The 52,500-nt window shown below is 46.7% G+C and overlaps 7 protein-coding genes across 13 annotated transcripts; 5 read left to right on the top strand and 2 right to left on the bottom strand.

The window, feature by feature from the left end:
* Window positions 1–3,182: 3,182 nt before the first annotated feature.
* LOC114864478 (charged multivesicular body protein 1b-like) lies at window positions 3,183–8,651 on the bottom strand. 2 transcript variants are annotated; one of them, XM_029165342.3, is made up of 8 exons: window positions 8,511–8,651; window positions 8,112–8,209; window positions 7,877–8,023; window positions 6,459–6,527; window positions 6,226–6,333; window positions 6,089–6,132; window positions 5,762–5,834; window positions 3,183–5,473 (listed from the first exon to the last, which is right to left on the bottom strand). In XM_029165342.3, the coding sequence occupies exons 1-8, from the start codon at window positions 8,524–8,526 to the stop codon at window positions 5,426–5,428; spliced, it is 603 nt and encodes a 200-aa protein (XP_029021175.1). In that variant the 5' UTR covers window positions 8,527–8,651; the 3' UTR covers window positions 3,183–5,425. The 2 variants fall into 2 exon arrangements, with proteins under 2 accessions (XP_029021175.1, XP_029021174.1); XM_029165341.3 differs by having other exon boundaries at window positions 5,744–5,834.
* LOC114864477 (cell surface glycoprotein 1-like) lies at window positions 8,637–16,918 on the top strand. Of its 3 annotated transcripts, none has more exons than XM_055512501.1 (4): window positions 8,637–9,159; window positions 9,228–10,287; window positions 12,501–12,815; window positions 13,139–16,918. In XM_055512501.1, the coding sequence occupies exons 2-4, from the start codon at window positions 10,273–10,275 to the stop codon at window positions 16,469–16,471; spliced, it is 3,663 nt and encodes a 1,220-aa protein (XP_055368476.1). In that variant the 5' UTR covers window positions 8,637–9,159; window positions 9,228–10,272; the 3' UTR covers window positions 16,472–16,918. The 3 variants fall into 3 exon arrangements, with proteins under 3 accessions (XP_055368476.1, XP_055368475.1, XP_029021173.1); XM_055512500.1 differs by having other exon boundaries at window positions 9,297–10,287; XM_029165340.3 differs by having other exon boundaries at window positions 9,306–10,287.
* Window positions 16,919–23,715: 6,797 nt separating this feature from the next.
* On the bottom strand, window positions 23,716–26,997 carry hmgn7 (high mobility group nucleosomal binding domain 7). Its single transcript, XM_029164970.3, has 6 exons — window positions 26,840–26,997; window positions 25,851–25,883; window positions 25,630–25,659; window positions 24,943–24,990; window positions 24,714–24,833; window positions 23,716–24,604 (listed from the first exon to the last, which is right to left on the bottom strand). The coding sequence occupies exons 1-6, from the start codon at window positions 26,852–26,854 to the stop codon at window positions 24,557–24,559; spliced, it is 294 nt and encodes a 97-aa protein (XP_029020803.1). The 5' UTR covers window positions 26,855–26,997; the 3' UTR covers window positions 23,716–24,556.
* A 625-nt stretch (window positions 26,998–27,622) lies between these two features.
* sh3bgrl (SH3 domain binding glutamate-rich protein like) lies at window positions 27,623–34,704 on the top strand. Its single transcript, XM_029164969.3, has 4 exons — window positions 27,623–28,083; window positions 31,961–32,146; window positions 33,406–33,486; window positions 33,839–34,704. Exons 1-4 carry the CDS (start codon window positions 28,036–28,038, stop codon window positions 33,872–33,874), a joined length of 351 nt encoding a protein of 116 aa, XP_029020802.1. The 5' UTR covers window positions 27,623–28,035; the 3' UTR covers window positions 33,875–34,704.
* A 524-nt stretch (window positions 34,705–35,228) lies between these two features.
* Window positions 35,229–36,888, top strand: si:dkey-237j10.2 (uncharacterized protein LOC568721 homolog). Its single transcript, XM_055512397.1, has 2 exons — window positions 35,229–35,505; window positions 35,674–36,888. Exons 1-2 carry the CDS (start codon window positions 35,367–35,369, stop codon window positions 36,345–36,347), a joined length of 813 nt encoding a protein of 270 aa, XP_055368372.1. The 5' UTR covers window positions 35,229–35,366; the 3' UTR covers window positions 36,348–36,888.
* Window positions 36,889–38,258: 1,370 nt separating this feature from the next.
* Window positions 38,259–42,696, top strand: LOC114864242 (sodium/hydrogen exchanger 2-like). Of its 4 annotated transcripts, XM_029164967.2 has the most exons (13): window positions 38,259–38,524; window positions 38,727–38,949; window positions 39,027–39,267; window positions 39,353–39,603; window positions 39,862–40,079; window positions 40,157–40,353; window positions 40,425–40,514; window positions 40,810–40,880; window positions 41,044–41,175; window positions 41,273–41,369; window positions 41,452–41,580; window positions 41,978–42,044; window positions 42,212–42,696. In XM_029164967.2, exons 1-13 carry the CDS (start codon window positions 38,275–38,277, stop codon window positions 42,382–42,384), a joined length of 2,139 nt encoding a protein of 712 aa, XP_029020800.1. In that variant the 5' UTR covers window positions 38,259–38,274; the 3' UTR covers window positions 42,385–42,696. The 4 variants fall into 4 exon arrangements, with proteins under 4 accessions (XP_029020800.1, XP_055368369.1, XP_055368370.1 ...); XM_055512394.1 differs by having other exon boundaries at window positions 41,273–41,580; XM_055512395.1 differs by having other exon boundaries at window positions 41,978–42,338.
* Window positions 42,697–42,987: 291 nt separating this feature from the next.
* LOC114865054 (transmembrane protein 182-like) lies at window positions 42,988–46,143 on the top strand. The gene is made up of 5 exons (XM_029166076.3): window positions 42,988–43,288; window positions 44,730–44,847; window positions 45,056–45,154; window positions 45,307–45,444; window positions 45,669–46,143. Exons 1-5 carry the CDS (start codon window positions 43,124–43,126, stop codon window positions 45,887–45,889), a joined length of 741 nt encoding a protein of 246 aa, XP_029021909.1. The 5' UTR covers window positions 42,988–43,123; the 3' UTR covers window positions 45,890–46,143.
* Window positions 46,144–52,500: the final 6,357 nt, after the last annotated feature.

Raw genomic sequence — 52,500 nt, forward strand, 5'->3', positions numbered from 1 at the left:
TTGGCTTGATAATGTGTCAGCATAATCCTCTTGAAGGTGGTGGCTGCAATAACATGGAATCTGTGCTGATTCAACTCTGTAAAAACACGAGGCGGGCGGTTCGGAGGCCCTTCCTCCGTGATTGACGGCTCGTAAAGCGAGCGTAAGCTGACCCCCAAGTCATTTGTTTCCAATCATGTGAAATGGCATCCCGAAACAGAGAAGAGCCGGGACGTGTCAATATACGGCCTTCATTAGATTAACATATATGACACACAACCGTGATAGCGGCACTGAGACGTTGCACGCACGCCGCATCGGGCCCCGCGGCGTCTCTGCGTTTTGGCTCGGCCCGGACCCTCGCCAAGGTTTACGCCGGGGCGCTATTTTCTCAGCAAACTCAATAAAAGCTGGTTATTTATCAGAGCAGATTATAGGACGTGACTGAGCTCAGCTGTAAAGCTGAAAGTGAAACCAGCTGTGGCTGAAATTGAATTACGCCGGGTGAGTAATGTGAAAAGCAAGGACAGTTTAACAGTTATTAACCGCTCTTCTGCTGCCCTATCAGGCAGGCGAGTCCTCCCCCTCCTCCCCCTCCTCCCCCTCCCGCCCCCGATCGCACCAGCGCTGACAGCACCAGCTTTGTGTACACTGTGTGTGTGTGTGTGTGTGTGTGTGTGTGTGTGTGTGTGTGTGTGTGTGTGCGTGCGTGTGTGTGTGTGTGTGTGTGTGTGCAGGTCTAATAGTCATCGAAGCGTCTGCTGTTTGCCTGTGCAGGCTCCCTGACGGGCCTCTGTCCTGCTGGAGCCGGGGTGAGACGGGAGCAGGGCAAACACTTTAAGCATGCGGCCTGGCACCCGGCCTGCGTGTCTGCGCGTGCGTGCCGGCGCTTCCTCCATCTGGGGCCTCGCGCCCGTGCCAGCTTTTCTACAGAACGTGTTAATGACCCAAACAGCCCTCGCACCGGCGCACGGAGCAGAAGCTCGTGTTTGCTTTCGCGTTGGTTTCAAAGCAAATAAAATGTGTATCGGTAAAATTAGATCCACTTGAAGGAGGTTCAGCATGGATGTATAGTTTACGCATTGAGGATTGAAGGAAAGCCCACAACAAAGCAGGATTCTACAGGTGCAGGTGTGTGAGTCAAAGAGAGACTGAGAGGCTTTGCTTTTATTTCATCCAAATCCATAAATCACGTCTTTTGGAACAGGAGATGTGAGATATTATTTTTCTCTTTCCCCGTATCTCTGACAGAGGGAAATATTGTTCCTACCTCCGTTTGCTTCCTGTGTGTGACAGGTTATCACTCCTGGGGCAGATATAGAGGGGTGAAAAAGGAAAGCGATGGCGCGTGATTGAGTGAGAGTGATGCTCCACGGCTGCTATCGGATGGCAGACGGGGGGACGGGTGAGAGTACGGGGTGGGGAAGAAGGAGTGATTTAATGCCGGCCTGCACTCTTCGCTCTTCTTATCCCTGCGCTGCTTCTTTCATGTCTCCGCTCGGGGTCGACCTGCCTGCTCTCCCAGATGGCGTTGTCTGTCTGGGCTGCCCTCTACAGGATGTGCCCCTCGCACCCCCTCCACTGCAGACCTATACTTGCTTAATTGATTTCAGGGGGAAGGCCCTCGTTCTCTTCAGTGACACACACACACACACACACACACACACACACACACACACACACTGACAACATGCCAACAGTTATTGGGCCCACTGCACACACACACACACGCGCGGCTGGTGCTGTGCGCTGTCAACGCTAATTCAATTTGAGACGCGGGAGTGTGACTAACAGCAGCCCTGCTGAGCACTTTACCATATGTACCACACACACACACACACACACACACACACACACACACACACACACACACACACACACACACACACACACACACACACACACACACACACATCACTGCGTACACAGTTCTGTTCCTTAGTTTAATAATAACAACAGAAACAATAGTGTTGTAATTCCTGAACTTAATTATCAGATTTCCTCTTTTCCTGTTTCCATCATTATCAGGAGGTCATTTTGTCATCAACTACAGACCAACTTATTAACCCCTTATTAACCTCTTCACCTTCACTGCCTAACCCAGAATTCATTTAAATAACCTGATGAAAGACACATAGCTGCAGTATCTCTCTAACAAGTTAAACATGTCATTCCAATTGTCATTCAATCGATTTTTTTCACACGCGTTGTAGAATGACAATAAAGGCTATTCTATTCTATTTTACTCTATTCTAATCCATTTTATTGAACAATGAACAGCCCTAAATCACTGCTCTTGGCTAGTGTCTATGAAAAGTACAACAATCATTAAATATGATGCAGCAACGTCAAAACCACAACATAGCCAGTGCAAAAAACAAAAGCTACATCTTGAAAAGGTGATGACACTTTGAAACCTGTGAAGATGAATTAGAAATTTATAAAAGCAATTTTCGTGGATGGATGAAACCCAGATGAACTGTAGTAGAGGATAATGGGAGTTGCTCAGCTGCTATTTATACATTAAATACTTGGTAAATAAAATAATATTGTCATTTTTACAAATTAACTGTGTCTATAATACATATTCTATAACATTCTGTACGTGGATTAGTGTAGCATGCTTTAATGCAGAGATATGTGCAAACACAGACCAGCAGTGAGTAAAGAGTGATGGACAGCGCTACATGTCCATGTTCACGGCTTGTTTCACAGTAAAAGGTGAGCCGAGGGTCATGTAGAGGGGGGTGAGGGATCAGGTGTGTGTCTGTGACAGAGGTTGCGTAGGTGTGAGCAAGACCTTGTGCTTGTGGAGAACAGGACTGGAGTGGGGAAGCTGTGTATATGTGTGTATGTGATGGAATAAAGGTGATTAAAAGCAGCATTAACGCATGAAAGAGGAAGCAGTGGTCAAGAGGTCAAGGGAAACTGGGGAAAGCCTTGGACTGGAACGATTAGACACACACACACACACACACACACACACACACACACACACACACACACACACACACACACACACACACACACACACACAGGGACCGGGGAAAGCCCTGGAAAGCAGCGATTGGTCACACATGCCCATCAGTTTCCAAGTAGAACCAATCAGCTCGGCTTCCTGTGTTTGGCCTGACCTTTCACGCACAGTAATTGAATATTTCAAACGTGGGCTTAACAGCGAGAAAGAGGACAAGGAGACAAAATCTGATCTTGTACTACTTTATTAAATGACAAGTTCTGATCTCATAAGCCACATTAAGTAGATGATTTCCTTTACTGTTCCCACATATGAGCGATGACAACGTTAACAAGAATGGTTAAAAAGAATCTTTAATCTAATGTTTTACAGCACAGAAAAATGTGGCAACCATGCAGCATTCAATAAATAAGTGCAGTTAGATTTGAAATAAGTGAAAAATTGGAGAATCAAACTTCATGGCAGTTCCACATGTCTGCAATATCTTAATAATTAGGAAATTAATCATTTTTTGGAAAGCGTCTCCTTGTAAAATAAGAATTTCCTGGAAAGAAGAGGTCCTTCAACAGGGCTGTTAGATCAGCCACCCAGCCTTTGGATTGAATATTCCAGATGTTCTGAACCCATTAAAATGTATCCTCATTTAAAAGACTGGGCTTTAGCAGCAGATATTCCCTCCTACTGAACACACACTCATGAGCATCTGTCTAAACAAGCTGTTTCTTGCGTGTGAATTATGTTGAGGTCCAACCAATCCCCTTGTTGCAACTAGAGTGTTTTTCCCGAGCCTGTGTGTGTGGCTTTGAGCTGCAAACAGGTCAGCCATGGGGACAGACCACCAGCTGACCGGACCCCTGTCTGTCAGCACGTAGCGCTCCTCTAGGAACCATGGCAGGGAGGTGTTGACGGCGCTGGAGGGGAGAGCCACTACGCATCCACACCGACACATAGCCTTATACAAATACAGCAACCCCTCCATCCAGAGCTGTGCTCGTGCCAGAGCTGTCTCAGCACATCTGGAGGAAGCATCTATGCATGCTGGGCATGCTGGGATGCACGCAGCAGACAGAAAAATAGGCAATGACAGACTCCTTGGGCTTTAATCAGACTTGAAAGAGAAAAGATGGGCAGGCAAAGCTATGCAGAAATTTAAAAAAAAACTTACCAAAGAGATTTTGTAGCTCTGACAGCAGACAAACGTGGAATTTTAATTTTTGATGATTTAACTCATGGCAGAAATGACTGACAGCTGTTGGATGACTGGGGTCAGTGTTTTTCAGATAACTCCAGTCACGTAGGACTCGCTCCATGTCCGTGCTCCAAAGTACTGCACACAATTTACTCATCAAAGTGCCTAGTATTAGGCAAAATAGAAGCGTGTGTCAGTCTGGAGCCACTGATGATGATTGTGAATGCAGTTAAGTGTGTGCTGATGATGATTGGGAAGGACATAAAAAGGGTCAAAGGTGGTTGAGTGTCACTTTGGAAGACTCACATCAGTTACAGGGCTGCTGGTGTGTTCATGTAGATATTTGTGTGTGCTGGGATAACACCTGTAATAGCTACCAGCTGAGTTTGCCTCTCCAGTGGGATGTGTGTGTGTGTGTGTGTGTGTGTGTGTGTGTGTGTGTGTGTGTGTGTGTGTGTGTGTGTGTGTGTGTGTGTGTGTGTGTGTGTGTGTGTAATAAAGTATTGGCATGCGAGTGGCAGAAGGCCGCTTCCTCCACAGGTGACACCTTTGACCTCTCATCTGTTCTCTGTTGGGGAGAAAAAGGGAGGGGTAGGATGGAAAAAAGTCGAGCAGGGCAGCATGAGGAGGTACATACTCCAACCACAACAGCTATGAAAAATGTCTCAAACCCTAAAAACACCTTTCAAAAAAGCGACTTGCTTGTGCTTGAGTGTGTGTTAGTAACTCAATATGAGTCAAACCGACACATTCTTGCCATTTACAAAGCATATTCCCAGTCACAAAATAAAAATATATATTTGGTTCACAATTAGAAACAAAGCAGATTCCTCAGTCATGCAGGAAAAGCAGAACTGTTGAAAAAACATGTGCCCTTAGCAATAAACTGTCAGCCAATAAAAAAAGAAGCACATAAATAAATAAGTGAGGTGTGTAACATTGTAGTTGTAAGCTGTGTGTGTAGTACCAGTTTAAAATAAAGTATTAGCTACTGTACATACTTTTAAATCCTCAACATAACACAACAGCATCATGCTGATGATGAAATAAATGATCATAAATAAACATTAAATATAAATGTGCAAATTAGCAGCATTCTGAGTTACTGCAACGGTAAACCACCTCTTCCTCCTGGGAAGTGACTCAGTGGAGCACTGAAGGAGCACAGAGCTCGTAGGCACATGGCACCTTACTTTTATTATTTTAATTCTCTTCTTTTCCCTTGTTTCCACTCCAAATCTCCTCCTTCCTTTATCCTCATCGTGTATTTTTCTGCATCATTATGACACCTGATCTCGCAGTCTAGACAACCTCTGGGAGAGCTCATCCTGACAATGATGATGACACAAAAGAACAAAATGTTAGATCATTGAAGAAGAGACCTTATTTAATAACTTAACCATGATAGTATTTTACACACGGTACACAATTAAAGACATGATGACTGCTGACTACAAGGTACAAAGGTGTAAGAAACAATTTAGTATCACAAGACAGTATGTTACAGTATAGTGATAAAGGTGATACCAGTTCATTTGAACCAGTTAGACTGGTAAAGATGACAATGCTTTAATTATGTTCTGAGATGCAAAACTTACACAGACATAATGTTTTACCTGCTCTGCTGACGCTGCAGTTGATGCCAATGAGGAAGTCTGTCCAGGAGGAAGCTCCAGGTGAAGATCCAAACTAGAAAAACAGAAGACAGACATTTGCTGACAACAAAAACAACAAAAATGTAACACTCTGACCTTGCAACACTACTGCTTCAAAGTTGTACCATTATTATAAATTACATTTTCCATTAAAACCTTGTTGAAGGAGTTTGGACCCAGAGTTCTATGAAAAATTATTCAAATAAAGCTTTTAGTGCAACTTATTTCATCTCTTTTGTTCCCCTTTTTTACTCCGTGAGCACAGCAGGATGTTGTCGCTGTACTCACCCAGCTTCATCAGCCATCTCATGCAACAACATATCCACGTCATTCTAAACAGACAGCAAACAGACACACGTGTCATTGTGATTTGTTATAAAATTATTTGTCTTAATTATTTATTATAACAGAAGGCTACTTGTTACCTGAGGTGTTGTCAGGGTGGTGGTGTTCCCCATCGTGTCTTCCATCTGAGCCGTCTGCACATCCAGAGTTTCAAACTGGTTTTCAAACTTGTCCATTAATGCGGAAATCTGCACAGAAATATTTAAAAAAAGAAGGTTATAATATTCATATTTATAAAAAAAAAAAAAACATGATTTGCTTTATATTATCTGTGTCCGCATGCTCATACACCCCAAGTGGGTTAACTTTCTACCTTCTCCAGGTTCATGCTTTTTAGTGTAGCATCCATACTCTTCACCACACCAGACATGGACTTGGATACCTGGAAAAACATATAACAAGAACAATATTATTCTTATTGTTCTATATTGTGATGATCCAGAACAGGATCAGGGTTTTTAAAGTCAGTTTTCGGCAAACCAAATCCTAAAGTGCTCTATCCTTTTTTTCCACTAGATGTCACTTTTACCCTTGAAACCCTTTCTCCATCTTGTCCTGAAAGAATCAAGTATGACGCTGATTTCAAACATAACCTGCTAGAGGTTGACCAAGCTGTGAGCTACATTACTAACACTACTGCATTAATACTTCATGACACAAGCAGCACAATATAGGCAGGGTGTTATTCAACTACACTACTTTACACTGTGGTCCTATTTCTGTAGATGCTATTAGGATGATTTCTATGAAATGATGCATGTGCTTTAGCCAATCTAAATTAATGCATTTGAAAAGGGACTGTCCCTGTCGTAGGAGTGGAAAATGAATAGAATAAAGTCTGAAGCACATCTAATGACATTATGTAATTGGTGGTGGTTTGTTTTCATGACTGGTAGCCATTTTACTCACTCACTCACACTCCCCTGTCTGCTTTGTGTAGAACTTTTGATGCACAAGAAAAGACACTTTTATCCTAGAAAGGTAACACTTTGCAGCTCTTCATTGTTTGACTTTAGATGCACTAAACAGTGGTTTTATTCTCCCTACTCTCCCTGTCCCAGCTAATACTGATCACCTTGACCAGGTATGTGCAGTCAATCCGCAGCTAACCGAGACGCCTGATCAAGGTGATCAGCAGGGAGAGTTAGGCAACCAGCAGGACTGTGGCTCTCGAGGACCAGGGTAGGACACCCTTGGTCTTTAGATTAGAATTAGATTGCAAAACAATAGATGCACAGGTAGATTACAGCATATACTGTACCTTATTATTATGTAGGATAAGTAATGTCTACATCTATTTCAGAGAATGTATGTGGCAATTATTTAGCTATTTATCACAACTGTTGGGGGCATGTGGATAACTTAATGGTGTGCACTTTATAAATGTATCTACTGTAATATAAGAACCATGAAATTCAACATGAATAAATGGGAAATTTCCAAGGGTCACTAAAGAGTGTTTCGAAAACAAATCACAAGCACATACAGTGCTTGTGGTTTGTTTTTGAAACACTGTGTGTTTGTGATTTGTGATTTGTTTGTACAGAGTACATACAAATGGTCTCTTTGGACTCAAGGATTACAGTGTGAATGGGGAAGACACACAACACAATAATGCACCTTTAACATGCAGGGAACTATCATCATCTTCCGGAAACGCGTGTTGTGTTCCCCAAAGCTTGTGACCTACCTGTTAACATCAGAATGCAAGTCGAGTGTGCAACCGCTGACCTGGTTCATCGTGACTGCAGTCTGGACCCTGGAAGCCACAGCATCCACACGCGCGCTCATCCTCAGGTAGTTCACAGCCTGATGCTTCTGACGAATGGCGTTCTCCGCGTGGATCCTGGCTGCCTCCATGTTACCTTTCTGAATAGCCTGAGGAAAAGGGAAGAAATACACACATTCATATAATAATGCTATTTATACTGTATTTTCTAGAAATTGCACAGTCGAACAAGCCAACCTGCTTCACTTTCGATTTTTCCGCCCTTTCGTCTTTGTCACATTTCTTAGAATTTCGCTGCAGCTCCTTGGCAGCAAACCTGAGGTTAAACAGGTGTTCTGTTTGATTGGTTAAGGACTGCTCTGTGTCAGTCGCAGGGATACATTGCCGGTACATGTAAAGGCCTGCAGCCAATTTTAAACGCCATCATTTTCTTTAGAAATTTAAGCTAACCTGTCGCTTTTATTCACAACTGGATAACAGGTCAAAAGTTAAATGCTAGCTTGAACGCTACCTAGCAATATTGGCTACCGAACCCGCCTTAAACCTAGCTTGTTATAGCTGAAGTAAGTATAAGTGTTAGCTAAGTAAAGCAAAGAGTCGACAGTTATGCATTTTGAACTGTATAGAAAAGGATACTCTCCATATTCGACATGATGAAGGACACTTTTTATAACAAACTGTGAATCTAGTTAAGTACACATGGAAAATAGCAGCCAGCTCCTCGTTTGTTTTCATTTTTTAGGATTTATCCGCTATCTCAGCGGACCGAGATGCTTCACGTCTGTCTACTTCCGCTTTTGCTTAAATTCGCCAAGATAAAGTCGCTGTCTCGCAATTTCATCAGTCAACCGAACAATTATTTCTTATATCGTATATTGATTGTATGTAATGTTTGCGATAGGACTCCAGATAAGAAAATCAAGTTGTAAATCTACGATGAATCGACAGGTTGTCGATAAACCAACACGCGATAATTTCTATGTTTTAGGTAATTTTGTAATAACACACACACTGGTATATTATTAGTAAACAATTACATAAGATTACATAAGAAATATATATGTAATGTGCAAATTAATTGTGTGAATTATCTTGATAAATCTGAATCTTTGAATACAATTGCTGACACTTCATGGTTACGTTGCACCGTCGTCACACGGTCACGATTTTTTCGTGTCGTGCTCGCGCCTCATACGTCACGGCCGTTGGAGAAGTGGATAAGCGCGTGTCCGAGGCAGACAAGTTCCATCCACGCTAAAAATAGCCCGGTTTGTACCGAGTATCGGTAGGTTGTACACATCTGACGTCATTTGTGCTTTTATGGTGAAAGGCTAAATTTGACCTTTTCCACAGAAACATTCGCTGTGCTTATTTTTACACTTTGCTTTTGTTGCGACTACGAACGTATCACATCTGTAACAGTTTCCCCAGAGTCCTGCATGGAAACAGATGAAGACTACACCGATGTGTGAGCTAACGGGACGCAGACCGGAAGCCCTTTTTGGTGCCGAAGACATGAAGCAAAGACAGAGAAACTGCCTCCAGCGTTTTTTTTTCTACTAAGAAAATGTTGGTGTGTTTGCGTGCGCCGGCCAGCCGAGGGGGGCTGGGGTTGGGGTTGAGGGGGGATTAACGGCTGGGTTAGGGGGAGGGAGTACCGATGACTCATACTGTATCTGCTGATACTCTATTAACACAATGATGTGTGGCTGTGTCGTGTGGTGATTCAAAATGTTACTTAAAAGTACTCTACGTATTTAGTCCACTTATTTGTAGTAAAATTCCCAGAGATTTACTTGTTTTAACTTTTAAAACCAAACGTAAAAAGGTCCTGGTTTCGAGTCTAAAACCAGCAGGTGCACAGTCCGTTTGCACTGAATACACCGGAGTGGGAAATAGATAAACGCTAGATAAAGTTCTTACAGGACGGACAAACAGGCACGTTTTCCCAAACACCTGTTAACGTCCCCGCGGGCACCAGCACCAGAACACACAACTCCGCCACGGTTGTTGTGACTATCTACTGCCACACACACACACTCAGACACACATGCACACACCAGAGTCATAACTGAATGACGGCAGGTCGCTATGGAAACTGCGTTACACTCCGGGCGGCCGGAGGAGAAAACAAGAGTGCGAGGACTCATTTCGGTCTTCATTTCAGCACCACGCGCCTCCTGGACAGCGCCCGAATGAACTCGCGCACAGTTTCTAGCCTCTTATGCCTTATAAGGGACGGAGTCGCATCATCGCCGAGCCTGACTGGAGTGGGTAGGGACTTCAGAAGAAAAACAAACCCACGTAGAACTCAACCTGCAGAGACTCTGGACCTGAAGCTCGGCGGATATTCAAGGTTTTGTCTCGCTGTCACGCCAGGAGCCGATCGCTCCTACAAATGCCACAGCAACAGGTAAAATGACCCTCTGTTCTGTAAAGTTGGATCATTTAGTTTGGCTGCAATCGAATGTGATTTTAATCTCGGCGCTCAGCCAGGTACTTAATTACGATTAATTGCGTTCATCTGGCATCTCAGGTGTAGGTAAATGCATGATTAGGTGATTAGGGTGACGACCAGCAGGGCAGGGCAAAACTCTGCAGAGCTTTGAGTCATTTCCAGTAAATTTTAGATTGTGATGAATGGTAAAACTGAACTAAAAGATGATTCATGGGCATTAAAAACATATTAGGATTTGGGTTTAACATAATTTTAAAGGTTCAAAATCATGTTGCTAAACATTGCAGTTTTATTACACCACTTACACTCAGTTACCGGCTTTTAATTTATTATTAGTTATTATTCATAATTGCTTTTGTCCTAGTTGTTAAAGTGTGAGGAAAAGAAAAAAACATGTGATAATAACAATAACCCAAATAAATATGCACATTATAAGGTTATTCCTACACTGGACAGATAGACTTCTACCCATCCTGTCCTGTATACTTTATACACAGGACAGTGTTTTTTGTGTGACTTCATAGAAAAATATCATCCTAATGTTGCAGAGACTGGAGATTTAGCCCAGTGTGTACGAGACCCTCGGATCTGTTGAGGTTCCAGTGGCCACAGATTATGTGCGAGCTGAGCCGATACGCCTGGATGAGTCACTCAAGCTGCAAGTTTGCAGAAGAGTGCGAAAGGGGAGGGGGAGACACAGGGGCCAGCTTGAAAACAGTCCCGCAGTGCCTCTCTGCCTACTCAACACATTGTTTCACGATATATACAGTATACGGTCAGCATCAGCATCTGGAAATGGATTTATCACCTCTGGGGGCATGGGCAGTTCTCTTTGTTTAGGTTTAGTTACAGACACATTTACTTTTTCTTGATTCAGATGCTTTGTGTCTTCTAGTGGCAGCAACCTTTTTTGACTAATTAGGAGGTTTTGTATTTTATTACGCTATATAGTTTCCTTTATGCTTGTGTTTGCTTGTTGTGTGAATTTGAAGCCTGTAATCACTTCCTACAATAGTGTTTGCGGTTGTTACAGATGTCTAACAATCTGCTAGCAGAAAGTGTCCCATTACTGCTCATTAGTATCTAAATGTTTACCCTGCTACTATTGGCGAATCATAGCAATTAGCCGCATTCAGATGTAACACTGAGTGACAACTGTTGATTAAAGTAAACAATAGATCATAATGGGCTTCCATGAACCACAGTTGCGCACTCCAACGCGAGCACTCAGTCCCTGAAACATGCGCCCTCGGTCACATAACAGAGATTCTTTTGGCTGACTTGGTTAGGAGAGTGTTTGGCTTATTGGAAACATGTGCCCAGTTTGTTCGGATTGATCGATGGAGTATGGCCACAGAGTCTGTGTGTGTATCTGCCACGAGGATTAGGAAAACCAAATGGAATTAACATCTGGAAATATTAAATCTCATTTTTTCCCAATTTGGGACTGCATTTTACAAAAGGTGTTATGTAAACGCCTGTTTGCACTCATGTGAACGTGCACGGAGCTGCCTGGTTTTTTGGAGTGTGTACACATCATGTGCTGCACACACTCACACTCACACTCCACACGGCACAGATGTGTGTCTTTAATTAGTGACGTTTGTGTGATTAATGCAGTCTGCTTGGCGATGACTCATTCGGCTTAACCCTTGCTCCTCCGGAGGAAATAATCAATAAACAAAGATTTTGCAAGGCATTAAAAATATTATTATTATTATTATCATGCAACATAATTAGGCATAAGGGATTTTAAGGGGGTGATAAACAGAACTGGACTATAAAATATTTCACGTAACTTAGATGACTTTAATTATGTAAATACAGACACTATATAAAGAAGATGCATTCTGTTCTGTTCTTTTCACCTTGCACTTCCTACTAGTTTGTTGCCAAACAGTTGAGCAGTAGAAATATACAGTATTTATGCAAAAAGCATCTATGTGGTTTGCGCCATGTGTCACTTTGTCAACACAGCAGTTATATTAGCATTGTGGAGAAGCTGTCAGCCAAGCTGTGACTTGCAGACAGCAGACTGGCTGGGAGTGTGCATGTGAGTGTGAGCGATGCGCTAAGTGTGCGTATTTGTGAGAGAGGCGGCGAGTTAAACGCGCAGCACATTTTGGCCTATTGTAACTTCTCTGATCTCTCCTTTCTCGCGTCTCCAGGGTAGCAGCATGTCACAAACCAAATCTGGTCAGCGGTTCCACAGCCTGAATGCCGAGCAGGTCGAGGTTCTCCACCAAGTTCTGTCGGAGGTGGTCCCGATCCACGGACGCGGTAACTTCCCCACGCTGGAGCTGCGTCCTCGCGACATCATCATAGCAGTGAGGGCCAGCCTGCAGAGCCAGGGCATCACAGTGAGAGATGTCCGTCTGAACGGCTCCACCGCCAGCCACGTCCTGGTCCGAGACAACGGAACGAGCTACAAGGACCTGGATATCATCTTTGGAGTGGAGCTGCCCAGTCAGGAGGAGTTCCAGGTGCGATCGAAGTACAGATTAGGAAGAACAGGACAGAAAGCAGGACATTGTGATGTGATTTGACCACTGGAGTTAAATTCCCTGTAGCAATTATCCTGCTTTATTAGAGTTATTATAGAGATCCTCCAACATGTCACTTAATCTCTACTGTCTTTATGGCAATATTGGTAATGATGTTATTGGAATTCTCACTATAATGTAATTCGAAAAGACATCATAAGGTTACATTAACCAAACATGTTTTTAAACCACCTCAGCTAAATAATAAAAGTAAAATTACACAAAGGCTGCTGTCATTAATTCTTCTTGATATCTCCTCTCAGGTGATCAAAGAGTCTGTGCTTGGCTGCCTGCTGGACTGCCTTCCTCCGGGGGTCAACAGGGAGCGGATCAGCAGCGCGACGATGAAGGAGGCCTACGTCCAGAAAATGGTCAAGGTCTTCAATGAACACGACAAGTGGAGCCTCATCTCGCTCTCAAACAACAGCGGCAAAAACCTCGAGCTCAAGTTCGTCTGCTCCCTGAGGAGGCAGTTCGAGTTCAGCGTCGACTCCTTCCAGATCATCCTGGACCGTCTCCTGGAGTCCTACATGCAGGAGGAGTCCCAGCACCGGCACCACACCGCCGAGCAGGCGGCGGAGAGTCCGAGCGAGACCGCCGCTCCGGCAGCAGAGAGCTCCACAGGTGAAGATGTACGCGGCAAAGAGGGTTCTCAGATCAGCCAGACACAACAGACAGACGAGACAGACGAGGCGCATGAAAAGGAGTCACAAACAAACTCTCACTCCCAGCAAACCGAATACTCCAACCAGATGAAACAGTCCACAGCAGAAGCCAACAAACAGGAAACACCCACAGGGCTGAAAGAAGTGTCAGAACACAGAGGAAACTCAGATGTTTCTGACCAGACGTCAGGAAACCTTTTGTCAGAAAGGGAACAAACCTCTGAGAAAGATGAACCACTGACTCAGATAGAACTCAGACATGAGCCAGAGCTCCCAGACGAGACGAAGGTAGAACAGCCAGAGCCGACCAGGCCCTGCGACGACCAACAAGTAGCACATTCAGATGGCAAGGAGCTCTCTCTACAAAACAACCCCTCTAACCCCACTAATACTTGCAATGAAGAGAATGAAGTCACGGAGCAGATGGACGAATCAGAGCCGCCTGAGAACTCAAACAAAACCCAGACTGAGCCTCTAAACCTGACAGCGCAACCGCGGCGTCCGGAGGCTGCGGATGAAACGGGCTCCGCTAAACGTAACGCCGAGGATCAGAGAAGCGATGAGGAGGATGAAGCGCCCGGTTCGTCTGCCCCCGACCCCTGCACATCTTCACAAGCTGAGATAGAAGTGCAGCTCGCGGGTGAGGAAAGCGATGAAACGCTGACGGAGGAGCAGAAACCAGCGGAGAGAAACAACGAGGCAGAAAGGACGGAAGAGACCGCAGCAACTGACGCAAAAGATAAAGAAAACACACAAGAAGTTGATGGTTCCTGCTCCACCTCCACTGCATGTGTTACGACCCATCACACACAGAACGCGCAGGGGGGTCCCAGCACACTACACACAGACAACTCAGAAAAAAACCCTGACCCGCTGGATGCCGTCTGCCCTCCACAAACTCAGGACACTCTACCTGCACCACTCAGCCTTGTCTCTGACAGAAAGACCTCCTCCTCTCCGTCCTGTAAGGCCTCAGAGAGACTCTCTCACATGGTGGTGCTCAAACACTCCTCTCCAAAGCCCCCTCGGAGGATGTGCAGGAAAGTTACCCCCAGCCCGGTTCCTGAAGGCGAACCTTCCCCTGTGCCGTGTCTAGATCCAGACCCCTGCCCCAGCCCTGAACCTGAAACAGCCTTTAACACAAAACCAGCAGATCCCAGTTCAGAGCCACCCACCAGCCCAACAATCGATATTTCAACTAAAAAGATCCCCGGGCCTGAACCCGAGCCGTCCAGTAACCTAGACCATACCTCAGCCCCTGATCACCTGTCCACCTCTGCTGCAGATCCAACCTCTCCTTTACCTCAACAGCCGTCCTCTCAGCTAAACTCGCAGGGTTCATGTGAGACAGGCATCCAGCCTCTGGAAGAGACTCGTCCAACGCCTGTGGCTTCTGGCGACCAAAGCCAGTCCCCCTCTCCGCAACTGGTCTCTGCACCCAAACAATCAGAACCTCTTGACTCAGTGGACGCATTCATTTCACAGGGTGATACTACCGCCGACGTCCAGGAACCTGTACATACCTCACAAGCCGAGCTCAGCGAGGAAGATGCCAATCAAGAGCCACAGACCAAAAAGATGAACTTGATTCATCCAAGCGACCGCCCACAAGAGACCACACTAACTCCCCCCTCCCCATCACACTGTGTTACCCCTCCTGTTGCCTGCCTAACCCCTCCACTACTCAGCCTTTCCCCTCCCTGCCTCACCCCCTCACCCCCCAGTCTTAGCCCCCCTAATTGTCCGACCCCTCCCTCTCAGGGCCTCATGTCTCCGATGCTGAGCTCCGTCAGCCCGGCTACCAGCTTCAGCTCACCCCCCCTGAGCTTCAGCCCTACCTCATCTTGTCTCAGCTCGCCTCCCTACCTCACCCCACCCATGCTCAGCCTCAGTCCTCCACCGCTCTGCCTCACTCCCCCGTCTCCCAGCCTCAGCCCTCCCCTCCTCTGTCTCACCACACCGGCAGAGTCAGAGGGCCTCGTACCTCAGGTATCTTCAGACGTGGAGCCTTTGATACTGAACACAGCCAGCGAGGAAGACATTAAAGACCCCTTGGCTCAGCCAGGAGATTCTCTCCTCCAGATAGAGGGAAAAAACGAACAAGAATACGACTCCCCCCTGCCCCTGGTTGCTAAGCCTGTGTCTTTTCCAATCACGATCCCCACCTCCAGCTCACATGTGCTGCCTCAGTCTCAGTCTGGAGGCCCAGGGGAATCTACCCCTCCAAGAGCTGATGAGGCATCCAGCTCTGTGCCCAGGAACAAAGAGGCTCCGAAGGTAACTGCAGTCATGCCTAAACAGTGTACTGCTCCTCGAGTATCTGGCTCAGCCCCCGATGTTGAGGTCCTGGCAGAGAGCATGTATGGCGACTTTGAGGCCGCCATGGACCACCTGCGCTATCGCTTAATTGCTACCAGGAACCCAGAAGAGATCCGAGGCGGTGGCTTGTTGAAATACAGTAACCTGTTGGTCAGGGACTACAGACCGGCCAGCGAGACTCAGATAAAGACACTGGAGCGATACATGTGCTCGAGGTTTTTCATCGATTTCCCTGATGTGCAGGAGCAGCAGAGGAAGATCCTGTCCTACTTGAAGAACCACTTCATTGGCGAGGAAAGAAGCAAGTACCAGTACCTGATGACCCTGCGCCGCGTGGTCGATGACAGCACTGTGTGTCTAATGGGACACGAAAGGCGTCAGACGCTGAACATGATCACGGTGCTGGCGCTGAAGGTTCTCGGAGAGCAGAATATTATTCCCAACACGGACCATGTGACGTGCTTCTACCAGCCTGCCCCCTACCTTGCAGAGCACAGCGCTCCCTACCTGCCAGAACCCAGCTACTGCAGCTACTACATACCCCAAGGGGGTTCGGCTCTGCTTTACCAACCTTACCCCTTGCACCTGCACACGCAGACTGGACTCGTCTAAAATGAAACACACACTCGATTACCCCCAACACAGCCTGATGCAAGGGACAGGTTCTTGATATCAAAAGAGAGCTGGAGGACGGACACTGAAAATGGAAAAATAACCCAGGGATAAACTGTTTGGTCTATAATAGACATACAGGAGTTTAGTGGCTTTTTACAGTAACCCCCCTTCCCCCACAGTATTACTCTGTACGGTCCTAATATGATTATATGTAATTATCTGGGCTTTATGGGAAAATAATAATTCTTCCGATGTTGTTAAATTTCCAGAAAATGCTGTATGCACTGCATGAGTCATAGCCCTTTGGTCTCCCTGGGAAACCAGCGGTGCTGTTGACATTCTCACACACACACACACACACACACACACACACACACACACACACACACACACACACACACACACACACACACACACACACACACACACACACACACGCACACACACACACTTCCAGGTTCTAAAATTCTTGTAGACTCTTTTCATGTTCTTACTGTGTTGTTCTTAATGGGTTCGTTCAGATTGTGGACCTTGCCTGTGGTTGATTATTGTGCATGGTTAAATTAGGACTGTTCTCTCACTGCCAAATACTGTGTGACTTACTATGCTTCTTAAACTGTTTAATGTAACTTTGCTATTCATTTACCGATGAGGTGTACTAAAAACCATTAGGAACGAGTCTATGTTCATCCAAACACACACACCTTCATGCACAACACAGGAAAATGCACCATATACTCACAGTACACGCAACCAAACTCTCACTATATGCAGACGACATTCAAAACAATGCATGAGTAGCTAAATACAGTACAAAGGATAACGACCTAAAGTCAAAGCAAAGGCTTTTAATTTAATAAAAATCCATCTATTTTTGCAAACCTTTCCAAGATAATATTCAGAAAGATTGGTTCCTACAGAAAAATGCCAACAACAATGCCTTTGCAATAGACTGTATAGGATATGGATTACAGTATATTGTGTGCTAATACACTGCATTGTATTCAGGTAAATTGTGTTAAGATGTAGTCCTTGATTCCTTTCCCTTTGTGGAGTCTTTTCTGTAATCACGTGAGGTACTGTACCATCCAGTGTTGATTTATTAATGCTAAAGTTTACTCTGAGGAGGCGGTGGGTTCCTGACCATCTCTGGGTCACCTCCAAACTTTACCTTTACACTTTCCTGGCTCCTCTTGACGTGAATCAGCGTCCTCTCATTTCGTGCCGAGTCGGTGAGTTCGATTCCACTTCAAAGCCGTTTCCAGTTGAGTTCAGAGCCGCGCAAGCAGCAACTATGAGCAAAGATGGTTCAGTAGGGAAATCAAGTGCCTAAATGTGAGACATCATCATGTCTTTATCTCACTGCACTGGGGGTGTTAGTGGAGTGGGCCTGGGGCTGGGTTGGGTACGCATTCAGCTGTTGACCCCTGTTATTGCTGCCTGTTTTGATGTCTTCTTTAATGTAGTCCTTTGTTGTAGTTTCTTCATGTACATTTTGATAAAATAAAGACAAAACTCTCGACCGAGAAAAAAAAGAAAGTATCGTTTTTCTTGTGTCTTGCCCCCCCATCCCCCAAACCCCACCACGCAGATGATACGCTGTACGGTTCATGTACCCTCCCTGTGATAGCGCTCGGCCATGATCCACTTAAGCGTGACCGTCAAATCGCGACGGTGCCCGGCGGAGCGACCCAAAGCTGTGAAATTCTGTCTGTGCGAGGCACCTTATCACAAATCACCTGTCCTTTAGATGTGTCTGGGCCTGAATGACGCACGGCCTACGCAACACAGCCCGCTCAACAATGTGTAAATGTGAGCAGAATATGGTTTGTGAGGCTGAGAGGAGAGCGGGTGCATACGTATTTCTGTGTGTGTGCTTTGAATAGTATTACATGTGCAGAGGCGGCATCAGGTGGTCGCCTCCACCTAGTAATTGAGAGGCCCAGCGTATAATGGAACAATAGAGCGCCCGCCTCACTGCTTCTATCCAGTGCTCCCTTTTTTACACTACTGATAGGTCCCAGATATGTAGAGGACTATAGGCACTCATATGTGTTGGCATGATCATCTCCACCATCTCCACAAGCTTAAATGTGGAGCTGAGTGCGTAAACACGTGGCTCACGGGGAGACAAAGAGAGCATGTGATCTAATAGGGGTCTGTATCAGCGTCTCGCAGACCTCGGAGCCACTCTTGTCCACTCGGGGGTTTCCATAGAGACAGAGACAGGCAGCAGCACAGTCGATGCACAGAGCGTGACGGAAGACAGGGAAGACCCACACACAAAACGAGGGGGAGAGGAATTAAAAGAGAAAAGCAAAGGAGAAGGTGGGTGAAATGAAAAGAGAAGGATGGCGGTAGGAGACGGATGGGAAAGCGAGGGACAGAAAGTGATTGAGTGAGTGTGCGGTGGGAGGCGGGGACAGGAGGTTGGGGGGGGGGGATTATAGATAAAGCGAGGCGAGGAGCAGGGGAGTTGATGGGGAGAGCGTGGGAGGTTGTCAGGCCTTCAGTCACAAGGGAGTCACTGTGAGGTGGCTGCTGCGGTGACGCCAGCAGTGATGTCAGAAGAGACACACACACACACACACACACACACACACACACACACACACACACACAGAGCTGCATGGACATCAATACATCGATTTTCTTAATGGCTGCCCACACTCAACAAACATTCCTCCAGACAGATTTCACTCGATGTTCCCAATCATCAATATTAATATATTGATTATGAAGATTTGAACAGACCCTTGTTTTGTGGGTTCACATTTGGAGCTTTTCATGCCTTAGAATTAATATAGATAGAGCTTGTGGGCTCTAACTATAGAGAGTAGCTTCTGCAGTCTGAATCAAGACGTAGCATCAACGTAGAGGTGAACTCCCTGAAGTATCAACTGAGATAATGATGGCTATCAGACTTATTGTTAACTGTTTATTTACTCTCCAGTCTTCTTCTTAATGATTGATTTAATTCCTCCTGTCATTCATAAGCTCATCTTAATCATTAAAACCTATTCGTAGCAAGCATAGGGTAACAGAACAGACATACAGTAGTTGCCATTCATATAATTCCATTCACTACAACTCCCCAAAGTCGTACCACCCACGTCTGTGGCACCCACCCACCTGCTTCTCCTGCTTCTCCAACCGCCGTGACTCAGTCATCTTTCCAGATGAGAGTACAGGAGATTAAAAACCTCAATGAGAAACAGCCAAGAAAACCATTTAACTCAAAGAAATAGAGCAATTGGCAAAGCTGCATCATACACACACACACACACACACACACGCACACGCACGCACACACACACACACACACACACACACACACACACACACACACACACACACACACGCACCACACACACACACACACAAACACACACACACACACACGCGCGCGCACACACATGCGCGCACGCACACACACACACACGCGCGCACACATATGCACTCACACACATACGCACGCACACACTAAATTGTGGTCAAAAGCAAAATTTGTATAGCAGGGAGGGATGTTTTAAAAATAGGTTTTCATTTCTCTAGATAGAAGTCTGTGTCGTCACGACTCTGTGACATGGATGAATGATTTCTTAAAGGCGAACTTGCCAAATAAATGTCATTCAAAGAGCGTAAATGAGAAAACCTTGGGGAATAGAACCTGTTGACCATATGAATCCATTATCTCCCTTGTTGACTCAGGCTCAGGATCCACCATCATAAACGCTAGCTGATGCCTACCTGCCTGTATCGGTCGTATCTGCCTCCAAGCGATCGGCTCCTTCCCAGGTCAGCGGGACCTCGCTTTGTTAATTATGCAAACTAAATGCAGCATAATGGATCATAACGTTTGCCATGTGACAGAGACACGCGCTTACATAACAGCCGATCAATCAGGCGGACGGAACGACGGCTACGATTTAGAGAGCGAGGCAGAACAAGCACATTCAGCTGCCTGGTGTCACTTCCCAGCAGCTAACATGACAACGTATTACAGCGGGTGATACGTTGTATAGATAGAAGGGGATGCAACATTAATGCTGCTCATCAAGGCCAGTTTAATTAATGTTTAATGTGAGTTGTTCTGTTTCTACCAAAGCTAGAAATTAACACAAAATTTGGGGCATTAAATATTGTCTTTTTTACTAAAAGCTGAACTGGCACCAGGTTTGTGTCGTAGGTTTGTAGCCCAACACCCAAACCAGTGTGGATGATGCTGCAGTGACTGGGTTAAATACTTTGCATTATAATTTTTAAATCTCAGTCCATTTGATGTTCAGACCAACTTTTATGCGTAATCTTGGCCAAAAACAAGCCTTAAGACCTTTCACCCAGAATCTGAGTGCTGCACTATTTATTGTTTTTTATCTCATTTCTTAGATTATAAAGTGCTGCGGGTGAAGGTAAAGCGTTAGTGTTTGGCACAAACGTGCTTTCTGAGCTGAACTTGTCCATTTGTGGAAAACCGACTAACTTATGTGGTTGTTTTGTGACAATGTGTGTGTGTTGGGAAAGGGGGTGCTGATGTTTACGACTGTGACTCGTAGCACCACCGCTGTTTGCAGTGAAGCGTGTATTAGCATGGGAGTGGAAGAGGAGGGGAGTGTCTCGCTCCGTGTGTGTGTGTGTGTGTGTGTGTGTGTGTGTGTGTGTGTGTGTGTGTGTGTGTGTGTCTACACTGATTGACGTCACAGACGCCCCCTCATTTCCATCTCGTCTGCGTGCGCGGAGAGAATAGATCCGCATCCGCATCCAGCTCGTCCTCACCCCCTGCTACCCCCCCCCCCCCCCCCCCCCACCCTCCTCACCCCGCGTCGTCCCGTTCGCTCGCCGCCGCTCGTGCGCAGCCAGCCTGGCAGATGTGTTCACGTCGAACCTCAGCGCGGTCCGAGGAGAGGACGTTTGACTCAAACATGGACCTGTTGGCACATTGTTTGTGCATGTTGTCCTCTGGTGACCGTGTGCGTGTCTAAGCATGTGCGCGACTGTGACGAACAAATGCTCATCCGCATTCACACGCCGGTATCCCTGGTGACGACAGGATCATTTAAATCACTTGGTCGTAAAAGGTCATCCTCGTCCTTTACGTATCGCCCCCCCCCCCCCCTCGGCCATGTATTGCACACACCAGCGCACATGGGAAGGTGTGTGCAAACATGCACGGCTCCTCACACACACTCGCTGACCCCCTCCTGCGTATGAGGACCTTGATCAGAGTGATGCGGACAGTGGATGTGAATGGATGAGCGTGGGGAGGAGACAGGGGCTGGAAGCGCGTGGGACGGCCGAATAGGATATGCACATGTTTTATAAGGGGATGTGGGTTATTTTAGTCAACATAATCATAACACACCAGAGAGATGAGAGTGCACATGGGAGGGAGGGAGGGGGGGGGGTGCTCAGCGAGGGTAAGAGTCTCCTGCTATTACTGAGACTAGACGGTGGAAGGAGACAGAAGTGGATGAACAGCAGACTGGCAGATGGTCAGAGAGACAGTTAAACAGGCAGACAAACATGATTTCAGGCAGAATGCTCAGGGAAGAGATAAAACAATATTGGAGTAATTAACTCTTTGATGTCAGGGTACCTTTGGAAAAAGCTGCATATGTGCTCGCGTGCGTGAGCGTGTGTTTACAGCAACGCCGCATCAAAGACGTTAACAAGCCCGGAGGGCTGATCACAGGAGACAGGATGAATGGACGGATCGATGGAGGCGCTGGAGCCGAGACAAATCACGAGGACTGCACAGATGAAAGAAGGTGGTGCAGAAGAGGAAAAGACGGGCCCACCGCGGACGAGATTAGAAACTTTCTGTCTGATCAATAATGTATTTCCTTTAGTTTCGCTCACATCATTGCACTTCAGCAGTAGTTCTCACACAGAGGACGTAGGTGGCCGGCTCTGGAAACTGCTAAAATAAAACGCAAAAGCATCAACAGCATGATGCTAAAAAAAATTAAATAAAATTTAAAGGGAAATCAATCGTAAGGACACTTTTGCTTGTCACGTGCTTGAAGTGCCTTTTCATAATAAAATGCATGATCTGCCACATCGTGCTAAATGGTTACGTCTAATACCCCTCGGGAAAATATTAATATCTTAAATAAATCATAAAGCGTGAGGCAATAGCTCCACAGTGAGGCGTGTGCAAAGCGCCTCGGCGCTGGCAGGAATGAAGGTGAAACGCTGCCGCCATCTAGCGGCGCAGCGGCGCAACAACGCCCTGCACGCCACAAACATATCGACAAAATGGAGCCCAGCGCTCGGCCATGACAATGCAGGTCAGAGGGGCTGCAACTGCCGCAATAAATAGCGGAAGTCAAGTGCAAAACGAGCACAGCGTCACGCTGTGTGGAAAATTCGGGCTGGGATTCAGAGTCTGATTAAAATACGCAGCTGCTGCTGGGTGTCAAACACTGGGGCCCTGCTGCAGACCATGCTTTATGATGATCCTTTTTACTGATGGGATTGCAAATCGTTTTGACTGTGAGTGCATGGACGTGTCTCCGTGCTTTGGGCTTCGTAGAATACAAAAAAGCGTCATGCACCGCGAACGCCGGAGGCTATTGCACACATTGAGCTCCAAGGAAGTGGCGTGTAGGTTTTGTGTGTGTTTAACAGACCACGTACATCCTCCACTGCCCGTTCTATGACCCAGTGTGAGTTGCTTTGAGCACTTCAATGAAGGGGCCCGACCCTAAGCGATGCCGATGAATAAACCAGTGCTGTTTTGTCTGAGGGGATGGGGTGAATGTAGGTCACGGTGCTCATGCTTCAGTTCATGAAGAGTTAAATGTGTGAGGCCTGAAGAGGAAGGAAGCTGTTAGGTGACACTGGCTGCTCCTTCAGTGCAGTGAGGCCTCTTCTGTGGACCTACTACAGTCCCCTACTACTAATGCCTTGAAGACAGGAGTTAAAAAAAACGAAGGCCTTTATTCAGCTGGTGCTGGGAATATCTTTTACTTGAAGCATTTCAGTGATTCATAGAGAACACACGTCATTTAATGAAACCCACACTTTATCAACTGTATCTGACCTGTCCTCCCAGAGGAGCTGCAGCATCAGTCCGGTGGAATAAGTGACTGATTTAAACCTGTGGCTAACAATCATGCGTTGTCTCTTGCATCGTCACTCTCTAGTCAGCTTTAGTAATAGATAGATGCTAGTTTTGACTATGATGCGCTACCACAAAGTTCATGTCTACTTTTCAAGAAACAAACTCCAGACACTGATTCGAGGAAAATTCCCAGGACTTCTTTTTATTAAGAGAATTTCAGAACATAAGAGAGGGACCAGACACCTGCATTTGTCAGAGAACGATTCCAAATTTGATTGTTTTAAAAAAAACCAGAGTGTTTAGAAAAGCTGACATGACAGCGTGGGTGGAGCAGGAGCTGTTTAACACGCAGGGTCGTCTAAGAGACAGGTCGGAGGCAATCGCTGTTCCCGGAATGTTTCACATGTTCATCTTCCTCTTTCTTATGGACAACACGCTTCAATACGTTTTGTTTTTTAAAAACACGACTTCAATGAAAAAAAAAAAAATCAAGACCATGAGACAGAAGCAAAGGGAACCCACTGCACATTTAGAGTTCTAAAAGAATCACCCACATTAACATGGCTGAACTGTTAATAAAACATGGATAAAGGCTGAACTGTAGGGGGAGGAAAGTCTAAACCTGTGGCGCCAGAAGGGGGAAGATCTGGAGACGGGAGGAGGAAAAACACAGGAATACACAACTCACAACATAGCCAATCCGGCAGGGACACACTTTCTACACCAAACAAGCCTTCAACAATCATGAAATGCCATTTAAAAAAGATTTTAGTGTGTTTATCTTGCTTGCAGACACTTGATATGACCACTGCAAATCTGCAAGGCGCTCCATAATCAGCTTTGCTTTTTGTGCTAAAAATCTGTACGGATACTTATAAAATCATTGATAAAAATATTCCTCTGTTAACAATACGCCTTGGAGGGAAACCATGTGAGAGACTTGGGGGCTGGCTGGTTGGCTGGGGTCTTCGAGGAGGGGAGGGACTGTAGAGGAGGAGGAACCTTGCACAGCGGTGCTACTCTGATTTGGCCTCCTCCTTGGCCTCCTCAGGGGCTGCCTCCACCTGTGGGACGAAACACAGGCCAAGGTCAAAACTGTAACATAATGCATATTAAAAATACTATACTGGAGCTACTTGTCCGGTGTTTGAGGACTCTTGGGGCTCCACTCACCTCATTGGTCTTGGCCTCTCCGTTCTCAGAGTGGTTCTCCTCGTTTGCGTCTGCCTCGGCGTTCTCCTTTGCCTTCTTGGTCTTCTTGTCCTCCTTCTTGTCGTTCACGGCCTTTTCTTTCTGCGGTGGCAGCGGGGCGAGCTGTTAGCAGTGTATTCACACGCTACCGGCATCCTCTCGTGAGTTGTAATGTGACTTTGTGCAGAACCAAGGGCAGCGTGTCTCTTACCTTTGCTGGCTTCTTGACCTTTGGTTCCGGCTTGGGTGGGGCCGGTTTCTGCAGGAAGAAAAGGAGGGGAATAAAAAAACAGCTTAACTTTTAGACCAAAATACACTTTCTTAATAGGTTGCAGCTCTTATGACACTTTTTAAGGGCTTATAAAAAGTCACAGTTTTAACTAAGATTAAAGCTGTGCTCCATCAATTTGACCCCTAATTTATTTACACAATATTAGAATATTATCAATGCTAATTCTTAGAGCCTCAATAATGCCAGCTATTGGTATTTAGCAAGTATTACATGTAGATGTGCACATGTTCTAACTTTTGTCACTGCAGTTTTTACTTTGTTGAAGAATATCTGAAACTTTCTAAATTGTCTGTTAACTCTGAGGTCTTTTGAACATCTGAAGTTGCTCTTAATTCACTACTTAAAGATCTTATTATATATTGTTATGAATGAAGCTCAGGAATGTGGAAAATAACATGTTATTTCAGGGTTAATATTGCAACGAGAGAGATGTTAGTGTCCAAAAGGTAAAAGTTAAAAAAAATAAATATTATGCATCTTACTGCTTCTGTTTGTGTAAGTTCATACTTTGGCTGTTTCCACATAACTTTTTCTGCTCAGTTTAATGTGTTAATTAAGTTTATGTTAATGTGAAAGTGTTTCATGACACTGTATGAGTCTTCTTACCGCTGATAACCGAGCTGATCTCCTCTGGGGCTAAAACAGAGCAAACCATGTTATTATTAGACTTTTATTTATGCTGGAACTATATCCAAACATCACACACTTCATTTTAATACTATAATACTTTCTATTGACTGATACCTTTATATTTAATTACTGCATAATTACTAGAATTGCATTTCAATAACACATATGAGGGGCTACTTCACATATTCCTTGCTTACCTCCTCCTTTTCTCCTCCTTCTGTTCCCTGTGCCTGAAAAATACAAATATAGTTGGTTAAAAGATACAAAAAATAAAAACAGCCCTAACCAGGAGTTTAACTGCTGTTTATAATAACAGGAAACTGCTGGTAATGCTTTGGCGGGATAATATGATTAATTACAAACGTGCTGAAAAAACTTTTCAGTTTCACGTGAAAACTAAATTTTATTTGAATTGCAGGTAGATTTAATAGTTTACAGTGTGGGAACGCAGGAGGAGGGCCTGATTTCAGGCGTAGGGAGTGAGGGCTCAGCCATGTGGGCCTCTGGAGCCATACTTTGAGGGCCCGGGCCCTGCCTTTCCCCTTCACTCCCCCAGCTCTTTCTCTCATTCACTGCATGCAGCTCAGATTTGAAAGCTGGCGCGGGAGTCTCTCAGAAGGGGGAGGGACCTGCTTAGGCTCACGCGCGCCACCGGGCGGCTGAGCCGCGCCATTGTAGCCATTTGGGACTATGAACAAAGAGAGAAAATATATTATTTTATCGAAACGCGACGGCGAATGTTTGTTTTCGCGGTCAAAATGCAAAGTAAAGGCACCGAGGCATTTTCTGGTGCCACTTTTGGCCGGTTTGGCGGCGAAATGGCGATAAGTGGAGCGTTTGTTCTCGGTAGGTCGGCGACGAAGGTGGACAAGAGCTGCAAAGCATGGCTGCTGCTTGTGCTTTAACTGCATGGAGACCGAAAGAGACTTCTGACTCCCCAAAGGACAGCGGCTCTCCCAAGAAAACGCGTTTTTAAGGCCGTACCCGGGCAGGAAAATATTCATTCTAACACATAAAAAATGTACATTATATCTAGAAAATGGGCAAAAATTACCAGAGATAAATAACGGTTATACATTGCGTTATAATTAAGTAATGTCTCAGAGGGATGTCTTCACAATCGTTTGCATCGCATTAATAGCCGATATCCGCCTCAAATAATTTTTGTTATTTTGAGGATACGTACCTTTCTCTTGGGCATGTTGATCTCTTGGAGGTTTTCTTACAAATACAACTAAAAACTGTTTTTGTTACTGGGTTCAGTGCATGTGAAGACGAGTGTCTCCCTTATGCTCGGCAGTGTAGTAAACACACTGGAACAGAGAGGCGAGTGGTTGAATGGGGGGAGGGGTGCGGCTAAAGGCATGATTGATAGGCTCTCGGCCAATCAGGTGACGCCATTCGGGGCTGCAGAACACTCGGAATTTTTGGAGCCGGTGATGTTCTGGGGTCTGCGCGAATGGCTTCTTGCAGGGGGAGATGGGAGGAAGCCTGCAAGAATGAAAGGATTGCAAATCCGAGGACATATTGCCGTCATACAAGTGTGTGCGGCCGCCGTGACAGAGGCCGCACGGCGAGCCTGCATGTGCACTGTAACACAGGCCCCGGCGGAGGGCACCGTGCCCCGGCGTAGAGCCGTGCATCCTCGCTGGCTCGTGCACAGCGCGGGGCTCGCGTCTGCAGCGACCAGCAGGGGAAACATACCACCGTAAATGCACTTCATGTTTGAGTCCAATATGGCGCCCACTCCTCTCCGACACAGTTTTTTTTGTTTGCCAGTCGGCTTTCCTTAATTCGTTTCAGGGAAGAGCTTCGCGTCGCCTGCCCCAGACGCCTGCAGGGGGCCCACGCGCACCGCGCCGCGGCCGCGGCTGCTCGAGAGCGGGCTTCCACAGGCTGCGCTGTTACACAAACGCGCGAGAGCTGCTCAAACATCGCAGCGGATTTATTATTTCAGACTGCCTCCATAATCCGGCCGCGCTCGCCGGCGCCGCCGGCGTCACGCGCCGCGGCGGCGAACGATGGCCGCGCACAAAGAGGGTCGACGCTGAAATATGCAGACATAAAGTCGCTGCGCTGCCATCACGACAGACCTATTGCCTCCGAGCGTGCGCGTACGTGCGCCTCCTCTCCCTCTCTCCCTCCAGACAGGCTGTCAGGGGCGGGGGGCGGAGTAGAGGCGGAGGAGGGACGCCGAGCTCCATCCAGTGCCGACGACGGGAGCGTTTGCGCACAGAGTCTGCGCCGCCTACGACAGCCTCGCAGAATCTCTCGCCGTGGGAACTTTGTTGTTCCCTTCTGGTCTCTCCGCCGAGCAGCCAGGAGCAGCGCGAGCGGGCCGCCGCGTACCCACCGGAGCCGTGCCAGCGTCAGGGATCTAACATGTCAAAAGTCAAAGTGTACATAGCGTCCTCCTCGGGGTCCACGTCGGTAAGGGATTCGTGATTTGCACGCCTTTTTGAACGCGCGATGTGTTTGCACATTGTGTGTGTGTGGAGCGGAACTTCTCGTGGAGTGACCGAAGTGATGCCCATCGGGCTGTCACGCTCCGAGCCCGGAGCCTGACTCATCACCGAGCGCGCGGCTCTGCCCTCCGCGAGACTTTGGCCACAGATGGAGCCTCCCAGTAGCAGCCCACCGCCACCGCCGCCCCCTCCCTCCCTCCCGTTCTTTGTCCTTCTCCGTGACAAGTGAAAGGGAAGTTTGCGGTGGGTAGTTGAGAATCGGTTTGTCACAGCGGTTCCTGAAGTGGCCGAGGACTGTGACCGACTTCAGGGCGAGAACGGCCGAAGCGGGACCGTCGCTCCGCGTCTGTGGGAATGAGTTGTAGTTTGACTAGTCAAGCATTAAGTGTTCCTGTTGCTTTTCCTGCAGCCCGGTGGACTTGAGCTTCGTTTCTGGCAGTTTGCTCCAGAGCGGAGAGAGGAATGATAGTGATGCAATTCTCCAGGGCCCCTTTTTAAACCGTGCAGCTGCAGCGCAGGAACACTTGAGCTCTGTTTAGGACCGGGTGGTTTTAGACACATGTTTTTAACCAACCTTTCCAGGCAGACAGACTGTTACTGGCGCAGGTACTGCAAGATTTGTAACATACAGTGATGATTGATGAGTGATCAGAACCAGCTCAGCCTCTGTTGTTGACACCGTGTAGCCTCTTAATGGTGGTAGTGGTGCACATGTGAAAGGCCTGCGGTGGAGGTGATGCTAAAACAACAGCAGGCATAAATAAACAGGTTTTTATGTGTTTTCACAGCTCACACATAGGTCGTGACAGAGCTCAGGCTTAAAGGCCTCGCGGTAAGCGACTTTTGCAAAGAACCCAACGGCTTCCTGCAGCCAGATGGGTTCACTGTCTGTCTGGGAGGATGTAGTGCAGTGTGAGAGCAGGCCGTGGTTGTGTTCTAAACGCCTCACAGATTCACACCAACGTCTCCGTTGGCGTCTTTTTATAGAGCTGGCAGCCTGATGGAGGAGAATCGCATTATGTCTGCTTCCTCTCGCTCTGCTCTACTGCTGCACTCGGTTTCCTTCGCCCTCCTCCATTACGCGCCGCGCCGCAGCTTCGATGGAGCACGTCGAGCGCGTTGGTTCGAGTGTGTTTGTGAAATGGTGTGCGTTTCCTGCTGAGTGACACAGCGTGGCGGAGCGCCTCCATCCAACGGCTGCCTCAACCCTCTCCAACCCAGTTCAACATGTGGTACCAGCCATAGGACGGAGGCGAGAAGAGTGGAATATTCTTCATAACATTGTAGATTAATTTCTATTTGATTGGCATCTTTATTATTCCTATTCATTGTGAATTCAGTCAACACTGAATATTATGACTGTGTATATTTAGCAACCTTGTGACAGCTTCAGCGTCAGTTATGAAAGCCACAGTTAGTGAGCTTTAATGTTCATGATGTTCTCATTGGGAACACTTGGTTCTCTCCCACGTGGAGCGTTGTATCTTTGCAAAGTCATAAAGTTTCCTATTATTATATTTCCATCCAGAAGCGAGCAGAGTGTGTGACGGAACTAAAGAACTGATGCTGTGACTTTATGAAGCTTAGGCTGAACAGCATGTCAGTATTTACATCCTTTTTCTCTTGTCTATTATTTAAACTGTCATGAGATTCTGTCTTTGAGATTATTGTATCAGACGTCCCTGTTTTTCCCGGTTGTGAGGCCTTATTGTGTGTGTATTTGACTGGCAAACGTGCTCATGTAAATACGCGCCCTCACTCACGCCTATACGGTATCTGAGCATCTAGACTGCAGACCCCTGAGCCGAGCCAACTGAAAGTGCACCTGTGAAAACACTGGCTTATTTCCATGGACTCCGTGCAGCCACAGTTCTCATTTCCTCATTGGCCACAGTAGAAGATTCAACTGTCTTGACCTTTTGACCCCTAGGATCTGTAGGACAGGCTCTGGAGTTTGGAGCACGGCTGCTACAGCGATCGTGTCCGTTTGGGTGCCAGCTCATTTCGTGGCCGTTTCGTATTGTTTCCCGTCTGGAAGCTGGATCTGTGGCACCGCTGACTAGATCGGGACTGGGTGTAGGCTGCTCACATTTGAATGCCCCCGCATTCAAATGTTGAACTTGTGGAATTAGTTGTGGGACGGTTTTAATCAGGTTAGCTGAACATGAGTGCGGCCCAATGTTGCGTCAGCATAGCAGACTGAATCCACTTATGGATTGTTGTTGATACGAGCACCCGATCAATACCTGCCTTTGTCTGGCAGCTGTTAATACCAGAGGCCTGACCTTTCTCTGTGACTGACCTCATCAGGCCAGGACCGCTGTCACATGGTGATGATGTGCACTGTAAAGCAGAGGTAAACTCAGGCGGCTCAAAAACATCACAAAGTGATTTCATTGATGGAGCCATAAAAACCTGGACTTACTTCCTGGCAGCAAGAGAAAAGCAGCAACACAGAGGCAGCGTTTTCCTTGTTTTTGCATAAGGGTAAACTCAGCGTTAACTTCACATGTGTGTATCTGCATACTAAGGCAAAATGTGTGGGTAAGCATGGATTATGCAAACCAGACGTCTGCCCATTGAGGCCTGATTCTGGATCAGTCCTCTCGTGTGGTTATGGCTGAGGAGTCATTTGGTAGAATTCCAGGGCGATGCTATGCAGAAGGAGTGACTACGAGACAGCGGAGCAGTTGTTTAGCGCCACGCCCAAAGTGTGTATGCTTTCCTAAAATAAAGGGCAAAAGGGGCAAAGCTGGGAACCCTACCAGTGCAATTAGAGCCGGGGCAGCTGGCTTTGGGCCAAGCTGCCGACCAGATTAATTTTGCTTGACAACAGTACAATGCTGGCGTGTGAAGGCTGACTGAAACAACGGGAGGGAGAGTCTGATCCTTCACCGTTTCACAAACCGGTTAAGTGCAGGTAATGTGAGGGAAACGTGGGGGGCCGATGCTTCCTCCACTGTGACGACCGTGTGAGTGCGTGTTCACACAGACACACTGAGTCAAAGTGAGGCTGGGATCCCGGCGTTGCGCTTGGCTGCTTCGCCCCGCGCTGCTTTTTAAAGCCGGCTGCTTTGTAGGACTTTGGCCCAGCTGCTAATAAATCATTGAAACTGTAACGGCTTTGCCAGCTTCCTCATTTCCTCCACTCCACTGCAGATACCCACTGAACAGTCCACCTGTGTCCTCTGCAGGTCATAAACCTGGGAGGAGGCGCGGGGAAAACAGACGAGCTGGTTACAGACAGTGTGTGTGTGTGTGTGTGTGTGTGTGTGTGTGTGTGTGTGTGTGTGTGTGTGTGTGTGTGTGTGTGTGTGTGTGTGTGTGTGTGTGTGTGTGTGTGTGTGTCTCTTTGCAGCAGGCCTTATTAGGCCTGTGTTTGACCAGTTACCTCCTCCCGGGTCCCTGAGGAGCTCTTGTTTCCGTCTGGCCTTTTAGGGCCATCCTCCCTCTTACACACACCCAGTGAGAGCTCATTGGACCACAGGTTCACACACTAAACCCCACACACGCGTCTACAAAGATACAGGCAGACGCAGAAATGATACACAGACCTACATGCACACTTCCATCCCGCAGCTTTTTTATTGGCTATGACTGACTTTGGCATTTTAGCCCAATACCGGGTGAAAAGCCAAATGGTGCCGCTTTTGCATTCAGGCTCAATCCTGTTGTGAAGTTTAAGCACCTTTAAAAACGTAATGAAAATCGCACAAGGATGCAGCAGCACTCGTATAAGGGAAACAACACGGCGACCTCAAGGCCCCGCCGTTTCCTCTTATGGCTGCAGTTAACACAGGTCTAACTGACAACTTCCCCTCCTCTCTCTCCTCCACACGCAGATTAAAAAGCAGCAGCAGGATGTGTTGGGCTTCCTGGCCGTCAACAAGATCGAACACGAGGAGTGCGACATTGCGGCCAACGAGGAGAACAGGAAGTGGATGAGAGAGAACATTCCCGAGGAGCACAGGCCGACCACGGGGAACCCTCTCCCTCCGCAGATATTTAACGACTGTAAATATTGTGGGGTGAGACTGAATCATAGCACGACACTGAGCTCCTTCACCACACGAGAGACTGTGTAGTCAGCATTTACTGCCCAACGAAGACATTTAGAACCAAATACCTCCTAACTGGACACGGTGTTATACTGTAAATAAATATGTCCTCTGCTGGTCCTGGTTCGATATTTGACAAGCAGACATCAGAAGAACAGTGAGCCTATTGGACGACTGCCTAACAGTTGGGTCCTTTGTCAATGATAAATGGTCGGCTTTTCCACCTTATCAGGACCTAAAGCGCCTCATTATGCTGCTTCTGGTTCACCCACTCACCAACCGGTGGCAGAGCTCCTCCTTTCTCACACTCACAATGCCTACATTGGTCCCACAGGCTGCTCGCTGGCCTCCACGGCAATTTTATGTTTTTAAACCACGAATGTGTACGCTCACAGGTAGAATCCAAGGCTAAAACCACGATTACTCTTGTTTGAACTGTCTCACAAAACAAACACTGGCACCAGAAACATCGGTCAGCCAAATGGATCCAATCCAGTTGTTATTTAGGTGTAAATACCAACTAATAGAAGAATAAAATGAAAAACAGCTAACCAAGTGTTTAGCAGCCAGATGTGCCCATGTTTTCTCTAAAATAATTACATGCAGCGCATCAAAATGCCTTGAAACACAAAAGTATTAACCTACAAAGAGCGACTGAGAACCTTTGGGGACAATATATAATATATGTGCATATAAACAGAATATAAACACTCCAAGTCATTTTGCTTAGAATAAAGAAATGCTAAAAAGCATTCTTTTAAACATTTAAATGCTAATCAGATGCACGTTTGTGTCCTCCAAAACCCACACGGGGACACGTCGTGCTGCTGGATGGAGGCCGGACGCTGGCATCGAGTGTCTGAGACAAAGAGAAGCGCGTTTCCCAGGACGCTTGCAGCTGTAGGGCCTCCTTTGCAAAAGTCCGCTGGTGCGTCGGACCGGTATGTGTGTGGGAGAGAGTGAAGGGAGACAAAGAATGAGACGAGGCCAGGGAGTGAGAAGTGTCGACGTCACGTCAGGGCTTATTTACTCTATGTTATACTCTCACACACAATAAGCCTTGTAGAAGAACGACACAGACGGTTCCTCACAAAGTTCACCGTGTGGCGTTTGCTGCTCATTTTCAGATTCAAGCACCGGCATTCCTCGCTCTCCCATTCCTCGGGTTGGTCTGCGCTATGTGATCCTGTGATCGATCTGCACCTGAACCTTTTCTCCATCTTTCTCAGGACTATGAGGCCTTCTTCTACGCCAGGGAGGACAACGCTGTGTACGCCTTCCTGGGTCTGACTGCTCCCCCAGGCTCCAAGGTGAAGCCAACCCACACAAACACACGCTGCCTTTCCTCTGAACTTGCCAAACTGTTTCCTTTGTAACCAGATTCGGTGCCTAAATATATGTTTGTCTGTAGCACAATTTCAATACACAAAACGCCTATTACGTAATACATCTGTTCCTGATATCCTAACTCCCAAACTGGCCCCTTCTCCTTTTCCTCTCCTACACGCTGGCGCCTCCTCTCTGCTGCAACAGGAAGTGCATGGAGGTGTGCCAGTTGCCATAGAAACAGAGGGGTTTTCCTTTGAGTGGTGGCAGTCTACACCTAAACCCGCGTATACTCCATTTTATTCTAACCCTCCCTTTCTCTGGGTTTCTCTCCAGGAGGCCGAAGCTCTGGCGAAGAAAGCACAACAGTAGCAGGCTTCCATCGTTTCCATCTAAGACCTCAGGCACAGCCGCCGTCCCAGACCTGGACCCAGAGTGGCAATACAGAGTGGAATAGATCCAGAGGAAAAAAAATACAAAAAAAGTGTCACATTACTCAGCTTATGAATCTGTGGATGGTTTTAATTATTCAGTATTCTTTCTTAATCTGTGTTCAGCTGTGCCTTGTCAGCTGTAGTGAAAGGAGGAACTAAAGCAGAGCATTATGGGTAATCACACACAGCCCTGCTTCCTCCTCTTAACCTCAGCCTGCTCAGCCTATTGGCCTAAAGATGTGTCAATCAGTCATTAGCATGAACGCGTAGCTTTTCTATCAGACAGCACTTTGGCAAACATTGGAAAATTGTGCACACCATGAAAATTGGTATCAAATTCATTGCTTCGTTCATGTTAACATTAGACCGTTAAACATGTTCATCCTTTATGTAACTCAGCAGGTTTAATCAGTTCAAGTCTTCTATCTGTTTAGCCCTGGAAACACCAAGTCTCACAGGCTTCTTGCATGTCTTGTCATTCCTGAATTTGCTGCACCTTGTGGAGTTTTCTCTTACAAATGCCATTCTGAATTTTAATTTACTTTAAGTGTCTTAATGCTGTTTTAATAGCAAGTGTTTTTCTACGAGATCATTAAAAATGACAATGCCAAATGTTGAACTCTGCAAACACAGACAGATGTGAAGTGGCCGTTTTTTGTTTTGTTTTTTTATTTGCTGTTGGTTTTGCTGTTCGCATCCTGTTTCAGTTTCTCGGTGATTCCTGTCTTGCATAATTTACCCTGAAATAAAATGGAAAATTCACCATAACCACGACTCAGAACCTCTTCAGTTTGATTTATCTTTCGAGAACAACTAGAAACGACAACTACACTTTGAGACAATTCTTCTGAATGTTTTCTTTTCATCAACAATAAATGATTTTAAGGTTGGAGAATGTGGCAGTTTTGTAAATAATTAGTTTCAAAATTATTAAACTGGCTGTAAGAAGTAATAGTTTTTAGAGTTACTTATATGCCTTATTTGTACTATTTTAGACCTAAAGGTATATTATGCTTTCGACTGTTACCACTGTAGAACGGTTTCTATTTAGTAAATTATTCATAAATACTATGCAAATGCATTATCTCTGTTACATCAACCACTTTTACTTTTTTTTTGCTTTAATAATTAGTTTTGCTGTGTAATCACAGGTCAGAGTTATACTTGAATATAGGATGTGAAAATGTCTGCTCTGTTTAACTATATTAAACTTTGAGGTTGTGTGTAAACACTTTTTCTAGTGTGATTTTCAGCTACAGGCTAATAAAGGAAGTGTAGTGGGGGTGGAGGGGCCAGTTCTCCATTGCAGAAGTGAAACAGATCAGCAGAACAACTGCACACATGATCGTGCATGTGCTGCTGGCGCTTAAGAGACGCAAAGCAGAAGAAAGGGCAGAAAGACCTCGGACGGACGACGGCCGGCCGGCGCCATGCTGGGCGAAGGCTTCCTCAGAGCGCTGCCCTACACGGAGGAGAGAAGGTTCGCCTCCAGGCGGAACAAAGCGCAGGCACGCAGATGCAGCACGGACGCGCTGAACTGTGCTGAGACAGAACTACGGACAGAAGCAGGTACTCACGCTTATGTTCAAGAAATGAGGCGCTGATGGGCTCAACGTGGTGGAAATACCCGTTTCTAGTTTAGTTCTTCTTTTACTAATGATGCCAATGTAATAATGACTCAAAAGCAAATTGAATTTTTTTATATTTTATATGTATATTTTTTGTTTTTGTGATCAGGTCCAAACGAGGAAGCAATAGACTCCTCCCAGCCTCAGGCACTCAAAGAGATGCCTCAGGCACTTTCAATTCCTGGGTGTTCCCCTCTCCAGCACCCTGACTTAACACTGTGCATAGACAACTGCAGCCTCCTGGAACAGTACCCAGACCTGCAGGTGGCCGACACGGGCCGCATCTCCCACAACCCACTGAGAGCACCCACAGCCCAGCAGGGTTCACACAGTCCCTGTGCAGGGCAGCATCCAGAATGGACAGTCCACCACAGGCCACAGGACGACCCTGTGTCATCCGTACCAGACCAGGGCTACCTGGTCATGGGGCCCAGCGAGGACGTCAGCCTGGACCTGCCTGGATTAGAGCCCATGTCTAACTCTGTGCTGAACGGAATGCTGGACAAGCAGCTGGAGGAGTTCTGGATGCAGCACCTAACTGACAACCTGGCTCGATGCAACTCCCACCTGGGGAACAGCATCCTGCACGGCCTGGTGCAACCGCCGCAGCCCTGCAGCCACCGGCAGGGCCCGGACTCGCTGGAGCCCAGTCTGGGGGAGGGATCGGAGGACAGCGATCGGAAGATTAGCTACCTGCACACCCACAACTTAGGCCCCTGCTCGTCCAACTTTAGCTCCCCCGTGCTGAGGATTTCAGAGTCTGAGAATCCTCACGTGCAGTGACACACACACACACACACACACACACACACACACACACACACACACACACACACACACACACACAAACTGCAATTTTGCTTCAACCCGTAAGGCACATCTTTGAAACAAAACATTCATTTTTATCAGCATCTATCTACATACTGTAGGGTCTTTGTTTACCTGCTCTCATGTGCCACCTGCTGTTCTAATTCTGTTACTACACAACACTCAATGTCATTTGTCACATTAATTTTTTTTCATTATAATGCATGCATCTGTGTTTACATTAAATATTAAAATTGACAGCTATATGACAAAATAGTTGATTTTGTGTCATTTATTGTTTAAATGACCTACAACATAATAACAGGAGCTGCTATAATGAATGTGGAAATGACACATTTTCGACAGTTTGACAAGAAGAAAACATGTTCAAATTCCAGAGGATATTTTCAGTTTTCAGTTTTTTTTCAGTTTGCTCATCAAAACATAGAGAAATAAAAAGTAAAGCACTATGTACAATCTATGACTGAGAAAACACATAATAAAAGACGTGAACATATGATTAATTTATATTTTCTTATGTCTGTTTACAATCATACTGTAGGTTCTCAATACTGATGTTATTATATTTTAATGCGTCAGCTACAGCAAATTATATAATTTCACTCGTGCTATGACTCAAACCGCCATCAATGCAATGATGTAACTTACCTGTGTGTTAAGGAAAGCAATGTCTTAATACGTTTATATTAGTTTTAATTCAGTGTGTGGTCACTAGTGATTTACGTCAATGTTTTGTTTACAGATGGAAAGAAAAAGGAGTTTTCATCGCTATGCTCTGTGAAGGACAACGTTTAAGGTTGTTCAGTGCTGAATAAAAATTATTACATGTGATGTGATGCTGAACTCACCAGCAACAGTTGCTTAGCTTTTTAATACGTTTATTGCAGAAAGCTAAAGCTTGTTCCCATGTGAAATCTAAAGCAAAACCCTGTTGAAGTGAAAATATGCTTTACAGAAAGTTTAGGCTGAGACACTGGATTAATATTATAATATTAGTCAGTCCATCAGATAACTTAAGTTTTGTTGATAAAATTATTATATAGTTACTATTATAGGTAATTATAACTTATTAACATCTATAATATCAAAACTAGCCACAAACTCACAGTCCAGCTTCCAGTGATGTCAGTGACACCTAAACCGGTTCAAACCAATCCCATCTCTGTAGTTTACAGTAAGTGAATGGCAGCTCCTGAACTGAAGGAGTCAGCAGTTCACATAAAGCTCCTGGTGATGAGCTTGTCTGATGCTCCCACTGTGCAGGCCATAGTTCCCCATGGTTACCTGAGAGGGGACGGGTCTCTCCAGCACCAGGATCAGCTCCAGGCCCGGGTCAAACCAGTGCAACAGCAACAGGCCGGTGCTGAGGCTGAAGCTGATCCAGCTTTTCAACACATTTCAACACAAAACTCAACACATTCTGATGTGTTAGTTCCTTTTGATTTCTTATTTTGACACTGTTGAAAGTTTGGAATAGATATAAACTTTGCATGTGAAAAAGAAATTGTATTCAGTCAGTCATTTTATTTTTCCAAACCATTATTTTTTCCCAACTTTATTGGCAACGAGGTACGTTCACTAACGCAACACTGCAGTTGTCTTTGGGTGTGTTTTATCCCCACCTACAGAACAAACAGCGTTATTCAGCTCTGTGTGTGTGTGTGTGTGTGTGTGTGTGTGTGTGTGTGTGTGTGTCTGTGTGTGTGTGTGTCTGTGAGCTGCTGGCTGGACATCACTGCCAGCTCAGGGATTCCTGTGCACATTAGTGACGACCAGGTTGTTTTTGGTGTTTCGTGCGTGTGTTGCTGTTGCCCCCCCCCCCCTCCCCCCCATCATCTCCGTCCCATTCTCTCCTGGCCCGTTGTTGCAGCATGGCAGCAGGATGCTCGCTCCGCGGACTCTCTCGCTGCTTCTCTCTGCCTCTCTGCTGGGTTTTTCGGGCCTGACCCTCCCGGCCGAGCCCCCTCCTCATCCCCACCACCCGCCTCCTCAGCCGGGCCTCAACGGCAGCGATGGCGCCCTGTCTGCGGATCTGCCCGTGGCCTTGAGGGTGTTCAGCGTGGACTACCACCATGTGCAGGCTCCCTTCGAGATCGTGCTGTGGATCATGCTGGCTTCACTGGCCAAATTAGGTAAGAACCATCCATTGAATGTTACAAAACCCGAATCAAGGCTCCACTAAAACCAGCTCAAAGGATGTTCAACTTTCTGTATGAATGAGGACAAGGTCCTCATTCAAAGTGACGCCACAGCTTGAAACGCCACGACTGCTGAATCCAATTTGCTTGACGTCTTTTAATCCCTTGTTATTCTCCGCGTGTCTCCGGCGCTCAGGCTTCCACTGGTCGGGCCGCGTCCCTGCAGTGGTGCCAGAGAGCTGCCTGCTCATCATGGTGGGCCTGCTGGTGGGAGGCGTCATCTACGGCGTCAGACACTCCGCCCCCCCGACGCTCAGCGCCGAGGCCTTCTTCCTCTTCCTGCTCCCGCCCATCGTCCTGGATGCGGGGTACTTCCTGCCGGGGCGGCTGTTCTTTGAAAACCTTGGTACCATCCTCTGGTTGGTGCACGCCGACAGATCACCATTCCCTTTGAGGCCAGTACTGTAATAAAGCCACGTGTGGGGCGTTTCGACAGGTACGCTGTGCTCGGGACCCTGTGGAACGTGCTGGGCATCGGCCTGTCTCTGCACGGCGTGTGCCTGCTGGCCTCCGCCTCCCTGGGGGACGTCTCCCTGCTGCACTGCCTGCTCTTCGGCTCGCTCATCGCCGCCGTGGACCCGGTGGCCGTGCTCTCCGTGTTCCAGGAGGTGCGCGTCAACGAGCAGCTGCACATCCTGGTGTTCGGGGAGTCGCTGCTCAACGACGCGGTGACCGTGGTGAGGAGGACCCGCTCCGCGCGGCGGCGGCGGCGGCGGCGGCCGCTCCCGTCGTGACCGTTTAACAGGCCTCTCCTCCTGTCAGGTGCTCTACAAGCTGTTTGAGTCCTTCCTGCGCCTGCCGTCGGTGTCGGGGCTGGACGTGCTGCTGGGGGGGTGCCGGGTGCTGGCTGTGGGCCTCGGCGGCCTGTGCGTGGGCCTGTTCTTCGGCCTGGTGGCGGCGCTCACCTCGCGCTTCACCTCCAGGGCCCCGGTCATCGCCCCGCTCTTCGTCTTCCTCTACTCCTACCTGTCGTACCTGACCTCAGAGATGCTCCACCTCTCTGGCATCACGGCGTGAGTGCTGCTGACTGTCAGCATCCACGTTTGTTCCTCCTGAAGCAAAAAGATGAATATTAGTCCTTCATGGTTTTTATGTTGGTTGGAAATCATGCTTTGTTCTGTGATGAACTTATCCAGATGTTCAGAATACAGCACAATCAAATGTGATCTTGTCATTCTAATACTTTTATGAACAGAGTGTATTATTATATCATTAAACCATACAAACCTACATTTTCTCTAACAGTTTCTCTCTTCATCCTCTTCCTGTAGCATCGTGACCTGCGCCGTCACCATGAAACAGTATGTGGAGGCCAACGTGTCCGAGCACAGCAACATTAGCATCCAGTACTTCCTGAAGATGTGGAGCAGCGTGAGTGAAACGCTCATCTTCATCTTCCTGGGCGTGTCCACCATACAGGACATCCACATGTGGAGCTGGCCCTTCGTCTTCTCCACGCTGCTGCTCTGTCTCGTCTGGAGAGCCTCAGGTGACCTCTGCATCCGCCGCTGCCCCCCTGGACGGGACCATGGCAGACTTTGATCCAACATGTTTCCGCTTTTCAAGGCGTTCTGCTTCTGACCGCGGTGGTGAACAAGCTCCGGAGGAACGCCGTGACCTTCAGGGACCAGTTCATCATCGCTTACGGCGGCCTGAGAGGAGCCATCTGCTTCTCTCTGGTCTTCCTCATCGACGATTTCCCAAAGAAAAGGCTCTTCATAACAACAACTATTGTAGTGATTCTCTTCACTGTTTTTGTTCAGGTGGGACACTAACATCACATCGTTCAAACCAATGTTTTTTATATCATTCATTTGTTGTGTCTGGTTTTTAGGGGATGACCATAAAACCGCTGGTGGAGCTGCTGGATGTGAAGAGGAAGAAGAGAGCTCTGCCCACTGTCAGTGAGGAGATTCACAGCCGGGTGAGAGTTTACAGCAACAACAACCAGGTCCGGCATCTGTAACTTGCTAATCATATGTTTTAGGGGAAATGTATTTAACTGATGAGTTATGAGGACATAGACATCATATTATTACAGGATTTAAGTATTTACTGTAGATTTCAACGACTAACGGTTCATTTTAAACTTCATATGATTTTATTTGGCAGCAAAACGTCAGCATACAATAAGACATGAGACATAATGTTTTCACACATTTTATTTGCATAAAATAGCACATTTAAACTGCTTGTAGTGACATCATTTGTCTGTATAGCTCATAGATCACCTGCTGGCAGGCATAGAAGATGTGGTTGGTTATTGGGGACAACACTACTGGAAAGACAAGTTAGTTCCCAGTGACTTAATTTCCCTCCTACTGTGAGTTTTCCTTCAAAATATCTGAGCTTGAAAAAAGGAGTACCTGTAAATAACCAGTAGATGGCAGCAAAGACCCAAAGCAGGAGCTTGTGATGGCGTCTCAAGTTGCCTGATGTTGTGCGTGTGAAAGGTTTGAGCAGTTCAACAGGAAGTACCTGCGTCGCTTCCTGATCCGCGAGGACCACCAGGCTCCCTCCAGCATCCTCAGAGTCTACCAGGAACTGGAGAGACGCGAGCAGAGAGGAGACGAGGAGGCGCCACCGTGAGGGACCGCTCCAACTGTGTGGCAGCTTGTCAGAAACGACACATCATCAGCTCTAGGAAGCAGGTTAACGTTGGTCTGCACTGCCTCACTTCAGAGTGGACCCTCGCCGCCACGGCCGCCCCCTCTTGCCGGAGGAGATGGACAGCATCAGGCGCATCCTCTCCAGAAACCTGCAGCGTTTTAGCAACAAGGTCGGTGGACGTGGCTCCTCAGGAACCAACGCTTTATGTCACACACTGAGTGTAACCGCTGGCGTCCGTGGTGCCACTGCAGCAGACGCCGGCCTACAGCAGACACGCCTTGCACCAGGACGCCGCTGTGGAGCGGCCCAGGAGGCCCCTTCACTCACACCAGAGCTTAGGGGAACCATGCACACATCACACTGTCACGCACCGGCCACAGGTACAGTATGTGTGTGTGTAAAGACAGAGGAGGAACTGAACCGGTCTGTGAGGTAACATGCTTTTATTTCCAAAACAGTGTAAAGTACAGTCAAACACATTTCATTAAAACATGATTATTGATGTCTAATTTTAACATTTCCAAGTTTAGTCCATATATTAGTTTACTACGTCATTGTGCGACTTCATAATATATCCAGTAATTACAGCAGTTACATAAATGTAAATTCTTCCCGCTGATACACAATAATACACTACTGCACTACTCTGCAAGTAATACTAGTTGAGTTGAAAATATCAAGTTCAAGCACCTCAAATTACTGTACTCAGTGAATTTCTATGATACAGAGTTCTTACTCTCTAGAAGCACATTTAACACTGCTGTATGTTTCCGGTAGCAGGCGGAGGACAGAGAGTTCAGTGGAGCCCACAGAGTGAGGGCCGGACTCAGCAGGTCTCACACAGGTAAAGCTAGGAGACATGTGGGTGTAAATGAAAAATCCAGAGCCTACAACAGTTTTTCGCTGTCTTCACACAGTATTAATTGTTGGTTTCGTTATTATCGCTACATTTCCATTTTCTCCCGACCTTTGACCTTTGATGCTCACCTCGTGAGCCCCGTCTCTCTGCAGTGTGCTCCATAAGCCCGACGCTCTCACCGGGGGACCCGTCAGCCTCGGCTCAGGGTGTGAGAGTGGACCCAGAACCTCCAGAGGCCCACACATCCTCACGACACCAAGCGCCGGAGGACAGAACCGCTAAGAAGCAACTTAGCTTCATTTTGCAGAATGAGCAGCAGCAATGAGAACACAGTGTGGAAAAAGAGCTCAAATGTGTGTGTGTTGAGTCATTTGAATTGGCCTCATGATAAGATAAGTCCCTCACATCCTTTTTTGCTGTAGAGTTTTGGGGTTGTGAGACTAAGACGATAAAAGGTTTTAGTAATTTCATGCACATCATCCAATTAGAATTGTTAAAATGGATTAAATAATTAGCCTCCTGGTTTTTATCATTCTGAGTGTATGGCAATTACAATAAAGCTCTCAGCTCCGTGTTTCACCTCCTCAACTGCTCTGGTGGACGTTTGAGGGTCATTTGCATCACTAGTCTAATTCAATTTCAAAGTGGTGCTCCAAGTGTAACACCTACTTTAGAAATACCTTGCAGTCATAAATGCTGATCCTTACACACACACACACACACACACACACACACACACACACACACACACACACACACACACACACACACACACACACACACGGATCTCTGCCTTCCCTTGTCTCCTTTGTAGATGCACAGCTCAGCCACTGGTAATTCGATGCGGACAGGCCCACAGTTTGCTTCCTAAAATAACCCAGGCCCCCTTGACTGACCTCCTCATTTGCTGTAGCTTCTATTCCCTGCAGCTCCCAGTGTGCGAGGGAGTGCCGGGGCGAGTCAGACTGTTTTCATTAGTAGTGGAGTCGGGCAGAGGGCTGCGCAGTGGACGCCGGTGGGAAGCTGAGGATAAAGGGCAGCGAGCGAGGTTTTGGGCTGGAGCTATGAGGGTGGGAGCTGCAGCCTTGGCGGGGGGGATTTTTGGGGCTTTGGGGACCCTGTGTTTCCTCCTGGCTTTTGGTACAGACTACTGGCTAGTGGCCAGTGACGACTGTGGACCACATACATGGACAACACTGACAGGGGGAAAAGGTGCCAATGGGACTGAGGTACGGTGGACACACGTGTGGCCTGACTGTAAGTGTCCAGATTCAATAAGACAAGCAGACATTTAAAGCAAAAGCTCAACACATGCATATACCATTAGTCACAGCACTGTCATATATTTATCACCATAATAACCACAGGCTCGTGTGGAGCGGGAACAGATGCTGTGTGGGCCTGACAGTGAGATGCGTGCGATGGCATCAGTGAGTTATTTAAAGGCAGCTACTGGACAAATGCTTAGCGTTGAACTAAGTTGGAGGATTTGGTTGGAGAAAGTTTACTGACTTTTGCCAATGAGTCACAAATGCTCTATTTGCCTATAAATAAATAATGTAGTGAGTAGAAGGTGTTAACACCTACATGTGCTGTAGACTTCATGCAGACTTCATGTAGAGAGTTAGCAACAGCCATGTTATCACATGGTGAGATGCAGCTTTCCTTTGACATAAATGCTAAAAGTAAAAACAGGGTTTCAGGTTTTTGTTGCCTATTAGTAAAAATAAACAGCAAAGTCCATTTAATGTAGCGCATGCTGAACAGTAGGTGCTGGTTTGAAGTGATGAACATTTGAGGATGATAACAACATGGTGTTGCATAGTTTTAACACACACACAGGTGCATTATGTTGGAATTTGGTTCTAAGGTTTTGGAAAAACATTAACACCACTTCATAAGCAATTAGTAGAATTATCCCATTTCTGACAGCTTGAGCATAAACAAAAAGCTTGTAGAAGTACTTCTCCCAGTGCATTAAATGAATCTTTACAAATATAACCTCAATAAGTGACAATTGGATTTATATACATGTACTGATTCATTCATATATTGATATATTCTAAATATCACTTGCAAACAAAGATCACACTGTAGAGATGAACTGCCTCCTCCCGTCTCCTAGACTCCGTTTAGATTTGCTGAGTTCAAAGCCTGAGCTTTTTCTGCTTTCTAAGTTTCCATCCCTGAGGCCGCGTCGCTGCCAAAACCATAAAATGTGCAGGCACCTGAGGTCGAGCTGGTCCAGCAGTTAAAACACGATAACCTTGATGGCCCCATTCTTGGCTCGCGTTTCCACCATTTCATGTGGTACCGGAGGTTTTCTCCCTGATTTCCCAGGTTAGTCTTTAAATGCCGCATGGGAGAGAACGTTCCCCAAATGCAAACAAGGCCTATATTTCTAGGAGTAATTCCTCCCTAACATCACAGCAGTACAAAGTCTTTCATTTCCAATAAAAGAGCACGATTCCAGTTGCTGCGTGTGATTCGGCGCCATCCATCATATTTTTGACAAGCTACGAGAAACCTCACGGACCAGCGCGACCACAATCAGAACCACATTTGTTGCCGTGGCACCGCCACCGCGAGTCGGACAGAGGGTTTGTCCGTCACCCAGTGCCTGTCCATGTGTGCGACTCTCCCTCCTCTCCCTCCTCTTCCTCCTCTCAGGTCCGGGCCGTGGAGGCCGCCGGCGCTCCATCCCTGACTCTGCACCACGAGGGCTTCTTCTGGCGCTGTGGTTTTCAGGTGGAGCCCACGAGTCACGCGGTGCTGGCGACGCTCTTCAGTAAGATGGACGGCAACAAAGGGCTGTTGTTGGGTTGTGGTCTGCTTGACGTGCTAAGAGAAATGTCTGTAGTTTTGATGTTTGACAGAAAATCTAAAGGGTAAGAGCGAAGCAGAAAGAATGTGTTGGCACTCGTTTCAGGTCGCGGGCTGTATTTGACTTTTCTGGCAGACTTTTTCTGAAGTTTCTGAACTCTCTCTAAATGCAGCCAACCAGCCTGAGTCCAAGGTGTGTATCCACGGTTACCTGTTCCCGCTGCCTGTTGCACTGGGGCAGGTGCCTCATCCCATTTATGATGCTGCAGCAGGTAATTTAATCAGAGTAAATGAAGCACCACAGAGGAAGTGATCTAAATGTTCTCCACAAATCTTAGAACCACTTCCCTGTTAATAACCTGAAGGTCGTGACCTCCTCAGTGTTCTAACACACTCCTAATGTGCTCTGCTTGTGCTCCTCCAGTCTTCCGGGGGTTCTGGACCGTGCTGATCATCCTCGGCCTGGTCTCGGCTCTGACCGGAGGCTTCCTCCTGGTCTGCGGCGTCCCGTTCATCAGCCACAGACTCTACAAGCTGGGCGGAGCGTTCCTCGTCGCTGCCGGTAAAGCATAGAGCGCGTGTGCGCGTGCGTGTGTTGAGTGACGCGCGCCGCCGGGGGAGTGGGCGGATGTGCGGACGCAGACACATGTTGTCAGCTGTTCACAGGCGTCACGTGACAGGCGCGGCAGCTGTCGCTCCGCGGCGCCGTTGCTATGACAACGGCAGGGGGAGGGTGTAAACAGCACGGCCGGAGCTGCGTGCGTCTCACTGTGTGTCGCTCCACAGCCTGCTTGTTCCTGGCCGTGGTCTCGCTCTACGTGCTGTGGATGGAGGCGGTGGACGTGAAGCGCTACGTCCTGCAGGAGAGAGGGGACGCGTGTCCGCGCGCCCGCGTGTCCGTGCTCTACGGCCTGTCCTTCATGGTGGCGGCGGCCGGCGTGCCTTTGGAGCTCATCTCCGGCCTGGTCTTCATGCTGGTGGGCCGGACGCTGCGTGCCAGCAAGTGAAGGGGACGGAGCACGTTGTGGTCTGCACAATAACATGCAACTGCGGCTCAGAGGAGCTTTAGATGCAGACGACGCTGGTTTGGTGCAGCTGTATTTTCTGCTTTGTTTGTTTCCTTTGGTCATAAGTTTTCCACGATTGAGAGTTCAACTATACTGTATGGAAATGTGAAATTATTCTGGCCTTATGGATAATATATAATTCACAAGTTAATAACTATTAAAATTGATCAATAAAATTTAATATTTTATAATAATAGATAAAATTTCTAATTATTTTATTATTTTCTTCTCATACTGGTGGTGGTCTGAAAAAAACAGACTAGTTTTACACATTAAAGTTAAACAATTAAAATTAGAAAATGAATCACTAATTTATTCCTAAATGCAATCTCAAAAAAATCGTGCATAATATAGTGTGTAAAGTGCATTACCTTGCACTAATACACATGCCTGTATTAAGAAAACATAGCACAAAAAGTAGCTCCTAGTATAACAAATAGGACCAGAGTTCAGGATACGCATAAGTAATAACAAACTAACTGGGGCCATTTTCCTGAGTGAGTATTTTCACTTGCTACATTTATATGTCTCCTATTTTACTAGATAATCTCACATACTTTCACTCGTGTTATATTTTAGATGCAACGGGCTTCAGGGAGTTGTGACGGTGTGGTATTACAGTAGTACTAGTGTTTACTACAGGACACGGATACTCCCTCCATCACTGGCATTTGGCACAGGATCAAAGCCAGAGAGCGAGCTAGCAATCGGGAGGGAGGACTCCATGCACCGCTCACTGCTGGTAGTTTTAGGCAGAGGGTGGTGGAGCAGCAGAGCAGGGACGTGGGGGCACAGAGTAGAACATCATTTCCCTGCTCTGGTCTCACGGCATTCCTCCACCCCACCATTTATGCCTACACAATACACTGACCCGCGCTCCTCCGGTCGCTCCCTGTCATCCAGGAAAACACACGCGGGCGATTGTATCACAACTGCTCCAATATTAGATCATCCTTGTTTTTCATTCGTCTGAATGGGCAGCGTGTGGAAACAAGCCGTGCACTCTCATTCACACGTATCAGCTTTCATCTGCTCTGCTGAGGTGCAGGAGGGAGGTGTCGGAGGGCTTCAAAGATCTCACTGATCAAACACACCTTCACACACTCACACGCTCTGATCAAGCTGCCCAACACAGTCCAGTATCAATAATTGAAGTATACTGTGTTTTTTATTACTGACCCTTCAATAGCTGTGCGTACAATGTGCGTGCCACGTTATAGAATATTACAGTGACGACGTCCTGCAGCTGTGATCCTTTATACATCAGTATGGCTGAACGTGTGTGTGTGGTCTGTGGTAAGTAAGATGCCAGTGGTGGGCTTCTCACGAGTATTTCTAGGGCAGGAACTCACGGGCTCCATTTGAAACATTGAGTCATTCACACAGGAATATAACAGCATCATCGGCATCTTATCAGACAACAGGCTCCTGTCAACACATGTTGCGTAGTGGGGCTGTCGTTCTGTTTTGTTGTCCTTGTTGTTGATTTGGTAAAATATCACTTGGCCCAGATGAATGTAGGCTTTATTTTGGAAGTCACGATGATGTCATACAGCCTAATCCAGCATCTAACTTATAGGCATTACTCAGTTTGTCCAAATCCTTGGCATCAGCTCATCACACTTGGTGGATGCATTATCCTCATGTGCCAGCAGAGGGCTCTCCAGCTCTCCTCTTCACACCGACACTTTCCTATGCATGGATGGACAGAAGAAAAATGAGCAGGAAGCAGTCGGCGAAAGTGAAAAGGAAAGGAAACAATTAGCGAGTTCGATTCCTGACTTGCTCAGTGACTGCAGCTCTTTCTAATCATTGTTAATGAACTCTTATGTCTCCTCCTCCGTCATCCACAATATGGAATATAGAAACACTTGCACTTGGAGTTATGGGTTATGTAATGCGTTATGGCAAAGTGAGCATCATGCAAATATAGACATGATAAAGTAAGAAATGACACCCAGCAAACCAAAGAGAACGCGTTATGCTGATTAAACTGCATATTATACAGATATGTGTGTGTTTGTTAGTGTATCAATAAACATTGTTTTCAAGGCCCCGTAACTGTGACGTGTCAAACAGCAAACGGCAGGACGCGGACTCACACCAGGCAGGAAAAGTGAACCCTGGGTGCAGCCGTCGCCCTTCGCCTCCCGCGGCACCTGGACTCGAACACTGGTGGGCTCTAATCCGGTCCGAGAGGGGGCTGCGCTCGGCGAGAGCCCTCTCCTTTTCTTTCTCCGGCCCTCTAACGCCGCCAGTGAGCCGATTACCTGCTCTGTGTGCGCGAGCTCCAGCCTTTCTGTGTGCGAACGCGCGCTGGGCCAGACGGACAGTTTCCCCCCCAGATAAAAGCTTTTCTCCTGTCAAAAATGACTGCCCCGATAAGAGCTGATATGAGAAAATAGCAAGCCTTATGGCATCACTCATGCTTTTTTTTTTGTTTCTTTTGTGCACCCCAAATCCCCAGGAATGGCCCTGCCACCCCCAGCACACACACCGCTAATCTGTGTCGGGGTGAATAGTTGAGGTAGAGAGGGAGCAGGTGGGGGGATTAAGAAGAGTTGCTGCGTATGTTTCTTTTTTTTTGTTTTGTTTAAATAACTAGCGTGGTCTTATTAAAGACACACGTCCCCCTCACACCCCCCAGCTCCCTCCCTCCCTCCCTCCACACAAACACACATGTTCATGCAGACAGATTATGTCTCAGACAGTCAGAGCTCCTGCCTTCAATTAACCTCACAAAAGACAGGATCGCTTACACACATACTGTGATGATGATAGGAAGACAGGGAAGTGTGTGTGTGTGTGTGTGTGTGTGTGTGTGTGTGTGTGTGTGTGTGTGTGTGTGTGTGTGTGTGTGTGTGTGTGTGTGTGTGTGTGTGTGTGTGTGTGTGTGTGTGGATGCTTGCTATGTAAAGCAGGCTCCCACTACGCTGATGTAGTGAAGGACGTCATCTCGTATGCTCTTTCATCTTGGAGAAGACTCTTTGCATCACTCGTCTTGTTCAAACTGCTGAGTGTGACCTTTAATGTTACACTGAAGTCACGAGATGCTGCTGCTTCACCAGCCAACGGGTGTGAAGCAGTGGTTCCCTCGTCAGTCTTGTCCAAGTGAAGACGTCAGCGTGCTACAAAGTAACATGCTGGAGGATAAAACTGAACTTCAAAGCCCCTGTAATGGTCCAACTGGTCCACAACACAGCACACAATCCCACAACAAGACTAAACAGGACTTTGGTTTTGCTTACATCAATTTTCATAACTACACAACTGAGTGTTATGTATTTAATTAGGTCAGAGATCTTGGAGAGCCTTGACTAGTTAATAGATGACTTAACTCATTAATAGAGTCTGATGGGCCTGGATTTTCCTTCTGTATATGATGCATAAAAGACAAGGGAGAGCAATGAATCAATAACCCGATGATTGATAAATGTCTGAAATAAAGACTACGCAGCAGATAGTGATGAGCTACTAGATTCCACATATCACAGTATGTGAAGGATTACTGAGCTAATGGTGAGTTTATAAGTATCTGCAGAACAGAGTAATGACTAATGACCTGAGTAATTTGTTCAAATCGACAGCGGAGCGGCGCACAAAAGTAACAACTCATTAAAACCTCATTATTTATTACTTGCTCTTTTTTGCACCTTCGAAGTGACAAATCAGCCTCGTTTCTTCATCACTTCATGGTCACGGTGACGATACTGTTGTCAAAACAGTTCACCTGCTGCTGATCTAAAGCTGCTTCTGTGTGTTTGTGTTTGGGCCCACACACAAACCACTGTTCACTGTTACAGCTGGCAAACACACTAACACCGGTGGAGATACTATAAAATCTATTTGAACAATAAATACAGTAAGCAATAAATGCAATGAAGTAAAACACAAACAAAAGCTTGGGAACAAACAGGACGAGTAGACGGACAGACAGGAAACGCTGCACACACACACACACATGCGCGCGCGCGCACACACACACACACACACACACACACACACACACACACACACACACACACACACACACACACACACACACACACCTCTTCTCCTCAACCTCTTTTATTTCTACTAAGGAAGAGGAGACAGAGAAAAAAAAGGGGGGGGGGGGGGGGGGGGCTGATTAATTTCAGGGTTCCAAGCTGCTTGATTGGCAGCTGGCAGCATATGGAGCCGTGAGGAAGGTTTGCCCACACTAACTTCTGAGGAAACAAATATTTGCCTCAAGGAAAGAGAGAGTCAGAGAGAGAGAGCGAGAAAGAGAGAAAGAGAGAGAGTGGGAGAGGAAAAAAATATTAATTAGTTTGCAGACGCACTGAGAGATAAAAGTCGGCAAGACGTATCCATCAAATGGCTGCAGAGTTAACTGCAAAATGGAAATTTTCCCCAAGTTGACAGAACCAGTAGGCTGCCGACGGAGCGGAGGGAAACAACACACGCACGAAGGGAAAACAGCGCACGAGACCGGCGCGTCGTCCACAGCAACATCTGTGCATGCGTTGACTCGGAGTGGAATTAACATTTAGGCTCGCATCTTTCACGCCTGACAAACATTTCACAGGCCTCTGCAATTATTTCTTAATTACTATCTGAAACAGAGCTGTGACACGCTAAACATGTCAGATGCACTGGAGGTAAAGAAACAAACAAACAACAAACAAACAAACAAACACCACACACAATGTGGATGGAATCAGTTGGATTTTAGTTGGGAAAACAGGTCAGTAGTACTTTATGGTCTGCATCAAACAGCAGACAATAAGACATTAAAATACTTTTATTAATAAAGAAAATAGTCAAATTACTTTTATAATTCTAAGTCATTCAAATCAGAAATGTAACAATTTACTAGCAAACCTATAGGCTCAATGCTAACTCATAGTAGCATAGTCCATTCAACCATAAGACAATTTATATTGTTGCTAATTAATCAATCAGTCTTTTTTATAGTGTATGCGAGCAACTAACCCGATGCTTTCACATCACAGGGCGCTTTTGTTTGGTTCCGTTTCCTGTGACGCAGGGCGGGTTCTCCCGGGAAACAATTAAAATCGCCATAAGAACGGCACAACGCTGAGCAAACAAAGCAAAACAAACATATACCTCTCTGCCCGTTTTCTCCTGAATGCATTAATTGTTAGGAAACAACTCACTTCATCAGCAAACTCGCTGAATAAACTAATCACGGCCGAGAAAAGCACATAAAAGAGACTGGCTTCGCTTTGATACGTGGCGTTCACACACTGACCATGGGATTATATGGCAATTAACAGACTATGATAGTGTAATTAAGCAACATCTGAGGAGAAAGACTGTTGGAGTGGCTTGTGTGTGTGTGTGTGTGTGTGTGTGTGTGTGTGTGTGTGTGTGTGTGTGTGTGTGTGTGTGTGTGTGTGTGTGTGTGTGTGTGTGTGTGTGTGTGGGAGCAGTTGGTGTGGGTGCACATCAAAGCCTGTGGCACCGCTTTAAAGGCACGTTGGCTGTGTAGAACATTTGGTTTAACGCTCCTTTTGCAGCGGTAATGACAAGGTGCTGAAAGGAGGCTTGTTACTCCGCTGAGAATTAGCTCAAAACGAATAACTTTATTGTGATGGAAATAAAATGCTTTTTTCGCTGGTACGAAATGAGCGGAGATTGGATCGGGGGGAAGAGTAACTGATAGCTCCATTGTTGGAAAGCCAAATGGTGTCTCCCTCTATCAGCGCACGGTCTCCACAGATTCCGCCGAATAAATGAAAGTTGCATGAATTCACTTAGGTGTTTGTGGTGTTTTGTCATCAGGCGCTGCAGAGTGCACTCCCTCCAATTCCCTCTCAGCCCTCTCCCTCTGTGTGCACTGAAGCAGCACAAATTCGGTTTTATTGAATTTATTTGTTTATTTACTCTTATCTCTTTTCCATTTCAGAGGTTTCCTATCAGAGACCTTCAAACCGCAGAAGCCGAGTGGCAGGGGAGACGTGGGTTTACGTGTGCGTGCGTACAGTACGTGTGTGTGTGTGTGTGTGTGTGTGTGTGTGTGTGTGTGTGTGTGTGTGTGTGTGTGCGTGCATACAGTACGTGCGCGTGTGTGTGTGTGTGTGTGTGTGTGTGTACATGTGTGTGTGTGCGCGTGTTTCAGGGGATTGGTTTAAATTAAAATACAAACAGAAAGGAAACATTGGAATCATCACTTTTGTTATCGCCAGCTATACGGTTTACAGCTCCCACTGTTAACAAACTCCTCCAGGGTGATGAAACAGAAAGCACTGAAATGTGCTCACTTTATGACTCACACGCTCTTTTAAGTAATATTACAAACAGTTGGCAAACGCCGCGGCCGCTGCGAAGCCCCTTTCAGGCGCTGCTGTCGATGTTTTACGCCTGTGATGGATGCGTGGCGGCTCCTTGGACGCGTCTGAGCCGCGTCCGAGGCGTTCGCGCTGACGCTGGGCCTCCACCTGCGACGCTCACGCTGCTGTTTACATTGGCCGCTTCATGATGTGGTTGAGCTCGTTCTCATGTGTTGTGCGCGGTTCGTTAATAATCACAGTCACATCATTGACTCT

The sequence above is a fragment of the Betta splendens genome, chromosome 10 (assembly GCF_900634795.4).
Source record: "Betta splendens chromosome 10, fBetSpl5.4, whole genome shotgun sequence".
Taxonomy (NCBI): Eukaryota; Metazoa; Chordata; class Actinopteri; order Anabantiformes; family Osphronemidae; genus Betta; species Betta splendens.

Excerpts from the sequence above, each read along its gene's own strand:
- LOC114864478 (XM_029165341.3), bottom strand. Across the intron at positions 6,528-7,876 it reads CTGCAGTCACGATGAACCAG|GTATCCAAGTCCATGTCTGG; the intron begins GTCAGCGGTTGC and ends ATGTTTTTCCAG. Across the intron at positions 6,334-6,458 it reads AAAGCATGAACCTGGAGAAG|ATTTCCGCATTAATGGACAA; the intron begins GTAGAAAGTTAA and ends ATTTCTGTGCAG.
- LOC114864477 (XM_055512501.1), top strand. Across the intron at positions 12,816-13,138 it reads CCAGTCAGGAGGAGTTCCAG|GTGATCAAAGAGTCTGTGCT; the intron begins GTGCGATCGAAG and ends ATCTCCTCTCAG.
- hmgn7 (XM_029164970.3), bottom strand. Across the intron at positions 25,660-25,850 it reads AAGGAGGAGAAAAGGAGGAG|CCCCAGAGGAGATCAGCTCG; the intron begins GTAAGCAAGGAA and ends GCTCTGTTTTAG. Across the intron at positions 24,834-24,942 it reads AGGTCAAGAAGCCAGCAAAG|AAAGAAAAGGCCGTGAACGA; the intron begins GTAAGAGACACG and ends CTGCCACCGCAG.
- sh3bgrl (XM_029164969.3), top strand. The coding sequence starts at position 28,036 with ATGTCAAAAGTCAAAGTGTACATAGCGTCCTCCTCGGGGTCCACGTCG. Across the intron at positions 28,084-31,960 it reads CCTCCTCGGGGTCCACGTCG|ATTAAAAAGCAGCAGCAGGA; the intron begins GTAAGGGATTCG and ends CTCCACACGCAG. Across the intron at positions 32,147-33,405 it reads ACGACTGTAAATATTGTGGG|GACTATGAGGCCTTCTTCTA; the intron begins GTGAGACTGAAT and ends CATCTTTCTCAG.
- si:dkey-237j10.2 (XM_055512397.1), top strand. The coding sequence starts at position 35,367 with ATGCTGGGCGAAGGCTTCCTCAGAGCGCTGCCCTACACGGAGGAGAGA. Across the intron at positions 35,506-35,673 it reads AGAACTACGGACAGAAGCAG|GTCCAAACGAGGAAGCAATA; the intron begins GTACTCACGCTT and ends TTTTGTGATCAG.
- LOC114864242 (XM_055512394.1), top strand. The coding sequence starts at position 38,275 with ATGCTCGCTCCGCGGACTCTCTCGCTGCTTCTCTCTGCCTCTCTGCTG. Across the intron at positions 41,176-41,272 it reads GGAGACGAGGAGGCGCCACC|AGTGGACCCTCGCCGCCACG; the intron begins GTGAGGGACCGC and ends GCCTCACTTCAG. Across the intron at positions 42,045-42,211 it reads ACTCAGCAGGTCTCACACAG|TGTGCTCCATAAGCCCGACG; the intron begins GTAAAGCTAGGA and ends GTCTCTCTGCAG.
- LOC114865054 (XM_029166076.3), top strand. The coding sequence starts at position 43,124 with ATGAGGGTGGGAGCTGCAGCCTTGGCGGGGGGGATTTTTGGGGCTTTG. Across the intron at positions 44,848-45,055 it reads GGTGCTGGCGACGCTCTTCA|CCAACCAGCCTGAGTCCAAG; the intron begins GTAAGATGGACG and ends CTCTAAATGCAG. Across the intron at positions 45,445-45,668 it reads AGCGTTCCTCGTCGCTGCCG|CCTGCTTGTTCCTGGCCGTG; the intron begins GTAAAGCATAGA and ends GTCGCTCCACAG.